Source organism: Miscanthus floridulus, chromosome 11 (assembly GCF_019320115.1).
Source record: "Miscanthus floridulus cultivar M001 chromosome 11, ASM1932011v1, whole genome shotgun sequence".
Lineage (NCBI taxonomy): Eukaryota > Viridiplantae > Streptophyta > Magnoliopsida > Poales > Poaceae > Miscanthus > Miscanthus floridulus.
In genome coordinates, this window is record NC_089590.1 from 51,516,027 (window position 1) to 51,588,115 (window position 72,089).

Here is a 72,089-nt window from a genome sequence, read left to right on the forward strand (position 1 = left end):
AAGCCACTTCAATTGCAGCGTCTTGATGTCCACATTATCCAGCAAAACTTGCCCTGCAGCAACAATCATGACCACTTACTAAAAATTAAATAGACTGACAAGTGACAACAACATAAAGGTGCACAGTTCATTTGCTCACCCTGATTAGGATCGTAAAACCGCTCAATGAGAGCAACAACCGTGCTCTTTCCAGACCCACTGCCTCCAACGACCGCTGCGGTCTTCCCCGCGGGGAAGAAGAGAGAAAAATCACGGAAAATCATGACATCCGGTCGGGAAGGATAGCTGAAGGCCACTTCCTTGAACTCTATGTTGCCATGTACTTCATCAAGGCACCTCCCGTCTGCCGTGTCCTGAACTATCGTTGGCCTCTGCCTTATCACTTCCAGCAACTTGTAGCCAGCAATCTTCCCTTTGCTGAATGCTCCAAGGTTTGAAAATGACTGCCCCAAGCTCCTGCAATATACAAATCAACACATTTGTTAGATTGGTTCAATCTGCGAAACTGCTAGAAAGCATAAGAGCATTTTTTAGTACTGACAGGCCACCGACGATTGCTGAGAAAATTGCAGTGAAGGCCTTCCCACCATCTGTCTGGCCATTCCGGATGAACACGCCGGCATACCAGAACACCAGTGCCCATGACATACAAGCAATTCCGTAGGTGCAGCCAATGCCAAGTCCCTTGGCCATCCCGGCCTTGTAACCCAGCTTCAGGGTGTTCTGAATTGCCTCCGAGTAGGAATTCAGGGCCTTGGTCTCCCCCACATAGGAGTAGACAGTCCTCACCTGGGCAATGGCCTAGGCAACATAAAGGTGGAAACCTTGCCATCAAAATTACTAACAAAATTGCATAAAAAAAGAGCAAACTGTAACATTTCCTGCATTTGAGCTTGTCACCCCAAAGAACAAGTAGCCAAGTACAACATGGGTTAGAAGAGCTACTTCATGAAAAGGTGCAAAACGACATGGAACGAGAGATTATCCCTCGAAAAGGGCTGGTTGGATCTAACAAGAAAGCTCGAAAGGATCCAAAACGACATCATATTGATGCCATGTGCCCAGCTACCTTGCTGCATTGGACTCTTTGACCGGGACGAGCTAGAGCCCACACTCCACAGTGATGTAGCCCACCCAGCCATCTCGATTTGTTGGCATGGAAAGGAGTTCCCGGAAATAGTACGTGCCCGTATCAGTGGTTGGGGGGAAGAGAGATGCTACCTGCTCGGCTATGATTCCGGCGTTGGCGTACGAGTCCCGACTCTTGGAGGTCAGGCCAGTGAGCGTGTACGCGTACAGCCCGCCGGCGAAGGCGATGCCCGGGATGACGGCGATGCTGAGCAGCGCGAGCCGCCACGCCGAGACGAACCCGACGACCAGCCCGGCCAGGAACGTCGCGAGGTAGTGGATGAAGTTGCCGACCTGCAAACATCATTCCATTTCCGTCCGCCGCACCACAGCCGTCAGATCTTTAGGCACGCCGGAGTCATGGAACCAACTGAGGTGGCGAGCGAGGCAGGAGGACAAGAGGGATTGGCTTGGTCACCTTCTCGCCAATGGCGTCCTGCACGAGGAGCGTGTCGGTAGAGACGCTGAAGACCACGTCGCCGGTGCGCGCGTCGGTGTCGAAGAAGCCCACGTCCTGCCGCAGCACGGCCTCGAGGTACCGCCTCCGCAGAGCTCCCGCCTGGCGCTCGCCCGTGTACATCCAGCACGCGATCTCTGCACGGAAACGGAGCAGGGAAGGAACACGGAGGCTTAAGACCATGAAGACGCCGCGACGCCGGCTAGGATAGGAGGAGTGTGTAGCAGGGAGCAGGGGCGAGGCACCCACCTAGGTACGACGAGGCGCAGACGACGAGGCCGAGGTAGACGAAGTAGAGCGAATACTGGAAGCAGAAGCTTGAGAGCGTCAGTCGTCAATAACCATAGCGCAGCGGCGAAGAGAAACAGCGAGGGGAAGCGAGAACGGAGAAGAGCCAGGAACGAACTGAATACGTGCCTTTGACACCTCGTCCGTCATGCGGCGGAGGTTGTGCTGGTTCTTGCCGAAGCCGTTGACGAGCTCGCCGAAGAGGAGGAAGAAGACCGGCATGGCGGCGCCGTGCACCACGGCGCCCGCGCTGCCCGCCGCCATGAGCAGCCAGTCCAGCGGGTCCGCGAAGCCGAACAGCTCGTGGAACGCCACGCTCTGCTCCGGCCGCTTCTTGACCGCGTCGCACCCGCCGCCGGCGCCGGCGCCACTGCAGCTCCCCGGCTCCGCCTTCCCCTCATCGCCCTCCGCCATTGCCACGCCTCCTTCCTAGCTTCTCTGGTCGGCTCTTCTTCCTCGCGACACGAGAGCTAGCGGCCTCTCACGGCCCTGGCATTGGATCTAAAAACCCAGTGGGGAAGGGGTGTGACCGAGACCACAGAGCGAGCTCAAAAGCCGCTCCTCTTCTTCCTCCTCGAGCAGCACCCCGCTGTTCGCCTTTGATCTTATACCGCAGGCGAGCACCCGTGTCGCCGCAGTGCACGGATTATTTTGGCCGGGCACTTGGGCGTGCTTAAAAAAAGCTTCGGGGCGAGCGAAGTCGGAGTGGCAGCATAGGAGTTGAGGTTGAGCTCGAGGGGTCAGGTTCAGGCCTTGTTTAGTCAGGGGAATTTGGATTTTGGGACTACTGTAGCACGTTCGTTTTTATTTAGCAAATAGTGTTTAAATATGGGCTAATTAGGTTTAAAACGTTCGTCTTGCAATTTCCCACCAAACTGTGCAATTAATTTTTCTTTTCGTTTACATTTAATGCTCCATGCACGAGCCGCAAACATTCGATGTGACATATACTGTAGCAACTTTTTGTAAGTTGGGATGAACTAAACGAGGCCTCAGCCGTTCAGGCGTTCAGCTCACGCAAGCGCGCGAGCACAGGCTTGCCTGCCGACGCCACTCGGCATCATCCGGCTTGAGCCCGTTCTGGTGTGGTGACTGTGACTGTGCGGTGCGAGAGGGCGCGGCTCTCTGAAACTTGGGGCCCCACATGTCAGTGCCATTAGGGTATTCACAGTCCCCTCCGACGTGGTGTACTCCGTACGTTGATGGGTATTGCAGTGTGTCAGGTATCGCAGCGTCTGGACGGTGGGCCACGGGCCCTCATGCCAGCGGTATTGTGTTGGGATATACGGAGCCGTGAAGCGCAGCGTTTACGGCGGAACAAGTGGGTGTGGTTGTAGGTTTGTTTGAACACGGATAGTGTGGGTAGCGTGCGTGTGTTAAGTGAGCGTACGTGTGTATGAACAGATGACCAAAAAAAAAAGTGGGTGTGGGCTTTGGTCGTACTCGTGCTTTCACGCAGTATGCGTACGCGACAGTGTACGTACTGTATGGCGTAAAGCTACACGGATGCAATCGATTTTACTTTTTCCCCTCTTGACGAGGGCACGGGTGGTGTGGTGGCTCTTGTTTACAGGCGGTAAAAAACAAAAACCGAAACAGCAGCAGCAGTCTGCGTCTCTGAGACCGCACCACGCACCCACCGAAAAGTTACCCACTTCTGTTACGGCCCGCAGAGCGTGGGACCACGCCTCGGGAGGCAGAGCAGGCAGGTCCCACAAGCGTGGGCATCTGCCTCGAGAGCGGGTGCAAAGGATTTTTGTACTGTACGTACAGGTTTTGCAAGGGAGCAGCTTTTACACCCATGAAGATGATCTTGTGATTGTGAGCATTCCCTAAAATCGACGCCAATCTTAGGTGTCTGAATAATAATACATGTGGTACCTTAAATAAAGGAAAATCTCAACCAACCTTCAAATCCACCACCAAGAAAGAGGTTGCATATTGAGCTTTTGAATATGAGCATTTTGTGCCCCATGAATATTAGAAAGATGTTACTAGGCTATAGTCTAAGCCAGACAAGGAGCCGTGTGTGGTGTCAAAGCAACGAGGTTGCGGAGGTACGTGCAGATGAAGCCTAGGTGATGGAACGCTGGTGTAGCAATGTTGGGTGAGCATGCAAACTATATAAAAAACTATGCTTTAGTCATTTAAAAAATAAAATTTAGTACATCTACAGTGTGTCTATATATTTATTCACATATAAAAGTTGAGATGCAAACTCAAACAAGCAAAATTCATATAAAAATGACAAATTTCATATGCATGGGCTAAGGTGTACTGTGAGTTAAAATTTTAGAGCTCCAATTCAAACCACTCTTGGAGCCATTCGAACTTTACAGACCTGAGTGCCAAGAATCAGCTTCAAACTGTTAGCTTCGCTCTAGCTTAAGGAGAGGTGCAACAACCGTGGAGAGGATTAGTCCTCCCCCAATGGGACTAATGCCGATGACCAATTCGAGAAAACGGCATCTAATTGAGTAGTCATGAGAAAACTTGCTCAGGTTCAACCAGAGTTGATGAGACAACAGATTAGCTTATAACCTAACTAACTGTGAAGAGCATATGGACTTGGTTAACAAGACTTACGAGATGATACAGTTTAACCTCGACAAGGTACAATTATCGACCAAGGCCTGATTAGGGCCTGTTTGGAACACAAGATTTTTTTCCCCTGTTCCAAACAATGCACTTCTATGAAATTAAATCGATTTCTGTGAAAGTATCCATATTCCAAACATACGCTTAGAGTGATATGTTGGATAGGTTGTTACAAGAGTTACCAATGTCATAGGAGGCAAGGTCAAGGTGGCAATGGGCGTTTCCTGGCGCAGGCAAAGCGCCCAGGCCTGGCAAGTCAAGTGGCAAGCAACAATGGCGGCAGAGGATGCCTTCACATTTTTTTTCCTGATGGAGGCTTTGCCGACTGTAGGGAAGAGGATGCTGTTGTTGGAGACGGAAAAAACAATATACGATGGGTCACCTGTTGTCAGTCACGCGTTAATCACTTTGTCTGATTGAATTCAAGGTTACTTCAGGCACCAATGGATAAACAATGCACTCAAATAAAAATACAAGCACAAAGCCTGATGCAAAAAAAACTTCAGTCAACCAATAGCACGTACCGCCAGCAAGATTGAGATTCAGAGGTGGATAGAATAACCAAGGTAAAACAGGTGTATCTGCAGTTCTGCACGGCATGTGAGGCAGCATGCAGCTAGAAAAAAGAAAATCACAAGTAAACACGTACACTACGTTAATTCAAACCGTCATCGATCACGCGGTGGCTGTCAGATCTAATCTAATCCAATCGCGCAAGTCAAGTCCATTTTGTATCATTGCGGAACGCAGAGTGAAAATGAGCTGGGGTTTAGTGGATGCGAACGAAGATTATTTAGGGACGAAATACCAAGTTGCCGCGGTGGCCGGTGGTTGGGGGGATTTCGTCTCTCGCTAATTAATTTGTTTCTTCTTCTCGCTCGCGGTCAAAGAATCCTAGGAGCACGAAGCGGAGCCGCTCGCTGCGGCCTGCGGCGGAGAGGGAATCAAGGGCGTGCGCCGGATCGGTCAGAACGGGGCACGCCCCGACGCCGACGGCCGCGATTTTGCGCCGAGAAGCTTGTGCCGTGTGCCTGCCCGTGTCAGTTGTCACGGGACTCCTCCGCGGCGCGGCCGCCGGGGGCCCCGCCGGGCAGTTCCATAACTCGGTACGCGCCAAAAGCTGTGATCGCTGGACCTGAATCCTGAATGCGTGCGTTAACATTGGCCTTGGCCCCGGCCCCGTTTCTCAGCTGGACACCACCGGCACGGCTGCATGCTGCGGCCTGCGGCGCGAGGACAAGGCCGGATCTGCCTGCACTCGGGTTCTCTCGCTTTCTCAGTTGCCCTTGAGTGGCGAAACGGGTTAATGCGCGTCGAAGAACTTCAGAACGGCGGAGATCGTCTTGCTTGCTTGCACAGGAATCAATGCTCGAATTATGTTGTCACTACGAGCAGCTTGCTCTTGCTGCTCTCTGAGCCGCACCAAAGATGGTAGCAGCGTGCGGTGTCACGCCGACATAAATAGGCATAGTAGTAGTATATCCCCCGGCCGCATTGAAGAGCTAGGATGAATTGACAGCCATGGGGCGCGTGTGGATGCCGAAGAAGGCGGCACATGTTGCAGGGAAGAGGGGGATTGCCCGAACTAATGATGTTTCGTTGCTGAGAGAAAAAATACTATATTATGACTGATAAGACGGGTCGATAAATTTAAGCGAACATGGCTAGGTGAAAGGATGCCGAACAATTCAACTGGAACTCGCCCGATGCGCGCCTTGTGGCCCTATTCCGAGCTAATCTGTGCCGGTCACTGGGCTGGGGACCATCGAGCAGCATGGTGCCGCCGGCCATGCCTGCCGAGCGAAGCAGCAGAGGCAATGGAAATGCCTCGCTGTGTCTTGTGCTCGTTAAAGTGTGATCGGTGCGTTAATCTTAGAGTGTGAGACCTTATATACCATAAAATAAGAGAATACAAACGAATGCAGTGCATCATACTAATATTTGGTTATCCTGCACTATAATATTATGTTTTATTGCTAATAGCCTAATATAATGTTCCATGTAGCTACCCTTTCATTGAGATCCATTGGCCCCGTTTGCTTCACTGAAAAAATAAGCCGAAACACTGTTCCGGCTGATTTGTTGTGAGAGAGAAAATATTGTTCCTACTGAAAAAACAAGCTGAAAAAAACGAATTATAAGAGAAGCGAACAGGGTGAAATCTACTGCTTTCGTAGAGGTAAAGGAGGTGAAAAGATTTCATTTATACGTGCCTGTCTGCTTAATAAATTTGCATTGTCTATTTTTTTAATACCACCAAGAGCGCCGAGACTGCTCGAGAAATCTCAGAACACGTCCACCTAGCGCACACACACTACCCACACACTCCGCATGATTTGCTCATGGAAAAAATCCCCGATGAGGCAGATGGTTTGTCCCAGCTAGGGATCAAACAAGCGAGCGATCGCTCCCACACAAGGAAGTAGATCAACCACACCAAGGAAGTAGATCAACCGAGCTATGCTCTAATACGACTAAATATGACATACTCCCGCGGTCCCATAAAAACCATTCTTGCTTCTAGAGAATGTCAAACATTTTTAACTTTAACCAAATATATAAAAGAAAATATTAATATTATAGTATAGAATTAGTGTCATCAGATAGATCGTTGAATATATTTTCATAATAAACTTATTTAGAGATATAAATATTGTTAATATTTTATAGAAACCTAATCAAACTTAAAAACGTTTGACCAGCATAAGTCCCATAGTGACTCTTTTTATAGGACGGAGTATTACTAGCTAATGGTACATTAAACCTATTTCGAATATTGTATAAACCTATATAAGAGTGCTTACGGATAACTGAAGGTGAATAAACTAAGCTACATGTACTCTCCCCATTCCAAATTCCAAATTATAGGATGTTTTGTTTTTTTTTGCTAGATATATCGTTTTAATTATGTATGTAAACATAACATAGAGTATACGATCTAAGAGCATAGCAAATTTATATCTACTACTAGAAAAGATAAGTCTTATACAATTTAAAATACTAGATGGAGTACTGACAAGTTGTGGATATGAATCCTAGTACTCTCTCCTATTAAAAATTTTATTTTAATTTTGGATTGAGTAATTTTTTCTTAAATTGTACCAGTACATGCGTCAGTCGGTGTACTACCTCCGATCCGTACCTGTACAGACGCCCTCACATCGGTAGTGAACCTGGTTCTTTGTCATGTCTCGCATGCGATTGACGCCCTACGCTCCGCAGGCCGCACTTTTTTTATTTTGTTTTATTCCGCCGCAGCGCTTGGGGGAACAGGATGGCGAGAACGGGGAACGGAGCTCGCCGGTGCCTGCCGGCGCCTAGGCTCACGAGCGCGATTTCTTTTCCGTTTCCCAAGCCGGCCGGCGCACTACTAGCCAAAAAAAAAAAAAACGCAGTAGCCTCGCAGTCGCAGGAGCCGTAGCACCTCGCCCTCCATGTCCATGGGCCATGGGCACGGGGCACGGGCCCAAACTTCAAAACCGACAGGAGGAACGGCAGGCGTGAATCTCCAGAACAACGGCCGGATATGCGTGAGAGCGATGCCAGTAATACAGTCGCAGCAAGATTCATTGGAGCCCACCCATACAGCAGCTCTTCACTATTAATATATGACACATTCGTCTTTCTTATATAGTTTTTTATTTTTTTAAGCTTAAATCGACTATAAGCTTACAGTCGGTTCCTTCTTGCTCTCTTCTCTTCCTTTCTTTCGAGCATTTAGCCAGCTCACACCATGTTATTATACCTGCTCTGACGCGATAACGTGGCCACCGAGGCAGTTCGAGCAAGAAAAAGCCACAGAGTGCTCGTTTAGTTCCTAAAAAGTTTTTCAAAAAGTGCTATATTAGTCATCACATCGAATCTTGCGATACGTGCATGGAGCATTAAATGTGGACGAAAAAAAACTAATTAAGGCAGTCCCAATGGTGCATTGATGATGGTTTCTATCCTCATTAAATGACTTACCACGTAGACAAAATGCTGACATGGCAACGTAATTAATGAAGAAAGAGAGCAGAAATCATAGACCTGGTTTCTTCATGAAGAAACCAGGTCTACTCTTGACCCAATGCACCAAGAAACCATGAAATCGCCATTGGAGAGAAACCACCAATTTCTAGGGAGCTCGTGTCGCACTCCCATTGGAGGAAAAGATAGAGTTGGGAGAGAGAAAAGAGAAAATAGTTATTACTCATAGAAACCATGGGTTAGAAAGCAGTACTTTTTTGGTGCGATATCCTATGTTATAGAAACTACTAGTTTCTTTCATTGGGACTGCCCTTATACAGTTTGGTTGGAAATTACGATGAAGGTTTTGAGTCTAATTAGTCTATGATTAAACACTAATTATCAAATAAAAACGAAAAGTGCTACCAGTAATCAAATTTCTAAAATTCGTGAACTAAACACGTACGGAGAGCGCGGTGAAAGTGTACTCCTACCACCTCTGCAGCTACTGACTGACCTAATGTTGCACCAGTAAAGTACCGGAGGACAAGGCGAGGCCAACAGGCAACAGCGAGGCGAGGTAGCGGTCAAAGTGGCCAGGCAGCAGATGCAGATGCAGATGCAGATGCAGATGCAGAGCTCAGGACACGTCGCGTCCAACAGTCTAGTGATTGGGAGTCGATCCCGATGAGACGAGGCGACGTGATTTGATTTGAGCACTGACCACCGATCGGTGATCGGTTCGCGCACCATTTACCGTCCTTTTTTTTTGCTAGTATACTGTAGCTTAAAAAAAAAAAAACTTGCCGTCGGCCCATGGCCACGGCGGAACGGCTGATGGGATGGGAGTGCAGCTGTCTAGGACTGGGATCTAGGAGGAGTAGAGTAGGTCGACTGCTCAAGCGCGCGCGCACTGTTCCATAAGCTATCGACAGTCTGCTTCTGCCTGGGTACTAGAGTTGTAGCGTGGCTGCTTCTGCCTGGGTCACAACTCGCCGTGTGTACTCGTACAGTACATTGGCACCCAGCCAGCCGGCAGGAGCTAGCAGCTCGAATCCAACGGGAAGCACACTGTTGGCTTGAACTACTTTTTAGCCCTCTATCTCAGCTTATTCTCCCTCACAAACACCGTTGAATTAGCCAAAATTAACCGATTTATATATCAGCCGAACAGAGACCTGCTGCCCAGCAAACTCTGGCGAATTCTTACTATACTGTATAAAAAATATGGACTTGCTGCCCAGCAAACTGTAAACTGTTCTGGAGTCGACGTTAATCGAGGTGTGAACTCCTGTACGCCTTCCTACCACTCGGGTCCGAACGGTGCCCCGTTTTTGTTCTTGAGCTGAGCGTCGTGTCTGTGGGCTGTGGCCATATGCACATGCCCATGCATGCTGCCATTGCTAGCAGTATAGTTTGCTACGCTCCACGCTGATATGAGTCTGCTATAGCCTGGAGTAGTATAGCTGGCGGTGCCATGCCTGATTTGATGCGTGCTTTTATTCGAATCCAACGGGAAGCACACTGTTGGCTGGAACTACTTTTTAGCCCGTCTATTTCAACTTATTCTTCCTCCCAAACACTGTCGAATCGGTCAAAATCAACCGACTTATATACCAGCCGAACAGAGACTTGCTGCCCAACAAACTCTAGCAAATTCTTAGTATGGCTGTGTTTAGTTCCAAAAAAAAAAATGCTACAGTAGCCATCACATCGAATCTTGCGATACGTGCATGGAGCATTAAATATAGACGAAAAAAAACTAATTGCACAGTTTGGTTGGAAATCGCGAGACGAACGTTTTGAACCTAATTAGTCCATGATTGAACATTAATTGCCAAATAAAAATAAAAGTGCTATAGTAGCCAAATTTCTAAATTTCGTGAACTAAACACAGCCTATACTGTATAAAAAATATGGACTTGCTGCCCAGCAAACTGTAAACTGTTCTGGAGTCGACGTTAATCGAGATGTGAACTCCTGTACTCCTTCCTACAACTCGGGTCCGAACGGTGCCCCGTTTTTGTTCTTGAGCCGAGCGTCGTGTCTATGGCCATATGCACATGCCCATGCATGCTGCCATTGCTAGCAGTTGCTACGCTCGACGCTGATATGAGTCTGCTATAGCCTGGAGTAGTATAGCTGGCGGTGCCATGCCTGATTTGATGCGTGCTTTTATACGAACTCCCGTTTTAAGGCCCTATTTGATTTTCATAAGTCAAGTGACTTATTAAATCAGCTGACTAAAAACCAGTGACTTATAAGTTATATCTGTTTGGTTGTAGATAACTTATAAGTTCATTAAAGGTGTGGGCCTCACGTAAAAAAGGGTGACTTATAAGTTTTAAGCAGGGGTGAACCAACTTAAAACTTATAAGCAGGAGTGACTTATAAATTAGTGGTGTTTGATAAAATAAATCACTTTTTTCATTGTTTTAACTTATAAATACGGTGACTTATTTGGAACAAAAGGCCCTAAACGCGCTGCGCACACTGGACAGAGTTAATTCCGCTGCTCCGGACATGTGCATCTCGGTACACATTTAGTGGCGGCAACGACAAACACGAGGGGCTATTAAGGGCCTGTTTAGTCTCTAAAATCCAAAAATTTTTGCGCAGTATCCATCACATCGAATCTTACGGCATATGCATGGAGTATTAAATGTAGACGAAAAAAAACTAATTACACAGTTGGGTGAGAAATCACGAGACGAAACTTTCAAACCTAATTAGTCTATAATTAGATATTAATTACCAAATACAAATGAAAAATACTACGATATCCAAAACCTAAAAATTTTCGGATCTAAACGCGCCCTAAAACTCCGTGCAACTGCTCCGGACATGTGCCCGGCTCGTATCTTCCACTGCCGCATGCAGGCACTACGTTGCCACTAGTACTTCTTGTAAAGCGATGGGATAGATCATAGATGACTTACAATGACACGCGCGTACTCCCTAGTAAGTGTCGCTATGTTCAGACTTTTTTTAAAATTGACTATGGTTTTGGGCTTACCACATATCCGACTTGTTCGACTTTTTTTTAGTTGAAACAATATTTTTCTCTCATAATAATTCAGCTGGAAACAGTATTTTTTAGTCAGTTTCAGCCAAGTTTCAGACCAGTGAACATGGCCTATATTTATAAAAATATTAGCAATATTTTTATCTTTAAATAAATTTATTATAAAAATAAATTCAATGATCAATCTAATAATATTAAATATGTACTATAATTATTAATATTTTTCTTGTATATATTTAGTTAAAGTAAAAAATATTTGACTTCTCGAAAAATAAGAAAGATACATGTCATGACGAGGCTGAGGGAGTACGGTGTAAGCCATTGTAGGGTACGTGCCTTTAATGTCCCGTTTAGACGCATAAGGATTTTAACAATACGATAAAAAATTCTCGGAATCCTAAAATTCCTTTCAAACAATTTAGTTTTTAGTAGATTTTATCACACAAACATGAAATCCAATAATATGTATTAGATTTTCTTTTACGGTAATGCTGGGAAGCAGCTGTCCGTCCACCTAGATGCCACTCGTCCCACTTTGCTCCGCGCTGCTTTCATGAGTTCTCTAAAAAAACGCCTCTCGTCTTGTCCATCGCAGGGGCCTCCAACCGTGGCCTTCTCCAGCACGGTGTCGCCGCACCCGGCCCCTTCCTGCGCTGCTCCGTGTGACCACGCCACACCACCATCTACCTCGCCCGCGCGGAAGGGGAGGCAGGGGAGGCCTACGCCTGCGCCTATGCCCCCATCCACCTCACGTCATCAGCAGGAAGGGGAGGCCTGTGCCATCACAGTTCCCCACCAGGTGGGCCGTGGCCGCCGGCGACGCTGTGTTTCGAGTGTTTCACGCGTTTTCAGATATGTTGCCAGCTTATGTCTCAAGTGTTTTAATTGTTTCTGATGTATGTTTCAAATGTTTCACACGGATGTTGCAAAAGTAGATTGAGATGTTGCATAGGTTGTAATGGTTGTACATGTATGTTGCAAGCGTCTGTTCCTAACGTTTCATCTGTTTTTCAGATGTATGTTATAATTATGTTTTATTTGGATGTTGCATATGTTTCACATATATGTTGCAAGTGTTTTATGTGGATCTTGCATAGGTTTGCAATGGATTTTAAGTGTTTTCAGATATTTTTGCAAGTGCTTCGGACGCATGTTCAAGTGTTTCATCGGTCTTTTTTATGTTACAAGTGTTGTATTTAAATGTTTTAAAGTAGATCGAGGTGTTGCACATGGGAAGCGGGAGGGAGGTGCGAGCAATCCCCACACGTGGTCTGGCGGCGTAAGCAATGTCTGACTGCAGGTGACGTCCCGGGGGGGGGGGGGGGGGGGGGGTGAGGAGGGCCAGTTGCTGGGGCGCTCACTTACAAGTCCGACGTTGCTGGAGCGCTCGCGCAAGTCCGATGCTAGCGCCCCAGATCGGATGCGGGGGGGCTAGCAAGTTCATTTTTTATCCTAATTCTTAAAATCCTAACGAGACGGGGTTGATGGTCGGCAGTATTGATAAAAAACGAACCAGTGACAACTAGTTTTTTTTTTTTTTGATAAATCCAGTGACAAGTAGTTGAGCTGAGGCTGAGCATCTGCCGCTGCATACATGCATGGAGCTGGCCCTGGCCGCTGGCCGGGCATGCACGCACGCTTGCTCGAGTCATGATAGCAGCCACGGGGGGGGGGGCGGCTAAAATCGACCGGTCATTGACGTGACCATGTAGTCCACGGTAGGGCCGGAGGAGAGCACCAGCGGCCGCGCGCGTCGGGTCCGTCCGACGCATGGAGCGAGATGGAGCCCGACGATGCCAATTGCCAGCAAAAGCCCCGTAGTGGCAGGCCGTTGCTTTGCTCCTCCCGCCAGCCGTGCGCGCAGTCACGTGGGCTCGGCCGTACCGCGCGGCGCGTTCCGGCTCCCGCGGCAGCCGCGCATGGCGTACCAGGGTCCAGGGGAGTTGGGGACTCACTGAAGCAGCTGAACAAGCTTGCCCTTGCCCGCGATGGCGTGCGTCCACTCGGCTGGCATGTGGCGTTGCAGCGGCAGCCGGCAGGCGGGCATGAATCCATGCGCTCGGATCGGAGTCTCTCAGCTCTGCAAGTCTGCATGCTATGCGTTCATGACAGCAGGTGCAGCGACCGCGCCCGCCGCAACCTCGATCACCGCGGGTTGCCCGGTTCACACGCACGGCGGGGCACGGGCACCCCCAGCGCAGCGCGCGGCGCATTCCGAGTCCGGCGAGCAGGTGTGTGGGCCGAGGAAAATGAGCGGTGTGCAAGCAAGTGGGCTATAGTGATTGTGATCCTTGGGCTAGAATGGACCGGAATGAAATTTATGGGAGAGACGGATTTATCTCTGTATATAGAATTATGAATTGGGGGAGGAAATACTCCAACTCAAGCCAGTATATATAACTATAACTAAGCGCATAGAAAACAATATGTATCCAGAAAAACCAAGAGGACTTACAATTTAGAACAGCGAAAAAAACCAAGAGGACTTACAATTTAGAACAGCGAAACCCAGCTTGTCGACAGATCTAAGACGCTATGATGTAATAGAATTCAAGCCAAAAAAGAAAAAAATAAGGTGAAACGACGAAATATGTAGGATTTTGGGATTGCCTGGGAGCTGGTGAGGACGGTGAGGAGCGCGGCCACCAAGTACCACTGCATCGTCGTCTCCGCCGCCGCCGTCCAGTTCTCTCCTCTTTGTCTTCTACGGGACGGAGGCGGGCAGCAGTCGGCAGGGCAGCACTACCTGACGAAGTTAATCTTTTCTCAGTTTACCCCCGATACATTCCGTTAATTACGTATTTTGTCGAAACGGTGCCACTTTTTGAGTTCCTTCATGGGCCCACAGGATCCCCGCCTCGGTACGACCACAGTCAATTCCGTTTTCATTTCGGCCATTCCGTCAACGACTAAAAAGAATAAAGTGTGAATATTTTTTTATGCGATATTTATTTTGGTTCATCCGTTTACCTACGCCTACAATCCTACGACATCTCTTTGATATGGCTAAAATAGGAAGTGTGCCATTCTCCTTGATTGAATATTGCCTGTCATGTAGTAGAGGAATCACGGTAAAATAGAAAGTAAAAAATTATTGTGCTATCCATATACACATTGCATATTTGCATGCACCAGCATACATGGCAACGAGCAAAAGGAAAGAGAATTAACACAGAAGGAAAGTGAATTAAGACAAATGAACCTCTTTGTATTTCTGAAAACCTTACCAAATCTACCTACATTTAATTACTATCCCTCTTTGCATTTGCAAAAGGGACAGCTTTTTCGCTTCTGCACACAAGCAGTGGCTAAAAGAATTCGATATATGCCACATTTAATTACTACTATTAGTTCGCGAACTGAGTTAATTCAAACAAAACCTTAACTGACGTACATTATATGTACGAATGCAGCCAGTTCTCTCCTTTTATATTCAACTAGGCAGGCCGTAAACGATCGTGGATTATAAGCTGGAACAGTATTTTTCTCTCACACCAAACCAGCCGGCAGTAAATAATCCACGATCCAGACCAGCCAGTCGAACAGGCTGGTGGTCCTCTGTCGGACGTGGTTAGGGATGAAAACGGTCGGAAACGGTCGAGAAAATGTCTTAACCATTCCTGCTCCTGTATTTTTTGGCCAGGGAACGGGAACGTGAAGGCCGAACGGAAAAACGAATCCGGTATTACGGGATATCAGGAACGGAATCTTTCGAACGGGAACGCGTCGATTACGATCAAGAAGCGGTAACACAAAACGGAAACATCGATATATGTAACCACCGGAAACAGTGAGCTCGATGCAATAATAGCAACCATGCATAATCCATATACAAACAATAGCAAACAGTGAGCTCGTCAGAATATTTATGCAAAGAAAACTACAGAACTACCAAAAAAAAAAAGAAAATAGAAAAGAAAAATGAACAAAGGGCCAAACCTTGCTGCTCCTGTGCTCCATGGTGAATTCCTAGGCCAAGCATGGAATGATGGGCCGCATGCTCCTTTGCCTCCTCTTTTCCTGGGCCAAACCTTGCTTCCTGGGCTATATGGTAAAAACGGGAATTTCCCGCGGGAGGTTTCCCGGACAAATACGAGATCCGCTAATTCGGTCGGAAAAATCACTCTAACCGATTTCGATACCGGATTCACCGAATTTTCCCGGATTTCTTCCCGAATCCATTTTTTTCCAGAGAAAATGATATCCGATCGGGAATTCCAGTATTCGGTGTCGGTCGGTACGGGAATTTCCCATTCCCGCTTTTCATCCCTAGACGTGGCGCCAGACTCGTTCGAATTCGCGCGGGTTGTAAGCTTGCGTTATTTTTAGGCTTTTAGCTGCTGGCGGCTCAGTTCCAGAAAGATTCCTTTGCTTAAAGATTTCGAGACCACATGCTGGTGATGCCAAAGCTGTAGCCTGTAGATAGACAGCGTGCTTGCGAGCACTTCGAACAAATTGTTGTGACCGTGAGTGTTCAACGGCGCGTCTCAACCGTATTGGTTCTTGCAGGTTGCTTGTCTCTCCTCTCCTATTTTTTTTTTATGCTTGTTTGGATCTATGCCTAGTATTTGCGGTGGTGGTGTAGGGAGAGACAGCGAGCAGGTGTGTGGGCCGAGGAAAATGAGCGGTGTGCAAGCAAGTGGGCTATAGTGATTGGGATCTTGGTGCCGGTTGGTTGCACTTCATTTTGCAAAATTTTTCACGATTTCCTCGTCACATCGAATCTTTGACGTATACATAAAGCATTAAATATAAATAAAAAATAAAACTAATTACACAGTTTAGACGAAATTTACAAGACGAATCTTTTAAGCCTAATTAGACTATGATTCGGACACTAATTGTCAAATAACAACGAAAATACTACAGTACCATTTCGCTAAGAATTTCGCCAACTAAACAAGGCCTTGGGCTAGAATGGACCGGAATGAAATTTATGGGAGAGACGGATTTATCTCTGTATATAGAATTATGAATTGGGGGAGGAAATACTCCAACTCAAGCCAGTATATATAACTATAACTAAGCGCATAGAAAACAATATGTATCCAGAAAAACCAAGAGGACTTACAATTTAGAATAGAGAGAGTATAACTATATTGACCTAAAGGCTAAAACTAATCAGAATTACCTTTTTTCGTTCGTTCTATCTTCTTATTCATTTTCGTACGCCATATCTTCCTAGAGTAGTTCTTATTCAACTTCAGAAGCTCTAGGAAATATCTTCCTCTATCCTCAGTGACGAGTTGCGTTTTTCTTACAAGGTTTTTTTTTTACCTCCCTCTAAGGAATCAAGATTAAGGTATTCTTAAACTTTTTCAGAACTAAACTCATTTGCGACATCCCCTCCTACACAAAATTCTGAACTTTAACATCTCTTCCCACACAAATGACAAAACTCATTTGTGGCAGCTGAGGCATTCTGACATGTTTACTTTCAGCTAGAGGCATGGTCCTCAGCAGTGCTTGTGGGTTCAACATCAATCGTTAGGCACCTAATCGCAAATTTAATCTATAACCCAGCAATTGATCATGAAAATCAATAGAAGAAAATACAATGGCTCTTAAATAAGCACATGTTTACCTTTACCAGTTGGTTCACATGTTACCAAGTTGTAACTATGATTATGTTGAAGAGGCTAGGTGTACATGTCTTTCAGCCACAAAATTTCCTTACCAGTTCTCAGATACTATTAATTGAAATTACCCTACTCAAGTCGACATACTTGCAACTTAGCAAATCTCACCAAAATGCAGAGACACAGTTCCATCCTGGCAAAAGGCCAAGAGCACACCAATACTCACCAGAATGGTCAATTTAAATTATTGTTGCAATACATAACCAGCCACAATACTTGTACAACCTGCAAAGGAGACAAGCAGTCTCGAATGAGCAGAAATTGCAAAAGAAATGTCAGTAAAAAAATCAGCAAAGCAAGGTTAGAAGGCAACTGCAGCAGGTTAGCTAGATTCAGGGAAAGGGTTAGCCCATCCCCATCTCATCTAGTTTCTGCACCTGTACTCAAGCACAAACAAAGGGTGACTACCATTCACCGATACATACATGTGTTATATATGAAATGGAATGATAGACGGTGTTCACTGTACTAATTTGTGGTTCAAGTACACATCGAACCCGGCATATAAAAAGATTATGTCAAATAACCTGGCAGAAAAAAGATGTCACTAAACCGAATGCAAACATGGAACTATATGTACATTTAGTAATACTAAAAAGAACTCAACATCATTGTGGTTGAAAAACTAAACATAATCTGATCAATCATTTATATGATTTATTGATTACATAAGGAACGAAAATAAAGTCGCAACTTTATATGGTCAAACGCTAATGATCAGTGAAGTTCTGAAATATGATACTGGCATGCAACTTTCTGACTGAGTTATGACTTATGAGATCAAAAAAGAAATCCCACCTGAACTACTTGTATATGAACATTAGCATGTCAATGCTATATGTACAGTTTATCCAATTTGAAATTTAAAAAATGGACAATGCTACTATAGTATACTAACACCAGATAAGTTTGACCACAATTTAACATGAACCAGTATTAAATCAAAACCTAAGCAAAACGTTTCGTATTTCTTCATGATCAATGTTTTGGCAATATGCATACTTTGTACTTGCAAGTGGGAAATTAGTATCATGACATGGCAAAGCACTTAACAATCACCTGTATAAATAATTATAAATTAGTATCATGAGGTCCACATGTCAGCCTCCCCTTTTCTTCTTCTTCCTTGCACCAAGAGCTTGTTCAAGCCACATGCCGCTTCCTCTCACCCACCGGAGCTCGCCCTAGGACCCTAGCTGACGCACACCCTCCTCTTCCTTCCCACTCACAGGTGCACACCCTCCTCTTCCTTCATCCTCGTCGGCGCCCCTCACTAGCGCCGCTCCCCCACCCGCACAACAGCTCAGTCAGAGCTCACCCACCCACTCGCAGGTTCGAGCAGATGGAGCTCGCCCACTTGCAGCTCGGCTTGCACCTCGTTCCCTTGACACTAGACCACTCACCAGCACTGGAGGTCGTTTCACGCCTGTGCGTGCCAGTGCCAAAGCCAGAGCTCATATTACCTACACGCGCCGGTGCCAAAGCCGGAGCTCGTCTGAACACCTGTGCTTGGAGCAAGCACTCTTGCTCGTCCTCCTCACCTGCCCGCATGCACGTGAAGAAGGGGAATGAGTCAGTCCACTCGATTCGGAGAGACAGGCTCACCCTACATCTTAGAGGAACATACCTCTAGGGGATGAGAGGATGACCCTGTCCCCTCCGACTCCCAACCAAACAGCCCCATTTCGAGGATCGTCCCGTCCCCAACCATCCCCTGATCCAAACACATGGTAAATGGCTAGAGAGTCCTGGGGAATGAAACGATAGCATACAAGTTACAGAAAAATATATATATTCAACTTGTCAAATAACAGAGTGCTGTATCCTGATATGATATTAATGACGGTCAAAGAATCCTCTAAAGGATTGATACTATAACATGATATGAGAAAACAGATGCCATTCTCAAAGCTGAAGATAGCACACAAAAAATTCACATGGACAAAATGAGCAGAGCAAAAAAGAATGTATGTTCAACCTCTCCAATATAACATTCTGTATGCTCGTAGACAGCTCATTTGAGTTTGAAGACTCAGCACTGTTACTTTTCTCCTCAATGGCTAAAATCAGATATAAAGAACAAGTAAGAGTAGTCAAGATATCCTCACAACCATCTTGTTCTTCTTTCCAGCAGACAACAAGAGCACCTTCCCATCAACTATATCACCTTTCCTCAACCAGCTTATCCTCACTATCAATCCTAACGTTATTCAAGTACAGACCACCTTGTTTAATAAGCCTCTTAATCGCCGACTTACTAGTGAGCAAACCCGTGGAAACAGCCAAATCAACAAGAGGAGACTTGAACACTTGATCATAAGCTAAAGAGCATGAAGGCACATCATCTGCTATCCCCTCAATTGTTTGTGCATCCAATTGTGTCTGAGCGCCAGGTCTCAAGGCCTCAGTTGCCTTCAATGCCTCCTCCAATCCCTCCTCGCCATGAACAAATCGTGTCACCTCTTCTGCAAGCCTCTTCTGAACAGTGTTTGGCACATAGCCAGGCTTCTTCATCGAGTCTTCTAGCTCCTGAATCTCATCCAAGCTCAGGAACGTCAGGATCTTCATAAACCTGATGACATCGATGTCTGGCACCGCAAAGAAGTACTGATAGAACTTGTAAGGAGAAAGCATCTTCGAAGAGAGCCAGATTGCCCCATCCTCCGTCTTCCCAAACTTGGTCCCGTCACTCTTCAGCAGGAGCGGGAACGTGAGTCCATGCGCCCCCTCGACCTGCAAGATCTTTCTGATCAACTCAGTCCCCGCTGTGATGTTCCCCCACTGATCGCTGCCCCCGATCTGCACATTGACACCCATATTCTTGAACATGTAAAGGAAGTCGTAGCCCTGCAGCAGCTGGTAGGTGAACTCTGTGTAGCTCATGCCGTCTTCTGACGCGAGACGCTTCTTGACGCTCTCCTTGGCGATCATTGTACCCACGCGTGCAAAACGGCCCACCTCTCTCAGGAAATCCAGCAGCGTGATGTCCTTCCACCAGTCGTAGTTGTCCAGGATCACGAAAGAACCCATTCTCTGTGACGAATCCGCAGCTGAATTGGCCAAAGGCTGCTCTTTTTGACCGCGGTGGGAACTGGTGGGCAGGCTCTGGAACGCGGCCGAGGATCTGGGCGACGAGGGACTTGATGGCGTCGGAGTTGGCTTCGACGGCAGCGACTGTCGAGCTCGGGGCGCTCGGAACTCTTGCCCGAGGGGTCGCCGACGCGGCCCGTGGCGCCACCGATGAGCGCGACGGCGGTGTGGCCGCACCGGCGGAACCAGGAGAGCGCGACCAGTCCGAGGAGGTTGCCGAGATGCAGGCTCTCGGCGGTGGGGTCGAAGCCGCAGTAAACCTTGAGCTCCCCGGCACGCGCCGCGGCGAGCGCCTCCGAGGTGGTGGCCTCGACGAGCCCTCGCTTCATGAGCACGTCCACGACGCCGGCCGACGCGGCGGTGGAGGCGGGAAGTCGGAGGCATGGCCGTTGGTGGAAAGGGCGGAGTGCGCGAAGCGGGTGGGTGTGGGGCGAGAGGAGGCAACGGTGCGGGCCAGGAAGGCCGCGAGGAGGAGGCAGCCCCCATGGCGGACGAGCGAGAGGATTTCGGCCTTGCGTTGGTGAAGGGCCACACTAGGGTGGGATATAATAACAATTAACTAATAATAAGGCGGATCACGGGACAAGATTCTCTCTCCCTGCCATTTTGGACGCATAGGAGCATTAAATGTGAAAAAATAACTATTGCAATTTAGTTGGAAACACATGAATCTTTGAGCTTAGTGGCCATGATTGGAAAATTTACAAATAATAGAATGCTACTACATCGGTTGAAAAAATCTTTCAGGGTTCCTACTGTCGATTAACCCTAAACCAGATTACTGTATTTAAATTTTGTGTGTGATATGCCATGTGTTGAAATGATGTGTATTTATGTTCTTATATTGCTATATATTGCTTTCTTATCAGTTACTATTATCTAAAAGAAGAGGAATTGTTGCCCAAATTTATCTTAGAAACACCGTTTTTTTTGTTGTCTTAGCCTCTGATAAAAAAATATTCTGTTAGTTTAATTAGGACAGAAACTAAACCGAAATAACCAAAAAGCCAAAATACTCAATTTTTCAGAACCGATAATTTTCCATTTCCCAGTAAGGCCTCCTTTTGGAATGGAGAAAAAACATAGAAATTTTGAAGGATCTAAATCATATAGGAAAAAAAAATCCTATGGCACCCTTTGGAACAAAGGAATGTTTACCAACATTGGTCCTGTTCGCTTCTCTTATAATCCGTACTTTTTAGCTTATTTTTTTAGCCAGAACAGTGTTTTTCTCTCACAACAAATCAGTCGGAACAGTGTTTCGGCTTGTTTTTTCAGCGAAGCGAACGGGGCCATTTCCTTTGAAATTCCTATGGCTTGGACCATTGTAAAGAAATTTTGGAGGAAACTAAACATGAGCTCCAACCTCATTGTTCATTGTTTTGTTACCCGTGCTTTTCCTACATTGCTTCCAAAGTGTCGGTGTTTTGAGTAACCGACTAGTAAATTTCTAGATGATGTGTCCGGCTCGGATGGTGTGTTCGAAAGACACAAGGGTTTATACTGGTTCGGGCGAAATATCTCTACGTCCAGTTTGCTGTTGCTCGTGTTACCGGTACTGAAAGTTTGTAGTAGGAGTTACAAACGGGCGATAGAGGAAAAATGTCCCAAGTCTCTAGTGTGTGGATGTGTTGATGTGTTCGGATGTCATAGGTGTCTAAGGCATATAGAGCCGTGCTCAGACCTCCTCTTCATGAGGTGTCCTGCTTCCCCTTTTATAGTCCAAGGGGAGAAGCAGGTTATAGAGTGAAAGAGGGAGAAAAGTCAAGGAGAAGAATGACTCTAGGAACGCCGGGTCCTTCTTCTCCTTTATGCGGGTCCCGCCGACGCTGTAGATGGTGACAGGGACGGCTACACGCCAGGCTCCTGTTCACTACTGGTGCCATGCCCCGACGTCATCAGCTGGTCGTGGCGTCCCATCTCGTCCTAGTGGGCGATGTGGCGAACCCGCATGCTGGTCAGCGACCGTACGGGGAGTAGATAGCACAGTGATCACGCATCCATCATTGTGGGCGATGTGAATCCTCTGGAGTGACATGTCATGACCATGGGTCACGTTAAGACATGCCTTCTCCCTACCAGGTGCCAGAAGTTTGACCTTGCATTGTACCTTCTGACCCGTAGTGGTTGGTGGCGATACGGGCTTCCATCGTGCGAGACGGAAGCCGCGCCTGAGGGGTCGAGCAAGGCGGAGCCCACCCCCTAGTGGTCGGGTGAGGCAGAGTCCCCAACCTAGAGGTTGGGTGAGGCAGAGCTCGTACCCTAGCGGTCGGGTGAGGCAAGACCCTCGCCCAGCTATTGAGCGAGGCGAGGCCCGTACCCCAGCGGTCGGGCGAGGCAGGGCCCTCGCCCCTAGGGTCAGGCAAGATGGAGCCTGTACCCCAGCGGTCGGGCGAGGCGAAGCCCGCGCCCTAGGGGTCGGTCGGGGCGAGACCCATGCCTCAGCTGTTGGGCGAGGCAGAGCCTGCGCACCTGGGGTCTAGTTGAAGTTGTAGTCACACACTTGATTGCTCGGGTAAATCAGTGTTGATGACCATTAGCTCCTCCTCTTCGGGTATCCTGATATTGGTCCCCGTTAGTAGCCCCTGAGCCCCCGGGCGATTCGGGTAGAATCGCTTGGGGGATTTTTTGACTTGCCAGTGAGTGCGTGCGAGCGCACCTAGTGGGTGTAGCCCCTGAGCATGTGGAGGAGTAGAATACTCTTTTGGAGGCTCTTTCGGATGAGAGGACTATGAGGGCCTTGGCCTTCTTTTGTAGCCTATGACGTGTTCTGGTAGGACGACGATTCCCTTTTGTCGTGATCAGACTTCTTGAGGGTATAGCCGTGAGATTCGGGGGGTTGGGGAAGGTCTCTCCTGATTCTGACCCCTACTAGGGTCTGATCGAGCCGCCATCATTCTGCGACCGCATGTTCGGTCTCCTTGCGAGTCCAACTTTTCCTCGAGCCCCCACATGTAGCAGGGGTCCAGTCGAGGGTTGACTCGTCTTTGTGATCATCTTCTCTCAAGCGTTTTTCTGATAAAAACGGAGGGGTTAAGCCGTGCCATGATTTTGCTCTATGGACGAACCATGGTGCTCGGTGAGCTATTAGCGAGCTAGTCCGAGTGGGACCCCAGCACCCCATTCGTGGGGGTCTGGCTTGGGTCAGCTGGTGACCGACTCCAGATTCTTAGCGGTCAATTCATATAGTTCTCGGGTCTGTTCGACTGGTCCCGAGGGCTCTCTACCTTTCTTTGAGGAAAAACCATGGATTGTGTTCGATCGAGACTCAAACGTTGGCTAGGATGCCTGTGATGCTTGTGCGCCTGGGTACTGGCCACTAGCGGGCCCATCCCTTTCTACCCCTCACTCTAAAGGCGCCTCAGAGCAGTTGTCAAACCTGTTGGTGGGCCAACCTTTGAACTCTCGGGCCTAGATGGACCATAGGAGCGTTTTTAGCTCCGTATCCCTCTTAACTGTGATAGGTCATGGCCCGTTCGAGGAGGCAAAATGTCTGGCGCATTTTCTGAGGGGATGGCCAGAGGTTGCATGCGCACTCGTCGTGGTGACTAGACGCGATGGGCACGGAGATCTAGGCAGGCGGTTGGTTTCCTCGCACTCATCGCCCCTATAAAACCAAAGGGTTAGCCCTCCGTATTTCATATGCACACCTGCATCCTTACCTCCTTAGCTATGCCACCGCCAATGCTAGGGTTTCCTGCCTCCGCATCCTCATCGCCGTTGAGCTCGTATTCATCCGCTCCCGCCTCTAATGGATCCGTGGTGCCGCTCCAACATCACCTTCCAGTGCATGGAGGGCCCCATCCGCCGTGGCCGCTGTGACAGAACCACCCAATTTATACAAGATCAAGTACGGCTGTCCCTGTTTAACACGTTGACGCGCGCATACTTTCACTTATATAAACTTGGTAGTCTACCGAGTGTCACAAAGGACCTCGGTAAATCAACATCATAACCAAGATCGAGGGATTAAGCAAATACACATCACATATAAAGAGTTGCAGTAGAAATAATATTACAAATGGGTTCACAAATAATAGTACAAGTTTGGGTTTCAAAACTAATTAGTGAAAACAACATAGCTTTCAAATGATTACATTAATATAAGTTCCAAATACATTGCTAGCATAAGTGACATCCTCTGCTAAACACATATAGATGAGAAATAAATATAGAGTCACTGAGCCCATCGGTGGTTAGCCACCATCTTCAGCACATCGAGAACTTCACCTGCAACATGGTGGGATAAACCCTGAGTACTCGAATGTACTTAGCTAGACTTACCCGTCATAAACCAAAAATAAAATAACTCCAAGGATCATGCAAGGCTTTATTAGTGGAGCTAGCTTAACAACATTTTACATAAAAAGCCACTAATTTAACTATACATTTTATAATTCGGTCATCAAGTTAATTATAGCTATCATCTCTAGATTAGCAACTAACTTGTGCTAAACATGTGGTATAGCATTTAGTAGCATAACAATAGTAACCATGGCCAGTGTAATAATTCCATGTTCATCATAACCATTATATTCCATAATCCAGTTACTACGATATTGTTTCTCACTGTCCGAGAGAGATGGCGATTCCAATCGATTTCAACCAGCTGGAAATTTATTCCTAACACAAACCCAGACATACCTACGCTAAGGTAGTCTTAGGTCACCTTTGGTACAACTTAGGTCCACATTTCGTGGGTTCGCCCAGCGCCGCACAATTAGGGAGAACCAGCTACGAGGATGTTTAGGCCCAGCAAGCCCTTTGGCTCATGTTTGGCTCCTCACACATCCTTACTACCATCTAGAGTGCACACTTTTATAGAACGGGGCCTAGCCTGAGTTGAGCTACTCGGCTTCATGGTTAAAATAAGTTATCCGGCTAGCTAAGTGAGAGGCATGCGTTCAATCTTGTCAGAAGCGCCAACAATGGTACGGTCCTTAATCGGCATAGACGGAATCACATGAGTCATCCTACACATAGACTCCGCTCGGCCTCTATTTACATTACCCCATGGTTCTTTTCCACGATAGCAAATATAGCCAACCGTGCTTTGGTATCCACCTATATCTCATAGGTGACAGGAAATCACCCGACTTCTATTGGTCTAAGCATGGCTAAGCATATATTCGATCCTAGATCTACACAGGGTTAAAGATATATTGCTGGACAAGGAAATTATATGCATCAAATGGTTCCAATCAACTCTTATAACCTAATACATCAAACATAAAGGATTCAAGTGATATTTGTAACAACATATGAGGCTTAGAATGCTCCAGGGCTTGCCTATGATCCAACACTAGGTCAGTGTTTGTTAGATGACACTTGCTTAGCGAGCATCTCCTGTTCAGGCATGTACTCCAAGGGTCCTTCCATCTTCGGGAAAGGTCCACCAACACCGTCTTCTGGTTCGATTCCATCATCACATCCTTCATGTGGTGCATCTAGCGTACCTAGATGAGATGCAAGATGCAAGTGCATGAATATGAAGAATGGTAATATGAGATGTGTCGGTGCAGAAAGTGATCAACACGTAAATATTTGTAGTTTTGCCATACCTTGTGATCGGATGTGGCCTAACACTCAATGACACAGGGTTTATACTGGTTCAGGCAATGTGCCCTATGTCCAGTTTGAGTCAGTCGGTGACTTTATTCCTGAGCCCAGGTGCTCAAAGTTTGCTGTGGGGTTACAAACGAGAGGGAGTAAGATGGGGGTGCCAGAGGTTCGGTTGGACTCTAGACCGAAGGGCCAAGAGAAATGGGAGCTCCTATGTGTGCTAAGTATTTGAGCGTATGCTCTGTTGGAATCGTTTGAATCGTAGGTTGTTCGAATCATTCGTGTATCAATTCTAGAGGTCGAATCGTTGTCCGAGAGTCGTTCTCTTTTTGGAGAGAGCGCATCCCCTTTTATAGATGAAGGGGATGGCTTTATAAGAGAGAGAGTGAGAGAAAGAGAGTGTGTGTCCTAGTCTTGTTGCCCACGCTATTGGGTACAAGGCGATTTGTCGGCGCCCACAACACTGTTGATGTCCGAATGCATGTGGTGGGCTCCATCGTGATCTTCTGGTATGGCCAATGTCGGCACCTACCATACTGTAGGATAAAATGTCGATGCCCATAATACTGTTGGTGTTCTGACATGTTTGGAAGGTTGCGGTGCATCCTCCTGACATGGCCTGATAGTACTATCCTGCAGGTATGTAGGGTACAGTCCCTGATATTGTGTTTGACTAGAGCAACCTGCCTTACTTGCTCTATCCTTTTTCTAGGTCTTTATCGAGCGGGCGTCTCTGGTCAGTCATTCCCTAGTTGGCTCTGGCCTTCTGGTTGGAGAAGAGCTATAAGCAGAGGTTCAGTGTACTCTCGATCGGAGAAGCGAGTCAGAGTCAGAGGCGAGCGTCATCCCTTCTAGGCTAGGCCTTTCGATCGAAGAGGCGGGCTAGAGTTAGAAGCGAGCGTTGGAGTCAGAGACGAGCTGGCCAGGCCTTCCAGTCGGAGAGGCGGGCCAGAGTCGAAGGTGAGCGTTGGTCCTCTTTTGGCTAGGCCTTCCAGTCAGAGAGGTGGCCGGAGTTAGAGGTGAGCGTGGCTCCTCCTTAGCTAGGCCTTTCGGTTGGAGAGGCAGGCCAGAGTCGGAAGCGAGCACGGTTCCTCCTTGGCCAAGCCTTCCAGTCGGAGAGGTAGGCCGGAGTTGGAAGCGAGCATGGTTCCTCCTTGGCAGGGCCTTCTTGTTGGAGACTGGATTGCCCTTCTAGCCTGTCGTTAGGTTTTTGGGCTGGCCTAGGAGTTGCACATCATTCACAACATCGTCTACTAGGCTGAGCTTTTGCTGGGAAGCAGGTCCATGAGGGACTCTGAGTTTATGAACTAGACAAGATGCATCACATAATAGCATTCAAGGCAAACATAAGATCATGCAAGACATAGACACCTAGAGTTATTTAACTAAACATCACACAACCTATTATAGAGGGATAGCAAGCATATTTGGCATGGCACACAAGTAAACTTAAGTTCAGATATGGCACCCATGCATTGATCAAGAACTAACCAACATGTTTAGCCAAAACAAGAGCAAGCTAAAGCCATCGCCTAGCACATGTATAGAAATCTAGACAGCAGCACAATAGTCACTTATTTTACCCATAACTAGAGATCTAGACAACCACAGAAGGTGATCCTAGACTTTCTGGAAAGCTAATGAAATTGCCTACAACATGGTTACTATCGCCAAAAGCTTATTCCAAAGCTAACTAGGTCAAACATGCTAATGTTTTAGATCTGCACAGAACTAGGACAGAGAAGTAGTAGTAATTTCAACAATGCATAACTGGAGTTATGGACATTAAACAGGCATGAACCTTAACTTTATAGAAATCTTATTAAATTATCTAAAATATGTTTACTATCATCACAAGGTGATTCCACAATTAACAAGGTCAATCAAGCACCTCTATCCAGACTTGGATAGATTCTGCCATGCAACTTCACAAGCTTATAACTAGAGATTTAGACCACCAAAAGGGGTGATCTAAGATAATTTGGAAATATTAAGGAAAGAACTATAACTTCTATATTATCACTAAGATGTGATTTCATACTTAACTAGGTCAAACAATGAAATCTTTCAAATATGCACAGAGCATAGACCAAACATGATAGATCATTTGTCAAATTCATAACTCCTAAACTATCAGGCCTATGGTCATGAAATTTGAACACAAGCAAGATTATAAAATTATATACAACTTTGGTATTCACTACAACCACATCAAACATTATTTACACCACAAAAATAATTGCACATGCAGCCCAAACAGCAGTGGTACAGAAAACTGATAGGATCTTCAGAGAAGCATAACTGAAGTTCTAGACCTCCAACAAACAAGAATCATAACTTTTTAAAAATCTTATGAAGTTACCTACAACTTTATTATTATAATCTTATGATTATTCTATATCTAACAAGGTCAATTATTCCAATGAATGCATCTCTGTCCAAAAACATGGACAGAATCTGACATGCCACTTTAAACAACTATAACTAGAGTTATACATGTACAATAAATATGGTTCTAGACTTTTTAGAAATATTAGCAAATTCTAAACAACTTTGTTATAAAGACCTAGAGCTAATTATACTATTAAAAGGCCCCCTTAGTACCAATAAAGCAACCCTGTCTGGGTTTGGGCAGAAATAGCCAGCGAAATTTAAGCAACTATAACGAAAAATCTACTTAACAAAAAATTATGCTCTTTAGTTTTTGGGAAAGCTTAAGAAAAGTACTACAACTCATTTATTGTCATCAAGGAATGATTCATGTAACACCCTAAATTTTCCTCTTTTGAAATAGAGCTAAAATGATTTATTTATGAATTTTTGTGCACATGAAATATGAGAAAATAAAAATTTTCATTAATTTAAAATTCATCATAAGGTTTAGCAACTGGTTGTGCATACATCTTGGTGCATAAAGTTTATCATGATGAGTGGTGTTGATCCAAAACTCCAAAGTAATTTGGAATGTTTTTGAAAAGGGTTTGAAAATGGCTTTGAAATAAAAGAAAAGAAAATTAGAAAATAAAAGTATTTTTAAAGTTGTAAAGTTTATCTTGGAAAGCCTAACAAAATTGTCCATTTTTTGAATAGGAAAGTATATTTGAAACTATACTTGAATTTGATTTGAATTTGGCTTAGATTTGAAAGCTAGAAACATAAAGGATTTGATTTTGAAAAAATTGATTTTCTTCCTTTTCAGCCCAGCCTAGGAACCAGCCCAACCCTTCACTTCCTCCCCCTTCCCGGCTCGGCCTGCCTAGCGGCCCAGGAGCCCTCCCCTTTCTTCCTTTCTCTTTTCCCACTTTCCTGCTCCGCACGGCCCACTCGGCGGCCCGCTCCGCACGCCTCCCCTCCTTCTCGCTTTCTCCTGCGCGCGCACCGAACGCTCGCAGCCTGCTTCGGCACCGCACGGCCTAGCTCGGACTGCCCCGCACGCCCACAAGCCCGCTTCGGCCTTCACCCGTATGCCCTCCCTTCTCTCTCTCACTGCGCCACTGACCCTACATGTCATCCACCCGGTGCCCCTTTCCTTTCTTCTCCTCGGCACTCTTTCCTTCTTTGCCACCTGTCGATGGCGCTGCCAAGTATAGTAAGTAGACATCGTCGCTCCTACAAGGCAGGCGGCTAATCCCGCCCAAGCGCCCCACTCCCCTTCTTTCCACCATACCCCATCCCTCCTATAAAACCTGAGCTCGATGCCCTCCTTCTCCCCTTTCCTCTGTTCACGCTCGAGCTCACCACCACCGCACCGTAGCCACTGCTTCATGCCTCAATCGCCGTCGCTGATGTGACCTCAAGCTCCATCGTGTTCTCCCGCAGCCATAGGTAATGCCAATTTCACGTTCTAGTCACGGAATGCTAGGATTCACCCTAACCCACGCCGTTGCTGCTTCTCTAGCCATCGCCGTTGACGACCCGTGCCTTGGAAACCTTCCTGGACTCCTCGACCACCTTCAATCGACTTGCGGTGAGCTTCTTCGTCTTCCCGTGCCTCTAGTTCATCGATTTGCGCTCTAGAATGCCGTACCGATGACCTCCAGACCCTGTCGGCCATGGCACTACCGTGGAACTAACCCACTAGCACATTCCTCGCCTCGGTAGTGCTTCCAACATGTTTGCACGTGCCTGTAGATCATTCCAGTAGGTTTGGCTTCGATCGGGGAGGTCCAGAATGCCATCCCGGCATCCGTCGCTGTGTCTGCCTCGCCGCCGGCCATGGCGTGCTCACCGACGGTATGATGTGGCCAGCGGAAGTACTTTCGTGCCTCCTGTGCCATCGGATGTTGTCTGGACGGCTAAGATTTTAATGTACTAGTTCGAGGAATAACTGGTCCACCGTGGACCCATGGGCCCGGCCACGGTGCCGCGTCAACGTGTCCACCGTGCACACGTGGTGCACCGTACCAGTCCACGCATGCCATGTGTCATCCAGTCAGCAGACATGGTCAAACCATAGTCAAGCCATGCTAGTTTTGTAGAAAACCCCTTCTATTTTTGGTGAATCAACCCGCAGTCCATAACAGTTCAAAATAAATACAAATTAGTCCTATTTTTATTTATTTAGGTCCCTGTGTGTTCTAGAATTAGTACCCACACTCTAGTAGCCGTGTAAATTCATATTTTAATTGTTTTAATTCAAAAATAAGTTTAGTTTATTTATAGAAATGCCATTGCACCTTATTTCATGCGTAACTTTTGAGTTTTAAGTCCGATTTAAGTGATTCTTTCGCTCACGTGTTCATAGTAGTATGTAGAATAGATTTATAAGCCTTTCAACTTATGTTTCTACTATTTGGTGTACTATTTTAATAAAAGTCTATCTTGTATGCATGTAATGATTGGATTGATGCTTGATTGGTGATTTGGAACATGATTAGAGGGTGAGCTTTTTGAGGTAGCCGAGGACCCACAACAGGATCAGCAGTACTCCTAGGACAACTTTGAAGAAGGCAAGTGTACCAAAGGCCCCTTGTACCTATGAATTATTACACTTCATATTCATGCATGTGTCTAATTTGATGTACCTTTAAGGACTTTACCTAGATGATTACTTGTACCACATATCCTTGTTACCTAGGGTTTGGATATGCATTTTGGATAGATGCTGCAATGCTTAACATAGAATAATAGTTAAACATGATTAAAGACATTATGCAATATGATAACATGAAGCTTTTTAGCAATAGTAAGGGGGCTAGAGTACGGGGTTGAGTACTCTAGGGCCTCTCCCTAAGGACTCAATCCTAAAGCGGCCACCTAGGAGGTTTTCGTACAACCTCAAGTGTCATATGGCTCTGACTTTAACATATTAACTAGACTATACTAGCTCATCTATAGCTTTTCGTAAGGGCAAGAGGGGGGCACTAGTTGGTATGTTTCCTTACCTGCTAGGGTGTGTGTACCGTGCCGCATGCCCATGCTTGCCACTCCTAGAGGAGGGACACATATGGCTAGACGGCTGAAACCTTAGCAGCTATGACTTGTTAGTGCGACTAGCTAAGGGTTACGTAGTGAAACCCTACCACACTTCCTAGGTAGAGGTGTAGTGGACTTTGCAAACCACAACATTGGGAATCATGGCTCGGTGGGTAAAGTTGTATAATTTCTACAGAAATATTTGACCTGTTATAACAGCCGTGCTCATGGATACGAGCGGTCTGGATCCTTCATGATTAATGGTTACTGTGGATGGATGGGAATTGAGATAAATTTGATTATATATTATTATCACTTGGGAATTGGGATTGTTCACTAAAGTAGTGATTCAGGATGCTAAAACTTGAACAACTAAAATTGTGAACCGTAGTCAAACCGTGTCTTGCCTTTTGAGCCTTATAGATCCCTTTGATATACTTGCTAAGCATGGTGAGCTTACACTTGCTTTACATCCAATGAAAATCCTGGATGGGTAACATATAATGGATATGAAGAGTTTCTAGAGGATGTCTAGGACTACTAGGGAGATGTTCACCAGTTGGCGTCCCTATGGTAGAATGGGCTAGATATTCCGCTGTGTTTGTAATAATATTGCCATTGAGCAAACTTTGTATTAACATTGTGATGAGATATGCGATGTAATAAGTACTTTACTTTGATGCTATTGAAATTTATGATATATGTGTGTGTTTGGACATTCTGGGCGCACATATATGAGTACTTGGTTTTACTATGCAAAATTGGGTGCGACAATTCATAACTTAACTGAGCCAATTAATATAAACATGCAGGCCTATTCAGAATATGAGCAAAGCAACACATGGCATTTGTTATTTTTATAGCTCTTAAACTATCAAGCCTAAGCTCCTAAAATTTTTACCACAGTATACACATAACATCATTAGACTACCATAAAATTTTCACATTTATTTGAGCGCAACAACTACATTTATGAAAAAGACAAGTACAACTAGTATTCAAAACCTAACCTGCATAAATATATTTTTACAGCAAAATCTTTAAACTAAAACATGCCATATCATAGGTCTACTGCATATATAATTTCATAAGGATTCCAAAAAGTCCACATTTGTTATTTTACAAATTTTCTACTAATTAATACAATTTTCCAAAGTTTAGCACCGAAATCTGCAAAAGAAAAGATTAAACCGAAAAAGGAAAATACTTTTGCATTGGGAACCCTGGACATCTCAGAAACCAACTAAGCCCATATATCTAATTATATGTGTCTGGCATTTATGCAAAGTGAACACATGAAAAAGTTTCTATTTACAACTGGGTCCTTCTTCTTCAACCTCTTGCATAGAGCAGAGAAGAAGCAGAGGGTAGGGCCGACCTAGCCGCACCCATGCATGGCCCGCGCTTAGCCACAACCAACCTCGGCCTGACCATGGAGCTCACCATGAAGGCGTTCAAGAGAGGGATGTCGCGCTGGAGCATGAGTCGAAACAGCACGAGCGCCTGTTCACTGTCAACGGCGAGGACGAGGCGTGCCTGGCGTAAGCGGTGATGGTGGCGGTCCAGAGGTAGACGTTCTCGGAGGCAATGGGGACGGTGCTATTGAAGATGGCATGGGCATGTCATGGAGAATGGGACGAGGCTATGAGGGTGACTACGGCACAGGTAGAGAGCGGTAGAGCAAGTGAGAGGGAGAGAGACATAGCGCCGATCCTTCAAATAGATGAATAGGGGCGAGCTAGCGAGTGGCGCACGCATGGGATGCCACATGGCGGCAAGTATATGTATAGGTTGGCCACATCTAAGTGCTCCAGGATAGCTAGAAAATGCCTGAAAAACTGACTGAACCTCCATTTTCTCACCTTTCTATCTCCTAAACCATGCGATGAAAAACTAAACCAATTGCACAGTGTTGTAGAGATATATGAGGACTACAACTTTTCTTAAAGATTTTTGATCTAACTTGGATTATATTGGAAGATAGAGGGCTGCAAAATAGGGCTCATGAAACTGAAAATTCAGTTTTCAGTTAACCTAGACTTAGCAAAATTTTCAGACTCTGAAAACAACAGTAGATTCAAAGTTTGAGCCTTGGTTTGACTTACTTATAAGTTGATCTAGCTCTTGGTCCACAAACAAAGTTTATTCTACTCCACTCAAACTTAAACTTTTATTTAAGTTCCACTGCCATGCAAACACTCTAAGCCATTGTTCAAACCAAGTCAAAGTAGCATCACAGTAAAGCTTAAATTAGAGTTTTAGACCGATTGAGGCATTTTCTTGACTTCTGCTCAACACGAACCCTTCATGACTTTTGTTGTAGAGTTCATTTAGAGTCATTTGGGTAAGGTAGCAAGGTTTGGTTGATGACCTATAATTCCATTCACTTAATAGTGCAATTCAAGCAAGAATGTAACGCATCATTTCATGTGAATTCTTGATTCCAAACTTCATAAAACTTTTCCACTAGTCTAGATGGATGCATGTTGATGTAATGTACATGGAATGAACATGTTTAACATTACTCTTGCATAATCTTGACAAGGGTACACATGTAAGTAAAGGTGTGTTGTCCAAGTTTAAGTTGGAGCTCACTCTTGTAGATTTGATCTTGACACCTTCATCACCACTTAACATGTCATGTTTGAGCTCAAACCCATTTGCTTAACTGGTGAAAAACACCTAGGGTATTACAACCCTCCCCCCTTATGAGAATCTCGCCCCAAGATTCATTGTGAAAGACTTTTAAGGGAAGAGAAGCATGTCATCCATTTTCCAACATCAGTGATAGCCTTAGGCTACTTAACTTCAGAGTATCAGATAGGCTAATTTGGTCAAGACACTTTCTGATACTTGCTCTTCATAGTCAGTTTTGTCTGAAGAATTTCCTTCGTTGGCTTTCATGAAGTATTATTACTTTGAGAGGAATCCACGACAACACAATACTTCGTTCTTGGGATCTAGAGAGTACTACGGAGCATAAACCAATCACCCACAATCTCTAATTCCCTATTGAATATAACATGGACCATGTGAACTTAGCATTAGACTGTAAGCTTCAAAAAGCTACTCATTATAATGGTTCCATACTCATTCACAAAGCTCGAAAAGCAGTTCTCTATCAAAGTAGCTTGGGTATGACCTTTCATAAGGGATGAGATCATAGATAGGATAATCATCCTCCAAGGCTGTAAGAAACCAACTAACCAATAAACAATGTCTATGTCGGTTGTAACTGTTCAATCACTCAGATGCCACCCGATGGAAAACTATATAATGTTCCATGTGTGTAGTTCTCTTTCTCTAATGATACACTATATTATCTAAGTCCATTGAGTGAGTGGTGAATGTGATAGCTGATTCTATTGACCCATCATTTTCGACGATCCTTATTTGAGGGAATCCTCATATACAAGCGGCAACAGTTATCTGGTTGGATCTGATGCAACCTCTTGGGGAAAAACACATGGAAGGTACCAAAGAACAAGTCCACCTTGGAAATCCTTATTGAAGAAGGATGATAGAGAGGCTTGGAGGTCAACGAAAATTGCAAGTATACACCGACTAGAAAAATAGTACACTACTAAGCAGGTTGAGCACAATTTGCCTTCATGGTGCAGTGGCGCAGTAAGTTGGGTTAACTTACACTGTCGCAAAATTAGCCTGGTTGGACTACTTTTGACATTGAGGCCTCCTTTGTAATGTCAATCAACAACTCAAAATCAAAGTATGAAATCTGTTGTTTGATACTTTTCAAATTGTTTTTGACTCATAATTTCACAAATTAACTTGTAGAACACCTTGACTGCTCATGCATTGTTGATATGAGAGGGCAAAATCAAGGCACAAAGGTGTGCCAGGAGTCTTCTCTAGGGCATCTAAAGTATTAACAATCATCACATTGCCGACATGACCTGAGCTACAAACACAACCTACTAATATGAGGGTTGCTAGTAGTCAGCAGAGAAATCATAGATTCTGTACCTCTCGATAATCAGTTCATATCCTGCAAACTACTGCTCCATTGTGCACAAATTTTGGTAGGCATTTAAATCTAAGAGTCCTTTAATGACTGACCAAAATTCAGCTCAAACGAACACTGTTTGACTATCTAAAAAATCATCTACCAAAACTGCTTTGTTCTAAAATTTTGGGACTGAACTATCAAAACATCTCTCAAATCTGATGCTTTACTCAACCAATCCTCAAACTAACTTAAGACATTGAAGTACCTTAAGCGAGGAATGAGATCACCAAGTTTGGTGTGAATTCAACCATGTTTGAGCCACTAATCACTGGTTTAAAAATAACCGGTTTAGTGCCATGAAATCTCAACAGATTTGGGCTCTTCCTTTCCTTTGATTTACACATTGGGAAGTGTGTTCACAGTCTTTAACTCTTTTTATGACAGTGGTAGCTTTCTCGCTGAGGATGGAGGCTAGGGTTTTCCTTACATGCCTCTTAGGAAATAACCTCAACTGTTGATTTAGACACCAACTCAATGATACACAAGTACTAGACTTGTGGGCCGTTTTGCAGGTGGAAGGTCCTAATGGCTAGAGGGGGGGGGTGAATAGCTTAATAAAATTTCTACAACAACACTTAACAAAATGGTTAGACAATTATGAGGCGAAGCAAGTGTTGCGCTAGCCTACTCAAAATGCAAGCCACCTACCACAATTCTAGTTTAGATAGTGTCTATTCACACAATAGCTATGACACTACCCTATGTTAGTGTGCTCTCAAAGGCTAACTAAAGAGCCACACCAACCAAGCAAGCAAGCTCTCACAACTAGCTACACTAAAGAGCTTGTCAACTAGTTTATGATAAAGTAAAGAGAGTAATCAAGAAGGTTATACCACCGTGTAGATGAAGAAACCAATCAATCACAAGGATGAATAACAATGAAGACCAATCACCTTGGAATCAATGATGAATACAATGATTTTTTTACTGAGGTTCACTTGCTTGCCGGCAAGCTACTCCTCGTTGTGGTGATTCACTCACTTGGAGGTTGACGCGCTAATTGGCTTCACACGCCAAACCCTCAATAGGGTGCCGCACAACCAACACAAGATGAGGATCACATAAGCCACGAGCAATCCACTAGAGTACCTTTTGGTGCTCCACTGGGGAAAGGTCAAGAACCCCTCACAATCACCACGATCGGAGCCAGAGACAATCACCACCCTCCGCTCAACGATCCTCACTGCTCCAAGCCATCTAGGTGGCGGCAACCACCAAGAGTAACAAGCGAAATCCGCAGCGAAACATGAACACCAAGTGCCTCTAGATGCAATCACTCAAGCAATGCACTTGGATCACTCCCAATCTCACTATGATGATGAATCAATGATGGAGATGAGTGGGAGGGCTTTGGCTAAGCTCACAAGGTTGCTATGTCAATGTAAATGGCCAAGAGAGTGAGCTTGAACTGGCCATGGGGCTTAAATAGAAGCCCCTATGAAATAGAGCCGTTGTACCCCTTCATTGGGTACTGATCGGGGTGACCGGATGCTTCGGTCCAACTGACCGGACGCTGCTCCTCAACGTCCGATCGCTCGATGGCGGCCACATGTCTCTTGCGTTCAATAGGGAATGTTTGATCTCAACGGTCGACATGTTGACCGGACGCTCCAACAGAGCTGACCGGACGTTGAACCCTCAGCGTCCGGTCGTTTACAGTAAGGGTCCAAAACGAGTTTTTGCCGACCGGACGCATCCGGTCATGCTTGACCGGACATAGCCCAGCGTTCGATGCTTAACCCTAATTACTGTGCCATCTGACAACACGACTGGTGTAGCCCTTCAGCATCTGGTCGCTGAGCGACCTAATGTCCGGTCATATGACCGATGCCAGCATCTCACTGTTACACATGACCGGACGCACCGGTCCCTCAGAGGTCTAGCGTCCGGTCACTGTATAACTAGCGACACTAACTCATTTTCACTTCTAATGTCTCCACCCTTGCTCAAATGTGCTAACCACCATGTGTATCACCTTGTGCACATGTGTTAGCATATTTTTCACAAATATTTTCAAGGGTGTTAGTTCTCCACTAGATCCTAAATGCATATGCAATGAGTTAGAGCATCTAGTGGCACTTTGATAACCACATTCCGATATGAGTTTCACCCCTCTTAATAGTACGGCTATCAATCCTAAATGTGATCACACTCCTTAAGTGTCTTGATCACCAAAACAAAATAGCTCCTATGGTTTATACCTTTGCCTTGAGCTTTTTGTTTTTCTCTTTCTTCTTTCCAAGTCCAAGCACTTGAGCATCATCATGGCATCATCATCATGTTATGATCTTTATTTGCTTCACCACTTGGAGTGTGCTACCTATCTCATGATCACTTGATAAACTAGGTTAGCACTTAGGGTTTCATCAATTCACCAAAACCAAACTAGAGCTTTCAGCAGGGCACAATGCCTACTTCATGTGGAGGAGATGTCCTACTGGATAAGGAAATGTTTCTAATTATCCTTATGTGCTTCATCCAATAGAGTCTTGAACAAATCCTTTGATAGCACCATATACCTAATGATGCTAACCGAGACTAGGGAAGTGCTTTCTCTAGCTCTTTAGTTAGCTGATATAGCATCTTGCACTACCCATGTGTCGATGGGGAACCCTACGGGCCCCCCATAGACCATACTGCAAGGAGGTAGGCCTTGGTAACAAGGCCTACAGCCCAATCGCCAAGAAGAACATGGAGCAAAGCAACATGCAAAACCGAAACTCCAACTCAAACTATACAAGGAAAGGCGCTCGAAGCGTAGCTTAGGACTCTAACCTTGTATCCAAATAGGACACAAACAACACCTCTCAGTGCCTGGACTATAAAGGGCTAGCGAGGGTACCCATTGTAAGAGGAGAATGGATACCTGATACTCAGAGCAATACAACGCAAATAGGCTAACACCAAAACTGGACATAAGGTTATTACTCGACCAAGTCAAGGGCCTGAACTAGTATAAATCATGAGTCTCTTTGCGTAAACCGCCGAATTCTGCTATTCGCCGAAGCCCGAACAACTGTCCCGGGTACCCCCGTGGTAGGCTATCGGTGGTAAAACATCGACACCATGTGATTGCCCAAGATGGAATTAACTTGACGAAACAGGGCCTAGAGAAGAAAGCAGTACTAGCATCGCTGATCGGCTTTGTTGTTTCTTTGCTTAACATTGTTCTATGAGATCTGGCCTTCGTAGTTACCAAAGAGTCATTACCTAGCCAGAGATTAACCTTCCTACTAGCAACTAATCAGTTATCTCTGAACACCAAAAAGGTTCCAAATCTTCACTCTTAACAATAAGAATTGTGGTCGAAGCATAAGTAGATGGTGCCATTGAAGTCAGCAGAAAGGGGTCACACCGATGAAGGTCGGTTGATCATCTTGCACATAAAGGTCAAGACTTGGATAGAAAGCTCATAAGCACCAAGTGACCTATTATAGGACATAATATCCTGGTTCATTTAGCATCCAACTGATAATTTGTCTAACTTTAAGTGTTGTGTGCCCTTTTGATCCAATGGGGATGACATGAGTTGCTCACTAGATGACCGACATCATTATAGGGACCGTCAAGTAGAGTCACTTGTCTACCACCTCTTACAGTCTGCTTATATTCCTATCCATGACCTATTCTACAAAGGTTACCCTTTAGACAACTTCAAAAGGGAGTCCTATTGCATCTGGTTCAATATATAGATCTTCTGCCATGATAAGGAGAGATAACCAAGGAGGAGCTCACATGAAAATAACACATCAGTGTAGTTCCGCAATGGATCCTGACTAGAAACCTCGATACCAGTGCGTGCTAAGCAGCACAGCCTTGTGTGTGCACACATAGGAGGCTCTCAGTTTCATCGTGACACCATAGATCGCTTATCGTGGCACCATTACTGGACATACAACCCACAAGAATTTTCATGTGGCACAAATTTGGTTGCATAGGAGCAAGCACCATGAGAAGGAGGGATAGCAAACAAAGGTAGTCACAAGGTTAGGAATCAACAAGGAGGCGATCCAAAGATCAAAACATAGCGCAAGAGAACATAGCCTAATTGCCAAAGACAACTGAGCAGGGGACTCTTGCTTAATTTCCATATATGCCTTGTGTTCACCAAAGTGATTACCAGATAAAGATTAACATGAGATTTGGTCTTGTCGAGTAGCAACATGAGATCAAGACTGATAAACATCCAAAAACTTGGAGACAAAACAAATGAGATTTGAGGGACAGAGCCAATACACTGACTAGGGATTCAATTGATAAAACAACGACATGATCTACGAGAAAAAGGTTCCAAAGCTAGGGTAGATAGCGACTAGCGTTGCACCAAATCATCTATAGAAGGAGCAATGAAGTCCAACAAGGATTTCTGAGCAAGATCCTCCCACACAGGAGCGGGACAACCACAACACATGCAGGCATTCAAAGGAACTAAGCTTGGGCCTAAGGTCAAGCAAAGGCATGGATAAAGGTCTTCGTAGCGCAACGTTCAAGGGCTAGCAACCACGTGAACATGCTCAGGCTCCTAAGAGAGAACTTAATTAGAGACGACAACCATGAGATTATCAAAACTTGGATGCTGTTCCAAGATAGCGCTATTCAACATTCGTATGCTTACCGAGGGCCAAAGGGGTGATAGCTATGGCACTACCTACATAACAAGCATCCACACATACATCATGGTCTTAAGCAAGCATTTTGAAATACTCAATCCGATTAGCTTAAGCGACTATTAGTAAGCACAAAGCTCATACATAACAAGCAGTCACCTATAGCAACACCACTACCCATATCATGCAAAACATGGTGGTAAGGTACTGTTATCTTTTATTTCCTTTTTACTGAGTAGGTGGATATCTCTACAAAATAAGTTTTACTTATATTTAGCAATTTAGTTTTCAAAGGGGTGAAGTTTTTGCTAACTATTAACTTGTCATCTATTTCCTTTGGAAGCAAACATACAAGGCAAAACTAATCACACACTATCTTCAAGCACAACTATTCAAGCGGCATGGAACAAGGCATTTTACCTAGCTTCACACAGGGAAGATAGTAACATCACATTGATCACAAGTTACTTAGTATTAGAACAAAGTGAGGGAAGCATATTTATGTACAAGCATAATCATGATGCATGACCGTCCTATTTGTCCTCACAAAATTGTCAGCCTAAGGCGGCAATCATGTTCTATTTCGTGGCATAACACGTACTCTCTCGACATGTAGCTAGTCGTCAGCTACATTCAATCTACGCATTCATGATTAGCGTACCTGTAGAAGGATTTCATTCCAGCCCAACCCCACAATTATATATGCAGAAATGAAAGTCTAAGCTCTAGGTTGCAAGCTAAATACTTCTATATATATATCCATATATATATACTTCCGTATCAAAGCTACCTGATCATTAAATTTGCTACCCATAATTAAATACGCTCCATACACATATGCAAGCATGCGTATATAGTACTATCAAAGCTAGCTCTCCTCGACCGCACGCTCACACCTACGGTCATGCCACTCATCAACTTACCTTCTTACATGGGTGTAGAGGTATAGTGATCCATACATTACCATTCAAGCGAATGGCATCCATACAATATCACGCCATATGAACAACGAAAGTAAAAATTGAAATAAAATACATCCCCCATAGTTAGTACTTAGATAGCCACCTAATAGTCCTTAACTGGGCATAAAGGAGGATGTCGCTAGCATAGTTTTGTAAATAAGTTTTGACAAATTTGCCTATAGCTAAAGTTTTAGCTAAAATAGGCCTTTTAAAACCAAAACTTTGTTTTTAAAGCTATGTACATGACAGTGTTATGTTTAATCTTGCTCTGATGCTAGCTATGATAGAACCACCCAATTTATACAAGATCAAGTATGGCTCTCCCCATTTAGCACGTTGACGCGCGCATACTTTCACTTATATAAACCTGGTAGTCCACCGAGTGTCACGAATGACCTTGATAAATCAACATCATAACCAAGATTGAGGGATTAAGCAAATACATATCACATACAAAGAGTTGCAGTGGAAATAATATTACAAATGCATTCACAAATAATAGTACAAGTTTGGGTTTCAAATCCGATTAGTGAAAACAACATAGCTTTCAAATGATTATATTAATATAAGTTTCAAATACATTGCTAGCATAAGTGACGTCCTCTGCTAAAAGCATACAGATGAGAAATAAATATAGAGTCACCGAGCCCACCGGCTGTTAGCCACCATCTTCAGCAGGTCGAGAACTTCACCTGCAATATGGTGAGATAAACCCTAAGTACTCGAATGTACTCAACTAGACTTACCCGTCATAAACCAAAAATAAAATGACTCCAAAAATCATGCAAGGCTTTATAAGTGGAGCTAGCTTGACAACATTTTGCATAAAAAGCCGCTAATTCAACTATATATTTTATAATTCGGTCATCAAGTTAATTATAGCTATTCATCTCTAAATTAGCAACTAACATGTGCCAAACATGTGGTATAGCATTTAGTAGCATAACAATAGTAACCATAGCCGGTGTAATAATTCCATGTTCATCATAACCATTATATTCCATAATCTAGTTACTACGATGTTGGGACTAGCCAAGTTTCTCACTGTCTGGGAGAGATGGCGATTCGAATTGATTTCAACCAGCTGAGAATTTATTCCTAACACAAACCCAGACATACCTACGCCAAGATAGTCTTAGGTCACCTTTGGTACAACTCAGGTCCACATTTCACAGGTTCGCCCAGCGCCGCACAATCAGGGACAACCAGCTATCAGGACGTTCAGGCTCGGCCTACCCATGGACTCACGTCTAGCTTCCCGCACATCCTTACTACCATATAGAGTGCACACTTTTACGGAACAGGGCCCAGCCTAAGTTGAGCTACTTGGCTTCGCGGTTGGAATGAGTTATCCGGCCAGCTAAGTGAGAGGCATGCATTCAATCAGGTCAGAAGCACCAACAATGGTACGGTCCTTAATCGGCATAGATGGAATCACATGAGTCATCCTATACATAGACTCCGCCCAGCCTCCATTTACATTACCCCATGGTTCTTTTCCACGATAGCAAATATAGCAAACCGTGCTTCGATATCCACCAATATCTCATAGGTGACAGGAAATCACCTGACTTCTACCGATCTAAGCATGACTAAGCATATATTTGATCCTGGACCTACACAGGGTTAAAGATATATTGCTGGACAAGGAAATTATATGCATCAAGTGGTTCCAATCAACTCTTATAACCTACTAAATTAAACATAAAGGACTCAAGTGATATTTATAACAACATAGGAGACTTAGAGTGCTTCGGGGCTTGCCTATGATCCAACACTAGGTCAGTGTTTGTTAGATGTCACTCGCTTGGTGAGCATCTCCTATTCAGGCATGTACTCCAGGGGTCCTTTCATCTTCGGGAAAGGTCCACCAACACCGTCTTCTAGTTCGATTCCATCATCACATCCTTCACATGGTGCATCTAGTGTACCTAGATGAGATGCAAGATGCAAGTGCATAAATATGAAAATGGTAATATGAGATGCATCACATAATAGCATTTAAGGCAAACATAAGATCATGCAAGACATAAGCACCTAGAGTTATTTAACTAAACATCACACAACCTATTATAGAGAGATAGCAAGCATATTAGGAACAACACACAAGTGAACTTAAGTTTAGATATGGCACCCATGCATTGATCAAGAACTAACCAACATGTTTAGCCAAAACAAGAAGCAATCTAAAGCCATCGCCTAGCACATGTATAGAAATCTAGACAGCAGCACAACAGTCACTTATTTTACCCATAACTGGAGATCTCGACATCCACAGAAGGTGATCCTAGACTTTCTAGAAAGCTAATGAAATTGCATACAACATGGTTATTATCACCAAATGCTTATTCCAAAGCTAACAAGGCCAAACATACCAATGTTTCCAATTTGCACAGAACTAGGACAGAGAAGTAGTAGTAATTTCAACAATGCATAACTGGAGTTATGGACACCAAACAAGCATGAAACTTAACTTTATAGAAATCTTATTAAATTATCTAAAACATATTTATTATCATCATAAGGTGATTCCACAATTAACAAGGTCAATCAAGCATAATTGAGCACCTCTGTCCAGACTTGGACAGATTCTGCCATGCAACTTTACAAGCTTATAACTTGAGATTTAGACCACCAAAAGGGGTGATCTAAGATAATTTAGAAAGATTAAGGAAATCACTATAACTATTATATTATCACTAAGACATGATTTCATACTTAACTAGGTCAAACAATGAAATCTTTCAAATCGGCATAGAGCATAGACCAAACATGATAGATCATTTGTCAAATTCATAACTCCTAAACTATCAAGCCTATAGTTATAAAATTTGAACAAAAGCAAGACTATGAAATTATCTACAACTTTGGTATTCACTACAACCACAACAAACATCATTTACACCACTAAAATAATTGCACAAACAAAACTGCACATGCAGCCCAAACAACAGTGGTACAGAAAACTAATAGTAACTTCAGAGAAGCATAACTGGAGTTCTAGACCTCCAACAAACATGAATCATAACTTTTTGAAAAGCTTATGAAGTTACCTACAACTTTATTATTATCATCTTAAGATGATTATACATCTAACATGGTCAATTAATCCAATGAATAGCATCTCTAGTCCTAAAACTATGGACAGAATGTGACATGCCACTTTAAACAGCTATAACTAGATTTCTACATGTACAATAAATGTGGTTCTAGACTTTTTAGAAATCTTAGCAAATTCTAAGCAACTTTATTATAAACACCTAGAGCTAACTATACAATTAAAAAGGCCCCACAGTACCAACAAAGCAACCCTATCTGGGTTTGGACAGAAACAAGCCACCGAAATTTAAGCAACTATAACTAAAAATATACTTTACCAAAAATTTTGATCTTTAGCTTTTTGGAAAGCTTAAGAATATCTCTTAAACTATAACTAAAAATATACTTTACCAAGAATTATACAATTCATAACTTAACTAAGGCTAATTAATACAAACATGCAGGCCTATTCAGAGTATGAGCAAAGCAACACAGGGCAATTGTTATTTTATATCTCTTAAACTATCAAACCTAAACTCCTGAAATTTTTACTACAGTATACACATAGCATCATTAGACTACCATAATAATTTCACATTTTTTGAGGACAACAACTGCATTTATGAAAAGACAAGTACAACTAGTATTCAAAACCTAACCTGCATAAATCTATTTTTACAGCCAAATCTTTAAACAAAACATATAATATTATATATCTACTATATAGATAATTTCACAAGGATTTCAAAAAGTCGATATTTGTTATTTTAAAATTTTTCTACTAATTATTACGATTTTCTAAAGTTCAGCACCAAAATCTGCAAAAGAAATGGTTAAACGAAAAAGGAAAATACTTTTGCATTAGGAACCCTGGAGATCTCAGAAACCAACTAAGCCCATATATGTAATTATATGTGTCTGGCATTTATGCAAAGTGAACACATGAAAAAGCTTCTATTTACGACTAGGTTCTTCTTCTTCAACCTCTCGCACAGAGGAGAGAAGAAGCAGAGGTGCCGGGTCGGCCAGCAGGGGGGCGTCGACCGGTGGCGGTGGCCAGCCAGGGCAGGGCCAGCCTGGCCGCACCCATGCATGGCCTATGCTCGGCCTGACCACAGAGCTCACCGTGAAGGCATTCTGGTGAGGGACGTCGCGCCAGAGTATGAGCCGGAACAGCGCGAGCGCCTGCTCGGCCGCCGACGGCAAGGATGAGGCGTGCCTAGCGTAAGCGGCGATGGTGGTGGTCCAGAGGTAGATGTTCTCGGAGGCGGCAGGGATGGTGCTATTGAAGATGGCATGGGCATGGCGCGGAGAATGGGTCGAGGCTATGAGGGCGACTGTGGCGCAGGCGCAGAGCGGCAGAGCAAGTGAGAGAGGGAGAGAGACACAGCGCCGATCCTCCAAATAGACGAACAGGGGCGAGCTGGCAAGCGACGCACGCATGGGAGTCCACATGGCAGCAAGTATCTATACAGGTCGGCCATGTCCAAGTGCTCCAGGATAGCTCAAAAATGCCTGAAAAAATGACTAAACCTCTATTTTCTCACCTCTCTATCTCCTAAACCGAGCGATGAAAAACTAAACCAATTGTACAGTGTTGTATAGCTATATGAGGACTACAACTTTGCTTAAAGGTTTTTGATCTAACTCGGATTATACTAGGAAGATAGAGAGCTACAAAATAGGGCTGATGAAACTGAAAATTCAGTTTTCAGTTAACCCTAGACTTAGCAAATTTTTCGGACTCTGAAAACAGCAGAAGAGTCAAAGTTTGAGCCTTGCATTGACTTGCTTATAAGCTGATCTAGCTCTTGGTCCAAAAACAAAGTTTGTTCTACTTCACTCAAACTTCAACTTTTATTTAAGTTCCACTTCCATGCAAACACTCTAAGCCATAGTTCAAACCAAGTCAAAGTAGCATCACGGTAAAGCTTAGATTAGAGTTTTAGACCGATTGAGGCATTTTCTTGACTTCTGCTCAATACGAACCCTTCATGACTTTTGTTATAGAGTTCATTTAGAGTCATTTGGGTAATGTATCAAGGTTTGGTTGATGACCTATAATTCCATTCACTTAATAGTGCAATTCAAGCAAGAATGTAACTCATCATTTCATGTGACTTCTTGATTCCAAACTTCATGAAACTTTTCCACTGGTCTAGATGGATGCATGTTGATGTAATGTACATGGAATGAGCATATTTAACATTACTCTTGCATAATCTTGACAAGGGTACACATGTAAGTAAAGGTGTGTTGTCCAAGTTTAAGTTGGAGCTCACTCTTGTAGATTTGATCTTGACACCTTCATCACTACTTAACATGTCATGTTTGAGCCCAAACCCATTACTTAACTGGTGACAAACAGCTAGGGTGTTATAGCTGTGGAGTGGTTGCTGCCCGCCGATGAGGATTTGCCATTGTCACCGGACGGCTACGTCATGTCGTTCACGCACTTCCATGAGCGCAGGCTTGCGACCCCCGCCCATCGATTCCTCTAGGGGCTGTTGTCTTACTACAACATTGAGTTGCAGCCCCTCAACCCCAACGGGATCCAACACATGGCAACTTTCATCGCGTTGTGTGAAGGGATCTTGGGGACTAGTCCCTACTTTGATCTGTGGAGGAACTTCTTCGCCGTCAACATCCAGAAGAAGAGGGAGAAGGGCTAGCCGGAGCTGCATATGCTGATGGGGTGCACCGGCATCCAACTTCAGAACAATCGGGTCGACAAGTACCTACCCATGTGGCTCTCGACGTCCAACAAGGGGTGGCACTCGTAGTGGTTCTACCTCAAGAACAACGCCGTCGCCCCACTGCTAGAGTTCACTGGGCGCCTAATCGAAGAGGCCCTGAAGCCATGGAGGAAGTGGGGTGTCCCAGACAAGGATAAGAAGAGGATCCGAGACCACATCGCCGCCATCCAAATCCTGAAGGAGAACGGCTTGAAAGGGCCAGGCATCATCGGGGCTTACCACACGAGGAGGGTGGCGCCGTTGATGGCACGCACGCTCCTGCTACACCTGACGGTGCTAGGTGCGTCGCTCAAGGGAACGATGCTCGCCAAGGAGGTGTGCCCAAACTCTAAGATTACGCAACACATTAAGGAGGCGATGGAGCCCCCGTGGGACAACACGGGTGCTATCCTCGACTTCATCTACCTAGTGCCGGGGCATCCTCCGATGCGGCCAGAACTAGGCTTCGTGCAATTCATAAGTCTCCCTCTCTCCTACCTCTTCTTTTTTGATTGATTTCCTGACCCTATCAATCTAACTTTGAGAGGGAACGGGGCCAGCCAAGGGATCTCATCCGCACGGACCATCCGGTGCCATTGCTGAGGGACCCGACCGTGACAGCGGCGAACTACATCGAGAATGAGCGGTGAAGGAAGGTGAAGGTGGATAAGAGGAGGGAGCAGCAAAGGAGACTATGGGCGTGAGAACGAGGAGAGGACACCGATGATGACGATGAGGAGGAGGAGCTGGAGGAAGGGGAAATGGTAGCTGACAACATCGAGTGGGACAACCTAGAAAATGAGGATGTGCTGACAGGTATCGGTTCGTCCTTGCAGGCATTGGGACCCTTCCCGTTCCATGGAGGGGAGGGCATGTCTAGGGAGTCGATGGGGGTGAGCCGTTCTGACGATGCCCCTAGGAACCAATCGAGGCAGGATGCACCACCGGCTTGAAAGGTCCTAATATAGCTAGAGGGGGTGAATAGCCTATTTAAAAATCTATAAACCAACTAGAGCAATTTGATTAGTATAACAAATAGCGAAAAGCAAACTTGCTCTAGCTCTACAAGGGTTGCAAGCCACCTAACCAACAATTCTAGTTACTATGATTACTAGACACATAATTTACTAAGTCACTACTCACTAAGAGCTCTCACACTTGCTACACTAAAGAGCTCCACTAGATGAACTTAAGCTACAAAGCAAGCTCTCAATTCTAGTTACACTAAAGAGCTTGCTACAACTAGTTTGCGGGAATATAAATGAGTAAGTAAGGTGATTATACCGCCACGTAGAGGAGTGAACCAATCACAAGATGAATAATAACTCAATCACCGAGAGAATACCAAAGGGCAAGAGACAACCAAATTTTCTCCTGAGGTTCACGTGCTTGCCAACACGCTATGTCCCCGTTATGTCGACCAACACTTGATGGTTCGACGGCTAAGAGGTGTTGCATGAACCTCGTCCACACAATTGGACACTGTAAGATCCTACCCACAAGTGAGGTAACTTAATGACATGAGCAATCCACTAAGGTTACCTTTCGGCGCTCCGCCGGGGAAGGCACAAGTCCCCTCACAATCACCGGAGATAGCCACGAACAATCACCAACTCATTCCAATCTTCCTCCGCTGCACCAAGCTATCTAGGTGGTGGCAACCACCAAGAGCAACAAGTGAATCCTGTAGTGAAACACGAACACCAAGTGCCTCTAGATGCAATCACTCAAGCAATGCACTTGGATTCTCTCCCAATCTCACAAAGATGATGAATCAGTGATCGAGATGAGTGGGAGGGCTTTAGCTAAGCTCAAAAGGCTGCTATGTCAATGCAAATGGCCAAGAGAGTAAGCTTGAGCCGGACATGGGGCTTAAATAGAAGCCCCCACGAAATAGAGCTGTTGTCTCCTCAGTCCACTGAAAATCAGAGCGACCGGACGCTCCGGTCGTATTGACTAGATGCAGGACCCCAGCATCTAGTCACGCAATGCACACCACATGGCACCTGCTTCAAATACTGATCGCTCAATCTCAATGGTCATCAGTACACTTAAGTTGTGACCAGATGCACTATAGTGTAGGACCGGACACAGAACCCTAGCGTCCATTCACTTCCAGTAAGGTTCCAGCTGCGATCGAACGCATGAGTTTGATGATGACCAGACATAGGACCCTAGCATTTGATCACTTCCAGTAAGGTTTCTATCATGACTAGATGTGTCCAGTTGGTCATGATTGGACACAGCATCAGCGTTCGGTCCTTTCTCCTCTTCTCTGTGCTGCCACGTCAGTGGGATCGGACGCACCCATCACGCGTCCGATCACGAAGTGACCCAGCGTCCGATCGAAGACCGATGCTAGCATCTTCACACTTCCACTGACTGAACGTAGGACCCAGCGTCTGGTCACCATGTGACCAGTGTTCGGTGCACTCTGTGAAACCCTATCTTTTCTGTACAGGGCATTGGTGGCACCGTTGGACTATCCACACTCTACGGGTGGACACTCCGTCGGTGAAGTTTTGAACCCTTGCTCCCAAGTGCTAAACACAATGTGTATCACCTTTGTGCATATGTGTTAGCACATTTTTCACAAACATTTTCAAGGGTGTTAGCACTGCACTAGATCCTAAATGCATATGCAATGAGTTAGAGCATCTAGTGGCACTTTGATAACCATATTTCTATACGAGTTTCACCCCTCTTAATAGTATGGCTATTGAACCTAAATGTGATCACACTCGCTAAGTGTCTTGATCACCGAAACAAAATGGCTCCTACCACTTATACCTTTGCCTTGAGCCTTTTGTTTTTCTCTTTCTTCTTTTCAAGTCCAAGCACTTGATCATCACCATGGCATCACCATCATCATGCCATGATCTTCATTTGCTTCATCACTTGGAGTAGTGCTACCTATCTCATAATCACTTTGATAAACTAGGTTAGCACTAAGGGTTTCATCAATTCACCAAAACTAAACGAGAGCTTTCATGGCCTACCCAAGAGCCAGTAGAGGTAGGTAGCTCAGCCGTCGCACCCTAGGAGCCATCAGCGGCGAGCCCCTCTACCTAGGAGAAGACGGTGGGCTCAAAACAGCCTCATACCGACGAGATAGAGCTGGGGTTGGGGGATTCATCCCTCAAACGCATCTGTCGCCCTACGGCACCAAGGTGAGCTATCAACTCCTCTATTTTTCCTATTTTAATCAGACTTCATTATGAGTTATGTTTTTTGCCCCTTGTAGCGCCAGCAGGCATCAGAATCCTCTGGCACTGGCACCGAAGAAGAGCGTCACCCTACAATCAAGGCAGCGACCATCGGCTGGCATCATGCCTAGATCGGGTGGGAGCGGCGCTAGTGTGACCACGTTGTTAGCCGGCTAGGCGCCACCCATGGCGAAGCTGGTGCCCTCGGTGGGACAAGGGGATGCTGGTGCACATGGGGCACCCTCAGTGGTCGTAGAGTAGCTAGTCATGGCCGTGATACCGCTACCGACGATGGGGCGGATGGAGCTGCCAACCACGCTCGTGGTACCAACCATTGCGGGGGTGATGCAGTCGGTCATGACCCCACCGACATAGGTAGAGGTGGAGACACCCATGACGGATGGGTCACAGCTAAGCATGACCATGGCGTTGCCATCAGCGGCCCAAGCAATGGTGCCTGACATGGGTCGGATGGAGGGGGATGCGGTCGAGGGGTCCTCAGAAGTCATGGTGCTAGGGGAGAGGCTTGTGTCTGCACTATTGACCCCTTCCATCATCAAAGGGGGCATCTCGGTGGAGGTGTCACGGCGAGAGGGATTGGCGATGCTTGGGGCCGATGGGGAGTCGTCCCTGACCCTGACCTCGGTGGGTGGTGGCTTGCCCATTTGGGGGGTGCCCCTACTCTAGTGGGTAGACTCACAGGATCTAGCATCGACACTCTTTACTCTCGATGACGCCATAGAGAGCATGGAGCGGGAGATCATCGACATAGGGATCACGTTCATGCTCGAGACCCTAGATATCGCCACAAGCGCATTGTGTGACATCGTTGTTCCTTCTAGCTAGGTATTGCTTGATCTTGCTTCTTACCCTTCTCTTCCTCTATTTTTTCACGTATCCTAACCATCATCTCCCTGCAATCCCTTATAGCTCACAACCGGGGAAAATCCTAGTTCCTTCATCAACAGAAGGAAGCCTAGGATCACCTCGTTGAGGAGGCATGGCTACGCAGGGAGGTGACAGCATAGCTTGTTGTTGCCTAGCAGAGGGTGGTCAAGCTGACTCCCCTTGCTAAGGAGGTGGCCAATGTTCGGACACGGGTGGCAGAGGCCCATCGGGATGCCGATGAGTTCGAGAAGGCATTTGTGGACCTATTGGCGAGGTCACGCAAAGATGACGTGGAAGCAGCAAGGGTCAGGAAGGAGTGGGATGAGCTGCTCCAGAAGGATGCCAAAACCCACCAATGGATCCTTGACCTCCTAGGTGAGGTTGAAAGGGAAAGGGATCTAAAGTTGAAGGCTAAGGAGAGGTTCCTGGCCCTAGAGACGAAGGTGAGCCAAGATGCCACAATGGTCGAGCGGCTATGGAAGGAGTGGCATGAGCTATCCTAGACCATGGAGAGGCTCTGCTCAAGGCATGGCACAGCTCACAAGGAGCGTGACTAGGCTTTCCAAGACCATGACTAGGCCTACCGAGAGCGCAATGATGCACAACAGAAGGTCAGCTCCCTCCAGGACGAGCTCGAAAGGGAGATGACCCAAAAGCTGGAGGCCGAGAGCGTTCCTGCCAGGCTGGTTGTGGATCTGGCTCGTGGCTAGGCGGAGCTCGCCGAGGTGAAGAGAAATCTTCAAGCGAAGAGTGACGAGCTCGGTATCCTAAGCGCTGCCCTTGGAGTGGTCTACGATGATCTCAAAGTGGTGCAGCCGAAGGGGACCAGCTCGCTTGCGACTCATGCCATCGAGATCACAACTCGAGCATGCCAGCTCAAGAGGAACACCCTTCATGCCTGCATCAATCAGGCCTTCATGGTTGCTCATTCTCATTATGGCGATAGTATCGACCTACAAGCAATAAGCCTCGGCTACGCGCCCGGTTAAGAAGACCAAGAGCTAGAGGAGATGGAGACGGCGGTGGCTCCCCTTTCGCAAGACCTAGTGGACAAAATCAAAGACATAGTACTCCCCTGGAGGGGTTAGTTAGTGTCGGTGTTTGAAGTCACCAACTAGTAAATTTGTATTTACGTGTCTGGTTTGGATGGTGTGCTTGGAAGACACAAGGATTTATACTGGTTCGGGCTAAATGTCCCTACATCTAGTTCAGCGCTGCTCATGTTACTGGCACTTGGTTTGTAGTAGGGGTTACAAATAGGAAAGAGATGGAGAAGGTCCCAAGTCTCTAGCGCATGTGTGTGTTGCTAGGATGTGTCGCGTCTATTGCCATGGAAAGTCATATTTTGCCTTGCAATTCATGGGGTGTCATGCTTCCTCTTTTATAGTCCAAGAGGACAAGAAGGTTATAGAGAAGGAGAGAGGGATATAGAGGGGTAAAAGTCAAGGGGAAGAAGGCCTCTCGGACCACCAAGACTTTCTTTTCCTTTATGCGGGTCCTGCTGGCACTGTAGAACGTGACAAGGATGGCTCTATGTTAGGTGCCTGATCACCGCTGATGCCACGCCCTGGCGTTGTCAATGAGTCATGGCGTCCCATACCGTCCCAGTGGGTGACGCGGCGGACCGGCATTTTGGTCGGCGACCATACAGGGAGTAGGCAGTATGGCGGCCGTATAGGGAGTAGGACCACACATCCATCACTATTTATTGGTGTGCGTTACCTAGAGTGACATATTGTGGGCATGGGTCATAATGAGATGGGCTTTAGCTACCTGCATGGTGCCAGGAGTTTGACCTTAGGTCGTACTTTCTTGCTCAAAGTGGTTGGTGGTGGTATGGGCTTCCATTGGGAGCCATGCCTAAGGGGTTGGGCAAGGCGGAGCCCCCAACCCAAAGGTCAGACGAGGCAGAGCCTAGCCCTAGTGGTCAAACGAGGTAGAGCCCCCGACCTAGAGGTCAGGTGAGGCAAAACCTGACCCAACTGTTGGGCAAGACGGAGCCCTCGACCTAGAGGTCGGGCGAGGCGGAACCTACCCCCAGCGGTCGGGCAAGGCAGGACCCTCATGCCTAGGGGTCGGTTGAAGTTGTAGTCATGCACTTCATAGCTTGGGCGAATCAATGTAGATGACCATTAGCACCTGTTCTTCGGGTACCCTAGTTTTGGTCACCGATAGTAGCCCCCAAGCCTATGGAGGAGTAGAATACTCCTTCAGAGACTTTTTTGAATGGGAGGACAATGAGGGCCTTGGCCTTCTCTTGTTGTCCATGGCGTGTCTCAGAGGCGGTGACTCCCTTTCATCACAATCGGACCCCTTAGGGGTATAGCTGTGAGATTTGGTGGGTCAAAAAAGGTCTTTCCTGATTCTGACCCCTATGGGGGTCTCACTGACCTTCCATCATTCTACGACCGCGCGTTTGGTCTCCTTGCGAGTCCAACTTTCCTTGAGCCCTCGCACGTATCTAGGGTCTGATCGAGGGTTGGCTCATCTTTGTGATCATCTTCCCTCAAGTGTTTTTTCTAATAAAAATGGAGGGGCTGAGCCATGCCATTATTTTCCTCTATGGATGAATCATGGTGCTTGGTGAGTTGTTAATGGGCTAGTCTGAGTGGGGCCCTAACATCCTATTCATGGGGGTCCGGCTTGGGTTAGCTGGTGACCGACTCTAGATTCTTAGCAGTAAATCCATATAGTTCTTGGGTCCGTTCGACCGGTCCCGAGGGCTCTCTGCCTTTCTTCTAGGAAAACCATGGACTGAATCCGACTGAGACTCGAACATAGGCCGAGATGCCCATGGCGCTCGTGCACCTAGGTGCTGGCCACTAGCGGGCCCATCCCTTTCCACCCCTCACTCTAAAGGTGCCTAGAGCGGTTGTCAAACCCATCGGCGGGCCAACCTTTAAACTCCTGGGCCTAGATGGGCCGTAGGAGCGCTTTCAGCTCCTTATCCCATTCACCTATGATGGGTCATGGCCTATTTAGGGAGGCAAAACATTTGGCGCATCTTTCGAGGGGACGCCTAGAGGTTGCGTCTGTGATAAGATGTGGTGACAGGTCATGGCGGGCACAGAGATCAAGGCGGGTGGCTGGTTTCCTCGCACCCATTGCCCCTATAAAACCAAAGGGTTAGCCCCCTGTGTTTCATATGTATGCCTGCATCCTTACCTCCATAGCCACATGACCACTGCTAATCTCTTAGGTTTCCGACCCTCGCATCTCTGCCGCTGCCGCCCTCGCATTTATCACCACCTACTTTTGAAGGATCCATGGTGCCGCTTTGACATCACCTTCGCACGCATGGAGGGCCTCATTCGCCATGGCCTCCTCTATGCATGGGACCATGGCTCAGGAGTGGTTGCTGTCGGGCAACGAGGATGTGCCGTCACCGCCCGATGACTACGTGGTGTTGTTCGCCCACTTCCACGAGCGTGGGATCATGACCCCTACCTACAAATTCCTTTGGGGGCTGCTGCATTACTACCAGATCAAGCTGTAGCACCTCAATCCCAATGGGATCCAGCACATGGCAGTGTTTGTCGTGCTATGTGAAGGATTCCTGGGGATCAGTGCTCACTTCAATCTATGGAGGTACTTCTTCACTGTCAACCTCCAGAAGAAGAGGGAGAAGGGTGGTAAGCCAAATCTGCACATGCCAATGGGGTGCGCCGGCATCTAGCTTCAGAACAATTAGGTCGGTGAGTACCCACCGATGTGGCTCTTGACGTCAAACAAGGGGTGGCACTCGCAGTGGTTCTACCTCAAGAACAACGCTACCGCCCCTTTGTTGAAGTTCACCGGGCACCTGATCTAGGAGGCCTCGGAGCCATGGAGGAAGTGGGGCGTCCTAGAGAAGGATAAGAAGAAAATCCAGGACCATATCGCCACCATCCACATTCTAAAGGAGAGCGGCCAGAAGGGGTCGGGCATCATCGGGGCTTACCATGCGAGGGGGGTGGTGCCATTGATGATGCACGCACTCTTGCTATACACGATAGCACCTAAGGCATCACGTGATAGAACAACACTCGTTGAGGGAGTGCTCCCCAACTCTGAGATCGTGTAACACATCAAGGAGGTGATGGAGCCATGGCTATGTGCCTGGTTATGAGGCCTGCGAGCTGGAGGAGATGGAATCGATAGTGGCTCCCCTTTCGCAGAACCTGGCAGACAATATTGAAGACATAGTACTCCCCTAGAGGGGCTAGTTAGTTAGGTGAATTCAGGCCGTGGAGCCAACAATTTTGTAATGAACAAATATTTTTCGTCGTTCTTAAATGTTTATCCTTTTCCAAAGGTGGAAAAGGAGTGTGATGCGAACTTGTGATGAACAAGTTTTTATTTCGAATGTAAAGCGAGTAGGTGTGACCCGACCCCTTCTGTTGTTGGTTCTGTTTAGCTCGAGCCAGTGAAAAAACTTTGATTATGTTGGGGAGTAAAAGAACTGTAGCTGCTAGGGCATAGGCCTTTTAGCAGTCCGCCCAGTTTTACTCATAGTTCGTTTCCATGACTCTTACTTTTCAGGCCTTAACATAGGAAGGGGTCAGATGCGAGTTTCTGAGTAAGAGTATTTGTCGGGTTCATAAACCCAGGGTCCCTCATGGACTGGCTTCCCAACAAAGGCTTGGCCCAAGCAAACAACACACAACTCATGGGTCGGCCCAAGTATCGAAACAATAGGCCAGAAGGGCGATCCAATCACCGACCAGAAGGCCTGGCCAAGGAGGAACGACACCCATTTTCCAACTCCAGCCCTCCTCTTCGACTAGAGCGCTCACTTCTATCTCTAGCCTACCCCCGAACAGCCTCTCCGACCAGAAGGCTGGGCCAAGACACTACTTCTGACTCTGACCCCACATCTCCGACCGAGGTACTCAAAAACCCTGCTCACCACTCTTCTCCTACTAGCAAAACCAGAGACGCCTAGGACCGACCGACTGAGGACGCCCGCTCAGAAAGGACCAGGGAATGAATAGAGAAAGCAAGGCAAGGTGCACAAGTTAAACCACGATACCAGGGACTGTACCCTATATACCTGTAGAAATAGTACTCTACAACCGTCCTGACACAAATAGTATTATAGGCGCTGACTTTTTCCCTACAGTATTATGGGCGTTATTAACTCCCATGTGGTAAGGCTCCCCCACATGTCTCTAGGCATCGACAGTGTTGTGGGCACCGGCATTTATTGTACCGGGTGAACATGGCAAAACCCCTCACATGCCTCTAGGCATCAACAGTATAGTAGGTACTGACATCTGCCATACCCGAATAAGACGACGTAACCTCCCACGTGTAGCTGACATCTAATAGTGTTGTGGGCACCTACCATCATCCTGTACCCACTAGCATAGGCAACAAGACATAGAAGCATACATACTCTCTCCCTCTCATTTGTAAGGCCATCCCCTTCATCTATAAAAGGTAATGGAGACGGGGGTCCCGATCTTCCGTCAGGTTCAAGATAAAGCAATCTTAGCACCACGGCTCCTCTGGTTATCAACCAAGTCATGGACTAGGTTGACCTCACCAAGAAGGCTACTCCCTGCCTATGCAACGAAGAACACAAGCAAGAACGAGAAAGAAAGCAACCAAATTGCAGATGAATGATTAATCTCACGAGTTGGGGTCTCACAAACCGAAGAACGGCGAAACTGTTTCTTGACAGAATAATCTAAGCAAAACCCAAACCCTAAAGTAGGTGGTGGCTACTGATTATATAGCCTAAGGGACGTCCAAGGATCCCTCTTCACATCCTAAAGGTGTCCCAACACGTTACAAGGCCCAACGGCCCAAAAGAAGGTGTCGTAGCACCCTGATAGATTCTGGATGCTGACTTGTTTCGATGATTCCCGTTGATTTCGAAGAGCTTTTGATGTGAAACTACTTGGATTGGCTTCCTTATCAAATTATCTTTCCATCCATATATGGATCATCAAAAACGGAGTTTAGATGTGTCCGGGGCGTCCATTTTATTGCAGACTGGTCCTGATGGCCGAGGCAGACTCGAACTCGGATTGGACAGGGCCTCTGGCTTGGCTTGGACGTCCTTGCTGGCCTCCTAAGGTGGTGGCCAAGGAGGAGGACGTCCAAGGCCATCTCTTAGGTGTTCTCTATCTTCTTGGGGTGTGCTCCAACTTGGGCCTGGGTCCCAAGGATGTCTAACAAGCCCATGACGATAGTGTAGCTCCCGCCAGAAATAGCGATAGAATATATTAGTAATTTGGAGGCCTTGCCGATGTGATATTGAGATGGGACCAGATCTATTTGAAAGCTTATCAAACAAGCTTTCCATCAAGTGCTCATTGACCTCGATCGCACTCCGGATGGATGAGTTATGGCCTTCCCAATGAGGCACTGTCGGGCTGCCGATGAACCAAAAGTTCAACTTTGATGAACTTCCATTATGAAACACATTTGAACCTACAATCAAATAGTGACATGTACATGTGGAACCAAGTGAATTATAACCAAAGCCACTATACAAATGTATGAACAAGCGCACCTTATAATCATTGTTCATATCCGAAGGTGCCATGTCCTCATCATCCTCCCCTTCTTGACAATAAACCGTCCTCGGTTTGGGATTAGATGAAGAAAACATTGTTGGTAGTAGCCAACATTGCTCTCCTTCTTGAAATTTAACATATTTCTTTATAACAAAACTAGGGGAACTCGACATGACAAGATTATAGCAATTGCAATCCTTTGGTTGATCATACTTTTGCACAATATAAGGAGATTTCAGATTTGAACAAATATAGACACGATGCACCATATACTCTCCTTTACAATTATATTTTCCAATAAAATGATATGTATGTCTAGAGAACCATGGTAAATCAGCATAGGCATAAAGTTTCTCCTCTAAAGAACTAAGATTACATGGAACATCAAATTCAATGTAACCCAAAGTATTTAAAGAAGATAATAATTTCAGCTCATCAACTTCACTAGCATTATGAATAACAAGTCTATTTTTAGCACAAGTGCTCATTTTCAGCACACATATAGCGTGATCATTCTTCAATGATTGCATGGGTATAACATAAATATCATCATGCAAGTCATCTTCGTCACAAGAAACATCAAGCAAATCATCTTGTGATAAAGGTAAATCAAGCGAATGCTCCACTAAAATTTGCTCTATCATAGTATGATTAGTGGAAAAATTCAGCACATCAAGAGAACTCTCACCTTCTATGAGTTTAGCATCATGGGCATTACCTTTGCTCTCATGTTCAGCAGGGGTAATAGTTGATGGTTCTGAATTTTCACATAAGGCTGTGAGCTTCTCATTTTCTGTCACGTCATCCTTGCTCTTTTCTACATTGTCCTGCAAAAGGTTAGGCATAGCAGGAGGAATAACAACCGACTCTTTCTCTAAATGGTGCACCTCATCATATGAAGTCAAAACAGGAGGTGGATTAACAAAGGTTTCTCGCATAAGAAGTTTCATATCATTCTAAGTTTGAGGCTTATCAGAAGGATCTAAAGACTCCCACCAAGATAAAGCAGAATGTTGCAAAACACTAGCTGCATTTTTTACCTTCCTCCTTAGACACATAAAGCGAGTAGCAAATATGTTATCGATGGCAATTTCCCACTCCATGTACTCATCAGCACCTATACCATCATAAGTCGGTGGATACGAACAACCTGTCATTGTTAGAAGACAGCAAAATACAATACAAAAATATTATCCCTATCAAATGACTACATGGTTGCAGTGGTGTCACTTTTGACAGTAAGTGGAAGCGTCTTACCAAGCTCTTACAAAGTTCTTACCAACGCAAGCAGTGGCAGTACAACCGGTGGCTGGTTCATGATACCTATGAGGCAATGGTACCGAGATTGCAAGGGTCTTTTTCTGTACCGATCTGAAGTATATGTGGAGCTTGGGAGGCATGAAAAAGAACAAATATATATATGTGGCACACAAGTCAGTGACAGACAGCAATATTGAATAAATGTCTAGAGCACTTGTCCTAGTTGCTGGCCTATACGTGTTCCTATCAGCAGTTGTGATAAACAAGAGAGGAAACAAGGATGAAAGGAAACAAGTATTAAAGGTAGCAACGGATATAAACAAGGCAAAAGGTACCACAAACAATAGAGCTATTGAATGTTCCTTATATGCTCCTTTTCGATATCTTCTATTCTCTTTTACTATTTTTTCTTTTATTTTTTTGTCCAGTCTTTTTTTCTTGCTTTTGCTCTTTTGATATTTTTTTCTTAGCAAGGAGCACACAAGAATAAACCACAAAAAATTTGAGCTCAATTGAATAAAAGATGTGGCCTATAGAAAATTAGGACTGTGCTATAAAAAGCATATCAAAACTTGTGGGCCTAGAAACTCAATTTTCCTAATCGAATTTCACAAATTTAATTTTTTCGAGCTTAGCTATGTTGGGATGAAATAGATCTAAAATTTTCTGGCATTCTTCGTAGATATAAAATTTTCCCCGTTCCGAGTTCGGATGCAAAAGTTATGACTGTTTTAAAGAAGCTACTCGAATCAGGGATTTAGTGGACACAAGATACAAACCAATGGTGATATAGAATAGCGGCGGATGAAGGGATCAACACAAACTAGAAAAGAACACAATCTAAACCGGCAACAAGACTTTGACCTAGGACACAAACTCAACAAAGCGGACTCTGAAACTGAATCATGCAAAGGCTATGGCGCGGATGGTTATAGGACAGGAAACAAATATGGCATTGGACTATGGGATAAAAGCAAAAAAAACACTCGAACTAAGGGTAAGATATGAACTTGACGGTATACCTAAAGCTCTGATACCACTTAATGGAGACAGGGGTCCCGATCTTCCGTCAGGTTCAAGATAAACAACGATTTGTTCGGAGAGCGACACACCAATCCGGCTTCAGATCACAAAGACCCAAACCCTGCAACCTTAGCACCACGTCTCCTCTGGTTATCAACCGTGTCACAATCCGGTTGACCTCACTAAGAAGGCTAATCCCTGCTGCGAATCGAAGAACACAAACAAGAACAAGATAAAAAGCAACTCAATTAAAGTGACAATTGCAGATGAATGATTAAGCACTCGAAGTTGGGGTCTTGCAAACCGATAACGGTGACTGTTCAATGACAGATTGATCTAAAACAAAACCCCAAACCCTAAAGTAGGTGATGGCTACTGATTATATAGCCTAAGGGACGTCCAAGGATCCCTCTTCACATCCTAAAGGTGTCCCAACACGTTACAAGGCCCAACGGCCCAAAAGAAGGTGTCGCAGCACCCTGACAGATTCTGGATGCTGACTGGTTTCGACGATTCCCATTGATTCCGAAGAGATTTTGATGTGAAACCACTTGGATTGGCTTCCTTATCAAATTATCTTTCCATCTATATATGGATCATCAAAAACGGAGTTCGGATACGTCCTAGGCGTCCATTTTATTGCAAACTGGTCCTGATGGCCGAGGCAGACTCGAACTCAGATTGGACTGGGCCTCTGGCTTGGCTTGGACGTCCTTGCTGGCCTCCTAAGGTGGTGGCCAAGGAGGAGGACATCCAAGGGATTTCTTGGTGGGTTCTCCAAGTCCTTGGGGTGTGCTCCCACTTGGACCAGGGTCCCAAGGATGAATAACAAGCCCATAACGACAGTGTAGCTCCCAGCAGAAACAATGACAGAATATATTGGCGATTTGGAGGCCTTGCCGATGTGATATTGAGATGGAACCAGATCTATTTGAAAGCTTATCAAACAAGCTTTCCATCAAGCACTCATTGACCTCGATCGCACTCCAGATGGATGAGTTATGGCCTTCCCAATGAGGCACTGTCGGGCTACCGACGAACCGAAAGTTCAACTTTGATGAACTTCCATTATGAAACACATTTGAACCTACAATCAAATAGTGATATGTACATGTGGAACCAAGTGAATTATAACCAAAGCCACTATGCAAATGTAGGAATGAGCGCACCTTATAATCATTGTTTATATCCGAAGGTGCCATGTCCTCATCAAAAGGGGATGCGCTCTCTCCCAACATCGAAGTTAATCCAGGTTGATTCAAGTGCCTCCAGATTCATTCGATTGATCAAGTTCACTAGCTCACAACCACAAAACCGCCAGGTTTGGACCTCAAGCACATGCTTAAACACTTAGCTCATAGCAGAGCTCCTATCGCTCTCGGCCCTTCCGACCAGACCTCTTGTACCCCCATCTTTCTCCTTCTCGTTTGTAACCCCACTACAAACTTCGAGCACCTGGGCTCAAGAATAAAGTCACCGACCGACTCAAATTGAACATAGGGCACATTGCCTGAACCAGTATAAACCCTATGTCATTAAGTGCTAGGCCACCTCCGATCACAACGTACGGCAAAACTACAAATATTTACTTGTTGGTCACTTTCTGCACCGATAGTTGGCACCGTCCATGGAGAAGACGTTGTACGTTCAACACTTTTTGGTCATCGGATGACCCACTTTCCACCACCCTCACCATGGTGGGCTCAAGCGATACAATTCGTTTTGGCTCACTTAAGTTTCCCGCTCTCCCACCGGTTGGGATGCGGGTTCCACCCGTCTTCGAGCCATCCCAGGACTTCCTCTTTGGAAGCCTAGACTTCATCATTGACCGGCTCGGCATACTACACCTCCACGAGGAGGCTCTCGTTCTAGCACCCATCGGAGGGGCACCCTCCATCGGCTCTAGGATGCGCGACAACTTCAACAATGAGGCCTATGTGCTTCATTCCGAGCAAACTCTCTGCTCAAACCCAGCTATAAGTAATGCACATGCTGTTATTTACTTACTATCCTCTATCTTCTGCCAATTATCCAGAGGGACCCCGTTGTCCCCACCGCGACCGCCATATGACCAGTTCCCCTATGGCCTCGCATCTCCTGTAGATGAGCACACCCGAGGGCTCCAAAGGATGCCGGCACCGCCCCCTCTCACATCCAAATTCATCGGAATGGCGAGCTATGCTCCCACCTGTTTCCTTGACCTCATGGATGATGATGTTGAGAGTGACGGCTCTAGCATCGGTGACATGGCACCTAGCCACCGTCCATCCTAGGAGTGCACTATGGCAGATGCTCTAAGATAGCCACCGGTGGTAATAGAGTCCTTACAGACTCACACGGGAGCACGACAAGGAACTACGACAATAGTGGCTGCACCAGCCACCGACTGTGCCTGCACGCTCGACACACCACACTATGCCCCGCATGCATAGACCGACGAGCGGCGCCCAAGGTGGCGCCCATCGGGTCCAGCGCAACATCATGGACAGGGGGAATGATCCCCCATAGTTCACTTAGGCCAATCAGAACATCGCCACTGCGGCAATGCTTCTACGTGGTCTTCCTTAGCCGAACGACCCTCAAGAACAGGCGATCCACCGGAACCTCTGGGCACTAGTGAAGACTGCCACCATTCAACAAGCGGAGAGCTCCGTATCACAACACCGACACATGGCCTTGCTCCCCACTAGGGAATGGAGACACAGTAGACAAGTCGCTCCACCCGCTCATCGCTACAATCACCGAGCGCAGCACAAGAGGCCACATCGGCACCTCATCTTGACTTGATGACCGCTCTACATCGACCGCCTATATAGGCGCGGCTCGGGGCGAATCGAGACACATGCAGCAGCGACCGGAGTCCTAGCCCTTATGGCCTAGGACCATGGACCTTTGTCCAACACCTCCAGCGAGCGCCGCTCTGGCCATGCTCCAACGGAGGTCGAGGCAAAGGCAAGGCCAAGCACCAGGATCAGGACAAGGGCCCCTCCACACAGAAGGGGAAAAATAATAGAAAAGATCACCGTCAACCGACCAACTCCGCATTGGTCGCCACAACTGATCAAATAGGCAGGCAGCCCTAGCAGGACACTCCAGGCCACTTCTATGAGCTCATGGAGAGCCCGTGCACTAACCACAACTACCCCATCAAACACCTCTACAAGGACTACGAGCTCCTCAAGCGCCTTCAGCGATAGGCCGGTGGGCCAAAGGAAGAAAAAGGCACAGAAGCAGTGGCCGAGAAAGGGGGCGTAGCGGACAAGGATCCAAACGACTAAAGGTTGAAGTGATCCGACCGGATGTCTACCAACTGAAGAACAACAACGACGACATTCTCACCAAACACTTGGAACAACTATGTCATTTTTTCTTCCCCTAAATTTCAGTCTTACCATTGTTTACTTAGCGTCTGCTCCTACAAGAGCACACCAACCCGAACACTTTTCAGCCCGGGTCGCTCAGGGGCTCCACAAGGGTACACTACTACCTCTCTTTTTTGTTTACTATCATATGGTGAAACTCCTTGTTACCCAAACAAAAGGGTAGTTCATTCCTTTAATTTGCCTTACATAGCTTTGCTTTAAAACATTCTGACCGATTGCACCCTGCCTTTCCCTACGGTTATGAGCAGCTGAGCCTCGCGGGCCATGCCCTAGGCTCCCAAGGTTGTAGCCTATGGGATAAATGGGCAAGTACAAGAAAGAAAGAATAAAAAACAAAATTATGCTAAGGGAAAAACTAAGGAACAAAAGGGACAAGTTTCCCCGAATGGAGTGCCTCCATCACAAAAAACGAAACCGATTGTAGTCATTAAAACACACAAGAATGTTTACATGGGGGATCCCCCATGAACTTAATCTTTTTGCATCTACTAAACTACTTATACATTACAAGCTATTGGGGTGGCTCAGCGGCATCTGCTGTCGGTACGACCGGTGAAGGCGTGGGCTGCTCACTCCCTGGTGGGACGACATTTGGCTCGATTGATGCCGGGGCAATGTCCACCTCTGACCTAGGCTCTATGCCATCCATAGGCGGAGCGACGTCCTCTCGACGCATGCTTCTGGCCATGTCTTCATGGTGGACGTCCATCACCCACTATGTAGAGACTTGCTCTGCCACCAACCTTGCGTGCGGCAGCAAGCTCTCCCCAAGCGTTTCGATGTCCTCCATACTCAGGCCATTAGCATACCCGCTATAGATAGTGGTGAAGTCTAGGTTCGGGTGGTACAACACCACCGAAGTCAACACCCCCGATGCTCCATAGAATAGCCCACTTGTGATAAGGTCTCAGACCGCATTCAAGACCTTCGCCAGCTGGACGGTGGGTGCGCTAGTGTTTGGTGCCGACCCAAAGACCTCCGAGACGATAAGCTGGGCAACATTGCGGATCTGGTCAAGTTCCCCCTCAAGAGCACGTCACTCTTCACGGGACTTGGCTAGCTCCTCTGCATTCCGACTAAAAGTCGCCTTGACCATCTCTGGGTCCCGCTCCAGCGACTTCACCTTTCCACCCAGCTCTAAAAGAGGGGTGACAAGCTTAGAAACATACTGAAGGAAAAAACCAACATGATGAAAAACAAAAAGGGTACAAACCGAGGTGGAAGTTCTCAAGGGTGGAGAACTCCTCTGCCTGCCGGGCCACCTACTCACGTAGCCAGGCACTCGCCTCCTCCGTCCCCATCACCCGGCCCCGAAGCGCGAGCACTTCCCGGTCTACCTCTAACCGGGCCTTCCGCTCCAACTCTAGGGCCTTCCATGCCAACTCCAGGGCATTCTGCTCCAACACCAAGGCGCTCCGCTCCGACTAAGGGTCTCTAGGGATTTTTGGAGCACCACCTCGGTGTCCACAGGGATGTCCGCAACCCCACCTCGGTCTCCGCCTGGTGGGCCTTTGCCGCCTCAAGCCCCCGCTCAGCGGCGGTCGCTTGCTCTGCTGAACGCTGCCCCTCTGCCCGTGCCGTGGTCACCTCAACTACCCAGTCATGAGACTCATGGCAGGTGGACTCTAGATGATGCTCAGGCTCAGCCACTTGGGCATGCTCCATCTGAAGGAAGTGGGACTTAAGGGATGACATCTCTTTCAGACCCTACAAAAAACAAGCATGCTGAGGCAACCAATAAGAGATTCATAGGTCAAGGACAAATATGGGAAACTCACCTCCACGACGAGCTATAGGTCGACCTCGACTAACTATTGGGGCAGACTTAACCCGCTCCTAGGCATCCTCGAGCTTCACGGACTGGTTGGCGAGTTTAGACACCATGGCGAGTCCTTTCCCCCCAAGGATGTCCTAGAGCAGACACTCCTAGGAATCCCAAAGGATGAACTGCACCTTTGCAGGGTCCTCAAGGTAGGGCCACTCTAGGTCACCATTCGACAGCTCACCAGAGGGCCTAGCCTCTGACTAAACCACCACCAGCTCCTGCGATGACACCAGCAGCTCCACCATGTCATTAGCCTCATCGTTGGATGGGATATCCACCACCTCGGTTGCGCGGGCCATCGCTGGGTGTTCTGACTCTGTCTCGACCATGTCTCCCCCTAGTGCCTTCGACTCCGACCATGAGGGTGAGCTGTGCAGCCCTCCACCCGGCAAGGCAGGGAGCTCGATCTCCCTCTCCTCTTTCGCCATAGCTGGCGAAGGAGGGGCCATGAGAGTTACCTCTACCGCGACCTCCGCCGTTAGCACTAGGATCGCCACCAATGCTGCTGCCACTACAGCCACCATACCAGCAACCGAACCAAGGGGCACCACCCCCAGATGGGAAGGGTTCGCCGTCGCCACCCTATTCCCCCCTTGCCATTCACCATGACATGCTGCAGGGTGGGCCTCCAAGTTTCCTGCATGGGGGTTGAGGCAATTCTCAAACCTGTCATCGCCTGGCCACTGACAAGAAAGTGTAGGTAAGTCACACTCCAAAAAGACCCAACAGCAAAAGATCAAAAAGAAACAAAGAAAAACATACTGGGAGGTAAGTGGCATGACTCTAAAGGCAAGACCCAACATCAACGGGCCTGTAGGGCAATGACCGCTCCCAGGCTACGACCCGCACCCCCTCACTTTAGCTGAGGGCAGAGTCATCCCAACTGGCTCCTGCCTGGCCTATGGGTCACTATGACCCTTGGCTCAGGACTCCCTGACCAGAGCAGTAGGCGGGGCATCCTCCTGCTATGAGTCATGTGCTGGCGCCGATCCCAGCGACGCATGGGTGCTAGACTGCCTGGATTGCTCGGCCATGTCCACGGTAGGTGGGGACAAGACTGACGACGCCACTGAGGGGCACAATGACCATGACCGCTTTGCCTCCTATTCACCGACAGTGTCTGTGCTCACCGCACGCTTCCTTGACACGGGAACCACCGCGTGCCTCTTCGCCTCCTGCTCATCACTAGCGGACATTGTCGCAGGGTCGTGACACTCAGCTAAGGTCACAACGACCTCTCGACTTTCCTCCTCCTCGGAGAAGACCATGCCATCCACATCTGTGGGATCCTCTGACTTGAGCTCCTACTCAATGTCGCTCCTACGTTCCCCGGCCTTCACGCGCCGGGTGATCTCCTACTCCTTCTCTTGCTTCTGCCGAACCTCCTTGATTCTCTTCTTGTTCCTGGCATCCGCCACCTCCTTTTGGGTGGCCTGCCAGGCCATGCCCTCTGGTCCCTTGGGAAGGTGCAGTTGGGACTTGTAAACTCCAAGCCCCTATGGAACGGGTGGCTCAAAATAAAAAAAATAGGAAAGCAGAGGAAGAAGCACGGACTAAATAGAAGGGAGTATACCAGTCTGGACACGATCGCGAAGTTGAAAGGAGCGGGCTTCCCATCGACCTTCTCTTTGGGTCTCAGCTGCAACACCTGGCCAAGGTGACTCCAGACCTCATTGTTCGGCAGCTCCTTCGACGATGCACGGTCCGAGTCCATCGAGCCATTGTACTTCCACATTGGCTGTGTCCTCTCCACCAACGACACAACCCGGTGGTGGTAGAGGGTGTGGAACACCTACACCCCATCAAGGCCATGCTGCACGAGCTTCTGCATCTCCTCCTCAATGATCTCCACCTTCTTCTTCACTCGACTAGCACAACCCCATGACCAACTATCCTACTTCTCTGGCCTCCCTCCGGTGAATGCTGAGAACGGCGCCTCCACCGGATTCCTGATGTAAAACCACTCCTAGTGCCACCCCCAGTTGCAGTCATAGGGGATGTACGCAGGATACGAGCCTCCCATGCATGGTTTTCTCTGTAGGGCAAAACCCCCCACCGACGTGACCTTGGACAGATTCCCCACCATCAAGGCTCTCCTAGAGAACAGCCACCGGAAGAAGTCCACATGCGGCTCCATCTCGAGGAAGGCCTCGCAGACAGTAATGAAGACGGCGATGTGCAGCACCCCCATCAGATTGAGGTGTTGTAGCTCCAGACCCCACTCATTAAGGAGTCCACATAGGAACCAGTGTGCAGGGTATCCTAACCTATGCTCATGGAAGGCAAGAAAGGAAACTACCTCTCTAGGCCGAGGTTACAAAAACTCCTCACTCCTAGGAACCCTCCAGTGCGCCACCTCCTTCAGCGGAAGAAACCCCTTCATGGTGAAGACCTTCAACACTGACTCCCTCATAGTGGATGACCTCCAGTCTGACATTTCACTCCAAGATCACAAAAGGATTTGTTAGTTTTTTCTTCTCCCTCGCTCTCTCCCTTTTCTTTCCTAGAAACCACCATGGCTCTAAAGAACGCTCTCGGTAAGAAGGAAGAGGAAAGTAGGCGGTAGATGAGGAATAGGCAAAAGAACAGGGCAAAAACCTTCTCCCTTATCCTACTTAAGGAAAAAGGTACAACAGTTAGGGGAAGGCACACCGATCGGGAAAGATGAAACGGTGGAGCGAAAAACCCTCTCTCTTTCCCATTTAATGCAGCTAAGACGCGCCCTGACCAATGAGACGTACCCTGCCCGACGGAATGGCTCCTGATTAGATGGGCATGGCCTAGGTATGGCCCACCACTACCACACACCAACAACTACCGCACGACGGGTGCAAGAACCAAAGCGCCACCACATGTAGGCGATCCTCTGCTTCCCCAAGGGGGACTTGGAAAAACCCAAAAACGGGATCTCCGCCGAGAGAGACCATCGAGCTTCCTAAGTCGATAAAAAACACACTGAGAGACAGGTAGGGAGCCAAGGGATGCCCCATGTAGGCCATGACGACTCTATCACGAACAACGAACATGGGTCCCGGTCAAACATTTCTGACTGGAGCTCTCCAAACCCCGTCACTCGAGTCATCAAGGTAACACTACCGATCCCCTCTATTTCTTTATAAATCATTTCATACATCCATACGCGCATTCATTCCATATGCTCGTGCCCCCCTAGATGATTCGAGCCCTGAACCGCCCGGGGGCTCGAGAACTAAGCATCGCACATGTAGCGAAATGCATCACAATGCTCCATAGTGTATCACGAAGCGGCAGTTGCCTCACTCAACATGAGCAACAATCAACTATGGTTTGAAGGCCAACCCACGAAGGGCTCGAGGCTAGCCAACATCAAACAGAGCCAGGGGAGAAAAACACAGATGAGCCCGGTGCGGCCCTCGCCCAGTCTAGCAGACAGGGTCATCTCAACCTTCTTGTTTGATCCTAAGCCTCTGCCAAGCCCATAGAATATCCATCGAGGGGAGGCCATTAGGCCACCCAGGTTGGTCTCCAGAGTGACCCAAGCATCTATCGGGATGGAGGTAAAGGAGCATTGGAATGTCACAAGAGGACTATGCTAACCCCATCATGAATGACGGACCTAGATTCCACTCAATCATACCCGTTAGCGAACTCACTGAGTGCATCACTCGAGCACGAGCGATCGGGACAAGCGACAAAACTCAGCTCCTTCAGTTGTGAGAAATTGAGGATGGGGTAACACACACAACTCAAACCGACCCCTACTAAGGCCCAACAGGGCTCAAGACACCAAACGCCTAGGTCCATGACCCCAAACTTGCCCCATCCAGCTACACTTTGACTATTACTCCAAAAACTACCAGAGGGTTTCCAAGTAAAGATATCTCTATTGGCAGGGAGGAAGTCAACGAGCGCGCTTTCCTATTTGGAGGAAAGCATGGTGCCAATCCGAAGCACCTTGCCGTTGGGGCAACTGGGGTCCACGGGGATCTCCTTGATGCCTTCAATAGGCTTAAAGGACCTAGCCAGCTACTTGGAGTCCAAGGGCTCCCCGATAGTCCTCTCCCAGATTGTTGTGATCTTTGTGGAGGCGATGATTGTGGCGGCGTGCTCGTAGCACTCCACCTCCCACTCATAGGCATGTTGGAAAGAAGTGTCCATGGTGATGACCCCTTGTGGGCCTGGCATATTCAGCTTTAGGTAGGTGTAGTTAGGGATGGCCATGAACTTCGCGTAACACGGCCGCCTGAGGATCGTGTGGTAGGTCATGTGGAACCCGACCACTTCGAACGTAAGGGTCTCCATCCTATAGTTGGTTAGATTCCCAAAGGTGATAGGCAGATCAATTTGCCCGAGCATCATGGCCTGCTTTGCTGGCATGATGTCGTGGAAAGGCGCCCTAGTCGATCGGATGCGTGATCGATCAATGCCCATGGCATCGAGTGTCTCAGCATATAGGATGTTGAGGCTACTGCTACCATCCATCAGTACCTCGATAAGCCACTTCTTGTCAACGATTAGGTCAACAATGAGCAGGTACCTCACCGGCTGAGGGACGCTATTGGGGTGGTCGGTCCGGTCGAAGGTGATGGTGGGCTCCGACCATCGGAGGAAGGTGGGCATGGTGGGCTTGGTTGTGTAGACCTCGTGGCATGCCAGCTTTTGCTAGTGTTTAGAGTCATAGATTGCCGACCCCTCGAAGATCATGCGGCATCTATCGGGGGTTGGGAAACCACCATCCTTCCCATTAGCATCGTCCATCATTAGCTTGGGCTCTTTTCTTGGCTCTCCTTTGCTAGCGTCAACGGACAAGAACTGCTTCATGAGGGCATAGTCCTTGTACAAGTGTTTGATGAGGAAGGCGTGGTTCGGGCATGGTCCTTCAAGCAGCTTTTCAAAGTGGTCGAGGGTGCCCTCGACGGGCATCTAACCCCCTTATGGTTAGCAGTGGCCACGGGCAAGCTCCATGTTGTTGCTTGTTCTTCTTCTTAGGGGGACAGTTCGAGGTGCCCTCACTAGCATCGTCATCCCGCTTTGCCTTGCCCTTGGAACAGTCAAAGATAGCTCCAACCGCTTCTTCGCCCGAGGCATGGCTAGTGGCGATGTCGAGGAGCTCCTTGGTGGTCCTCGGACCCTTGCGACCCAACTTGTGGACTAGGGACTCATAGGTGGTCCTAGACAGGAAGGCCCTAATGACGTTAGCAGTGGCGATGTTGGGCAGCTCATTGCACTACTAGGAGAAGCACCGGATGTACTCACGAAGAGTTTCTCTAGACTTCTACCGGCAGTTCTTGAGGTCCCATGGTTTTTTAGGGCATCGTAGGTGCCATAGAAGTTGCCCACAAAAATCTCCTTTAGGTCCACCCAACTGTGGATGCGGTTGGGTGGAAAGTGCTCCAGCCATATTCGTGCCGAGTCGGTGAGAAACAGGGAGAGGTTGCGGATAATGAAGCTATCATTATCCGCGCCACCGGCATGGGCAACAAGACTTAGAAGCATACGTACTCTCTCCCTCATATTTGTAAGGCCATCCCCTTCATTTATAAAAGGGGATGCGCTCTCTCCCAACATCGAAGTTAATCCAGGTCAATTCAAGTGCCTCCAGATTCATTAGATCGATTAAGTTCACTAGCTCACAACCACAGAACCGCCAGGTTTGGACCTCAAGCACACGCTTGAACACTTAACTCATAGCGGAGCTCCTATCGCTCTCGGCCCTTCCGACTGGAGCCAATCGGACCTCTTGTACCCCTCATCTTTCTCCTTCTTGTTTGTAACCCCACTGCAAACTTTGAGCACCTGGACTTATGAATAAAGTCACCGACTGACTCAAACTAGACGTAGGGCATGTTGCCTGAACCAGTATAAACCCTATGTCATTGAGTGCTAGGCCACCTTTGATCACATCATACGGCAAACTACAAATATTTACTTGTTGGTCACTTTCTGCACAGATAGTATTCCTCTATCATCCCCTGAGTGAGGCCCGACCCCTGGCCATTCACAGGGGTTGGGTGTCACTAAAAAACAGGGAAGCGAATTGAAACTGATAATGAAGAGTGTTTTTCATTTTAGAAACATGATTTTACACAAGTATGTCGATGACTTGGAAAAGAGCTATGGGTAAAAGTAATGTAGCTACTCAATGTTCCACGTGTTGGTGAAGATTTGGACATCGATGGTTTTGAGCTTGTAGGAGCCTAGTCGGAGCACTTCCACGATGATGTATGGTCCTTCCCATGGCGGCGATAGCTTGTGGCGAGCCTTGTTGCTCTAGACAAGGCGGAGTACCAAATCTTTGATGTTGAAGGCCTAACCCTGTACCCAATGGTTGTGGTACCGGCGTAATGCTTGCTGGTACTTAGCCAAGCAGAGGAGGGCTACGTCACGTGCTTCATCAAGCTGATCCATGGCATCTTTGAGGGATGCCTTGGCTCCCTGTTCATTGTACACCCTAACCCTCGGCACCCCATACTCGAGGTCGGTCGGGAGGATGGCCTCGGAGCTGTAGACCATGAAGAAGGGAGTGTAGCCAGTGGCCTGGCTGGGGGTTGTCCTCAAGCTCTAGAGCACCACGACCCATTGGCCACTGAACTTGTTTAGCTGATTGAAAATCCTAGGCTTGAGGCCTTGTAGGACCATACCGTTCATGCGCTCAACTTTCCCGTTCGTACGGGGGTGCGCCACGGTAGCCCAACCGACGTAGATATGATGTTCATTGGTGAACTAGAGAAAATTCTTCCCAGTGAACTGTGTGCCGTTGTCCATGATGATAGAGTTCATGATTCCAAAATGGTAGATAATGCCAAGGAAAAATAGTATGGCCTGCTCAGATTTGATCACGGTGATCGGCCAAGCCTCTATCCATTTTGTGAACTTGTCTACGATGACAAGTAGGTGCATGTAGCCCCCGAGCGCTTTTTAAGAGGCCCGACCATATTGAGCCCCCAGACCATGAACGACCATGTAATGGGGATGGTCTGGAGCACCTGGGTAGGTAGGTGGGTCTACTGAGCATAGTACTAGCACCCTTCGCAAGTGCGTACAACTTGCTCAGCGTCGGCTACTACTGTCGGCTAGTAGAAGCCTTGTCAGAATGCGTTCCCGACAAAGGTTCTAGGCGCAACGTGGTGCCCACAAACCCCACCGTGGATGTCGTCCAGCAGTTGCTTCCCTTGTTTGATTGGGATACAGCGCTGTAGGATCCCAACATGGCTGCATTTGTAGTGTTGTTCCTCAATGACGACAAACGATTTGGCATGGCGCGCGAGTCATCGAGCTTCTGTCTTTTATGTTGGCAACACCTCCTAGAGAAGGTAGTCGAGGTAAGGCATTCTCCAATCAGCAGGAGGGTCGGGCTTCGCCACTGGGTTGGTGTCTGTGGGGGATATACCCCTGGGTACCACAAGATGGTACATTGGCCGCACCATCCGAGGTGGCCCGGCCCGTAAGATCGAGGCATGCACAGCAAGATTACAAGTTGTACTAGATATTGTAATAGT

The 72,089-nt window shown here is 46.7% G+C and overlaps 1 protein-coding gene and 2 pseudogenes across 1 annotated transcript; all 3 read right to left on the bottom strand.

The window, feature by feature from the left end:
• The window catches only part of LOC136490705 (ABC transporter B family member 19-like), a 6,755-nt pseudogene extending 4,138 nt beyond the window's left edge, over positions 1–2,617 (bottom strand).
• Positions 2,618–16,847: 14,230 nt separating this feature from the next.
• LOC136491936 (tyrosine--tRNA ligase, chloroplastic/mitochondrial-like) lies at positions 16,848–45,228 on the bottom strand (annotated as a pseudogene).
• Positions 45,229–68,616: 23,388 nt separating this feature from the next.
• LOC136491937 (uncharacterized) lies at positions 68,617–69,210 on the bottom strand. Its single transcript, XM_066488130.1, has one exon. The coding sequence runs from the start codon at positions 69,208–69,210 to the stop codon at positions 68,617–68,619; it is 594 nt and encodes a 197-aa protein (XP_066344227.1).
• Positions 69,211–72,089: the final 2,879 nt, after the last annotated feature.

Excerpts from the sequence above, each read along its gene's own strand:
- LOC136491937 (XM_066488130.1), bottom strand. The coding sequence starts at position 69,210 with ATGCCCACCTTCCTCCGATGGTCGGAGCCCACCATCACCTTCGACCGG.